Source organism: Heteronotia binoei, chromosome 18 (genome assembly GCF_032191835.1).
Source record: "Heteronotia binoei isolate CCM8104 ecotype False Entrance Well chromosome 18, APGP_CSIRO_Hbin_v1, whole genome shotgun sequence".
NCBI lineage: Eukaryota > Metazoa > Chordata > Lepidosauria > Squamata > Gekkonidae > Heteronotia > Heteronotia binoei.
Window position 1 is genome coordinate 15,686,304 of NC_083240.1, and position 70,865 is coordinate 15,757,168.

At 50.9% G+C, this 70,865-nt stretch overlaps 1 protein-coding gene across 1 annotated transcript; it reads right to left on the reverse strand.

Moving 5' to 3' along the window:
* Positions 1-2,181: 2,181 nt before the first annotated feature.
* Positions 2,182-50,127, reverse strand: WNT4 (Wnt family member 4). The gene is made up of 5 exons (XM_060259264.1): positions 50,007-50,127; positions 15,596-15,831; positions 6,491-6,622; positions 4,260-4,402; positions 2,182-2,824 (listed from the first exon to the last, which is right to left on the reverse strand). Exons 1-5 carry the CDS (start codon positions 50,081-50,083, stop codon positions 2,357-2,359), a joined length of 1,056 nt encoding a protein of 351 aa, XP_060115247.1. The 5' UTR covers positions 50,084-50,127; the 3' UTR covers positions 2,182-2,356.
* Between the last annotated feature and the right edge of the window lie 20,738 nt (positions 50,128-70,865).

Sequence of the window (70,865 nt, forward strand, 5' to 3'; positions counted from 1 at the left end):
AGTTAGGTCTTTCTAACTAGTCAGATCATTTCAACCATAGTTGGGATGCTAAGACTTGCCTGTCTTGTATAGATGCCCAGAGTACTCAAGTGCCTCCATCTCCCTTCCAGGTCTTGCAGTCTGCCTGCTTATGACATTTGGTTGCAGATCTCAGGATTGAGGCTCAGTCCTTAGGTACCGGTTGGGTCAGCACAACCTTCAAGGCACATGTGCTGTGTGCGGAACTCTCTCTGGTCTCCTGCTTGCTGCTGTTCAGCACTGAGAAGGCAGGGGGTGCTGGTGAGCCATCCAAGATCTAGCCTGTCTCACCCAAAGGGATGGGGAATCTCCAGGGCTGAGTTCCAGTTGCATTTTTACAGTATTGCCTCCCTCTTCCAGCACCTCATAGCAATGCAGGGGCTAGGCTGCAAAGAGAGTACTAAGGAGCACCGTTGCAAGCAGCTGAATGTTCCTTTTAGGAGGTTCCCAAAACAAAAACACTAAAGTGAAACAGATTTTTGCCCAGGCTTACACACAAGTATGTCGAGCAGCTTCCAAATTTGTCAGAATTCTCATCTCTGACTTGCAACAGGATGTAAACAGTGAAAAATTTTCCTGAGGGGGAGTCACTGGGGTTCCAAGTCATTGGGACTTCTCAGGAGGAGAACGACGACAAGACATTCTGCACTCGTTCAGAGATACTCTCCTTTATTTTACACCTTCTGCAGCTGATCCCTGGTGACAGCCTTATATGATTAGCAAAACAGGAGTGTCAGATTAAGGCAACATGCCAGGACAGCAGATGCTTTCATTGGCCAAGTATGTGAGAGCAACAGTGATTGTGCTGTGTCTCTGAGCAGGTGCAGAGTGCTTTTCTTCCCCCAAAGTCTCCCCTTTGTAACTATTCACAGCCCTGGTAATTAGTCCTAGGTTTTAAGCCCAGTTCTATTCTTGAATTAGCCCATAGATGTCACTGGAAATAGTTTCTGGTTAATGAGACTTATTGGAATGTGCTTGAGTTCTCCTACCCTCTGAGATCGAGGCAAGCTAGTACATAGCCAGCAGAGTTTGCAGAGGAAAGATGATGATGATATTGGATTTATATCCTGCCCTACACGCCGAATCTCAGAGTGTCAGAGCGGCTCACAATCCCCTTTTACCTTCCCCCCCACACACAAGAGACACCCTGTGAGGTAGGTGGGGCTGAGAGAGCTCTTACAGCAGCTGCCCTTTCAAGGACAACTCATGTGAAAGCTATGGCTGACCCAAGGCCATTCCAGCAGCTGCAAGTGGAGGAGTGGGGAATCAAACCCGGTTCTCCAAGATGAGAGTCTGCACACTAACCACTACACCAAACTGGCACTACACCAAAGGACTCTGGCCCACATGGCACAATCCATCAGAAAGTTCCCCTCTGCAAACCCACCCATGTAAGGAGCAAAAACTGGGCAAGAGCTTGTTCAGGGCTGGTTCTGGGGTTTCGAGCGCCCTGGGCAGAGAGTGTCCATGGGCCCTCTCGCCTCCCTTGACTACCGCCAGGACCTCTCACTTGTGCTTTCCCTCCAGTCGCCTGCCTGTGTCCTTCCCCATCTATTTCTGAGCCGTCCCACTGAGTGTATGTCCTCTCCCCAACAGTCCAGATAGCGACACCATCACTGTGCCCACCAAGAGTGCCACCATCGTGCCACGTCTGCTTGTCCTTCCCTGGAGCATTTGGTTGGAAGGCTCAGCGGCAGTGGGCCCTGCCAGAAACTCCGGGCCCTGGCAGCTGCCCCACCTCACCAGCCCCAAACTCATTCGTTGGAACGAGGCAGATTTCCTGGCAGATTGTAGTCTGTTTGCCTGCTGGAGGGAGAGATATTCCCCTTTGGACTCTCCCAGCTCCTCAACCATATCAGCAACAGAAAACGGTCATGACCAAGACAGCTCTTGAAAAAGCACAAGACACCATTGCAGAAATGCCCCCTTCCAGGTCCAGTGTGAGCATTTCAAATGTCTCTTGAGGGAAACCTCATTTTCTGCCCGGCCTGACATTCCCATTCATTTCAGGTCTGTAGGTGGAGCCACAGGGCTTCGCTTGCCTGGTCTCTCTAGCCAATAGCAGCAGCAGCACCGTCGAACAGAAACACACCAAAAGAAAAGGCTCTGGTTTTGACAATAAATAAAAGCAGATCAAGGAGCAATAAACAAAACCATATCATCGCTATTGGAACTTTTAAATATATTCCTTTGGGTGATAGAAAAAAGTGCCCCCCTCCCAATTTCTCAGTGCCCCCCCCACCTGCGTGTGTCAGCCAAAGGCCTCTCTCTGCACTTGGTCTCTGGGCGTCCTGCCTCCTCCAGCTCCGGGCCCGAAGGTGGCTCTTGTCTCCCCACGTCATCGACAGGTGTGCATTTCCACCAGGCGATGGCACTGTTTACACTTCACAAAGCAGCACCAGTGGAATTTGCAGCTACACCTCTCCACCACCTCCACCTCGTCCGTGTGGAAGCCCCGGCCGCAGCACATCAGCTCGCAGCCGTCGATGGCTTTGGAGGTCTTGTTGCAGTGCCTCCCGCTGGTGCCCAGGACACCGTTCTTTAAGTCATGGTCACAGAAGTCCGGGCTGGAGTCCAGATAGACCAGGTCCTCATCCGTGTGGGGCTTGAACTGAGAATTTTTGGGCACCAGCACTTTGGTGGAGCCGATTTTCCGCTGCTCGACTTCGGTGGCCCCGTCGAATTTCTCCTTCAGCACGTTGCCCACTTTGCGGAAGGGGGGCATGGCTTTCCAGCAGGTCTTCACCTCACATGACCCCGATACCCCGTGGCACTTGCATTCCACTCGCATGTTGTTGAGGATAGCCTGGGAGGGGGGGAAAAGCAGAAGGCACAGAGCTGTTGGGGGTCCTGATGAAAAGAACTAAGGATGAAATCCTTCTTGAAGGGGGAACACAGAGAACCATCAGACGCAATATGGTCAGGGCTGTCAGCCTCCAGATGAAAGTTAGCTGGAAATCTTCCACTATTGCAACGGATCTCCAGGCAACAGATGGATTCACCTGGAGGAAATGGCTGCTGTGGAAGGTGGGCGTATAGCTCATGCTGGTCCTTCCCCTCCCCAAATCCCACCCTTTTCAGGCTCCAACGCCCATGTGTTTCCCAACCTAGAGCTGGCAATCCTAGGTATGGTCACAGTGTTGGACAATGAGTGGGGGAGCCTTGACTCAGATCTTCACTCTACTATGACATTGATGAGCTGACAGTGGCCCAGACGTTCTCTCTCAACTCGGTCTACCTTATAGGGGTATAGTGAGGATTAAAGGGATGACTGGGAACATGTATTGCTCCTTGGAGAAAAGGGGGGGATCAAAATGTGATAAAATAATCAAAGTCTCCCCCCTCCTCAATTTTCTGCTGCATTATCTTACCACTCATGCTGTCCTTCCAAGGAGTTGAGGATTGTGCACGAGGCTCTCTTTCCTCGCCTCCCCCCTTCTTAATAATCTATTTCATAATATACAGTATATGAGGCTACATAGTCTGGTCTCATTTGTGTCCAGTTTAAGTTGCAGACTCTTTAAGAACAATGTGTTGCATTTCAGAGAACCTTCCAAGTTCTGAGGTCTATCGACGGGCACTAGCCATGTTGGCTAAAGGGAACCTTGGCATCCAGAGGCAGTCAACCTCTGAAGCCCAGAGGCAACATCAAGGGAAGGCCTCGACCCTCTAGAGCAGGGGTGGCCAAACTGTGGCTTGAGAGCCACATGTGGCTCTTATACACATATTGTGTGGCTCTTGAAATCCCTTCTACTCTGTTGGTCGGCTTAGAGAAGACATTTGTCCCTTTATATCACTTTTCCAAGCCAAACCAGCTGGGGATGTATTTAAAGTTAGTCTCTTTCCACATCTCCCTCCCCCACCAATCTGTTACTTTCTTTCCAGCTTTCCTTCCTTTCTTGTGGCTCTCAAAGGTCTGACATTCATGTCTTGCGACTCTCAAACATCTGATACTTATTCTATGTGGCTCTTAAGCAAGTTTGGCCACCCCTGCTCTAGAGTAACCAGTTGGCTACTGTGTGAGAGAGGATACTGGACTAGGTGGACCACTAGTCTGATCCAGCAGAGCTCTTCCTACATTTTTTCATCTAACTGTAATACTTGCAACAGCCCGGTAAAACGGGTTGTGTATTCCCATGTTACAGGTAAAAAGCTGAGCAAGAAACCCTGTGGGGTCTGCTGCCATGGATGGCACTTCACACACACACTGTGCGCAGGCCACATGCAACCCCCCCCAGTACCTTCCTTCCAGCTTCATTGTTATGAAGATTCATGAGCGCCCTGCTCGAGGAAGCACCTTTACTTCTTTCCCGAATGTCAACAAAAGACTGCGAGAAGGCCACTCCGTAGGCGATGTTGTCAGAACAGCCGGACCACTGGAAGCCTAAAGGAGGGCAAGAAGCAATTAGAGAGCAGACATCTGCATCCCTTTCAGAAGGAGGCTGGGGATGAGAAAGAGCACTGGCCCCTTGTTCTGTGTAGCAGCCCGAACAAAGAACCAGGTTTGCCACTCCCTATTCTCCTCCTTGGAGACCCTGGGAAACGGCTGCTTCCAAGTGAGATCTCCAGCCAAAGCCCCTAATTGTGCTCTCCTTACCCTCGCAGGCTGGCGGGACGTTAACCTGCCCCGAGCCCATTTGTGAGAAAGGTGGGATAGAAGTTTAAATAAGAAAGCTGCAGCAGTGCAGAGCAGCGGTGCAGCCCCAGGTCCTAATAGGCACATGCTGCCTGCCTCTCACCCATTCACTTCTTTGGTTTAAAGAAAGTGAACAACTTATGGAACTCACTGCCGCATCATGATATACTGACAGTAACTTGTTCAGTTTCGGGAGGGCAGCTGGGTTGGTCTGCAGTAGAGGAGCAAGATTGGAGACTGGTATGTATACCCGCAAAAGTTTTTGGGCTATAAGCTTTGAGTCTCAAAAACTTGCACCCTGAAAATCTTGCTGGGGTCTCTAAAGGTGCTACCGGGTTGAAATCTAACTGGAATAGATGGCTTTGTGGCAGATACATCTGACCACAGCTATTTATTGGCCACAGTACCTAATAGCTGAATGGAAGCTCCATGTGCAGAAATGTGCATGACTCTGGGTCCAGCCTCCTAGGGGTGGCAGAGAACAACGAGGGATGGTTGGTGCATTCCTCAGCATGCAGGGGAATCATCTGTTCTATTCTCTCTCACACACACACACCATTTTTCTTGAAACATCCAGCCTGATGAAGAGTATTTATGAACTCAAAAGCTGGCACAATGTTTTGTGTCATTTTGGTTAGTCATTTTTTTTAAAAAAAAAAAACATATTTTGTGGACTATGGTTTGTTCTTGGATTTAGGACCAGCCTGGTTGCAAAATGAGTGTCGGTGTGTAGCTGGCCGGTGCTGGAAACTGGATGCAAGGCTAGGAGGGACCTTTGGCTTGATGTAATGATGCTCTTTGTTAGCTCCCAGTTAGGTGGAACAATTTATCCAATTGCAGGAGAGCAAAGTTCCTCCGGTCTGACAGATTTCCCTTCCACAAAGCCCTTAACAGCTGGTGCCCGAGAATCAGGACACCTTTCAGGCAAAAAGAATCTATTTAGGGTTGCCTGGTCCTCCCTGGCCACTGGTGGGGGGTGGGGGGGGTAGGGTAGCCAGATCCAGGGGAGTACAGGGACCTCAGTGGGATCCAATGCCATAGAATCGACCCTCTCAAACGTCCATTTTTCTCCAAGGGAATGGAACTTTGTAATCTGGAGATGAGCTGTAATTCCAGGGGATCCTCAGGTTCCACCCGGAGGCTGGCATCCTTTGATTTGTCTCACCCTTACTCTCTTGTTGGACTATACCATTTCAGATGCAGGCAGACAGTCTGAAGGCCCTGTTTTGCTTTAAAAAAATCAAAACCAACTCCTTTTGTATTCAAAACTATGTATGAACTTAGGGAAAATAAACCACGATAGGGCAACTGAACATCCAGTCCCTTCCATATAGATTGATGTGGTATAGTCCAACCAAGGTGAGGGTGCTGGTTATTTGCCTTAGCCTTTTCTTTGCGCTCCCCATCGAATCCCTTTGCGGTAAGGCAGGTTGTACTCCTGAGACTCCCTCAACCAACCGTCCCCCTCTGCCTACAGCCACTTTATATCCTTATGGGGTAGAAGAAGAAGAAGAATTGCAGATTTATACCCCGCCCTTCTATCTGAATCACAGACTCAGAGCGGCTTACAATCTCCTATATCTTCTCCCCCCACAACAGACACCCTGTGAGGTGGGTGGGGCTGAGAGGGCTCTCACAGCAGCTGCTCTTTCAAGGACAACCTCTGCCAGGGCCATGGCTGACCCAAGGCCATTCCAGCAGCTGCAAGTGGAGGAGTGGGGAATCAAACCCGGTTCTTCCGGATAAGAGTCTGCACACTTAGCCACTACACCAAACTGGCTCTCCATTCCTAGCAGCATCTAGGCCTCACAGCATTGCTCCCTCCGGAGTACTTACCCTGAGGACTGACCCCATGCACTGTGCGATCGCACCCGCATTTCTCGAGCTCACCACTGCTGCACGCCCTTGTCACGGCAAAGGCGACACCAGCGGAAGAGATGGCATACACAAAGGCTGCCTCTCGTGTCCCTGTTGGAGGAAACAGATAAAGACATGAGGTGAGCGCATTAAGGACGCATGCGTCAGTGAAACTCAGGAGTACATTTGGGGTGAGGGAACTGCACGTAGATACGTCAAGGCCTAGCGACATAGTTCTCTGCAACTGGAGAAAAAAAAAGCTTCACCTGGAGAAATTCTACCTGGTAAGCAGCTTTCATAGAAGGTTATGATATGCTACTACAACTATATGGTACTGCCCAGTTTTCACAAGTGCCATACACGCGCTGTACAACCACATCACGCAGTGGCCCAGAAGACATTGCAGGCTATAAGCAACCATGTTGGAGAGCACAGATGAACATATATGAACTTATGAAGCTGCCTTATACTGAATCAGACCCTGGGTCCATCAAAGTCAGTATTGTCTTCTCAGACTGACAGCGGCTCTCCAGGGTCTCAAGCTGTGGTTTTTCACACCTATTTGCCTTAGTTGGAGATCCCAGGGATTGAACCTGGGACCCTTTGCTTATCCAAGCGGATGCTCTACCACCACTGAGCCACCATCCCTCCCCAATGAACCAGGCAGCCTATCCTGCAGCAGCAAAGACCACAGAAGCCACAAGCACGTTCAGTGACCTACTGAAGAACTAGGTGTCTTCAAGCAGAGTCCATGAAATGCCATCATTCATGGACAGATACAGAATTTTTCTGGTCACAGTCTTCCAAAACATCTCACCGTAAGCACGGAACTCCTTTGCCTATTTGGAGCAGGAACTCCTTTGCCTATTAGGCCACGCCCTCCTGATGTATCCAATCCTTCTGGAGCTTACAGTAGGCCCTGTATTAAGAGCCAAGAGCCCTGTGGCGCAGAGTGGTAAAGCTGCAGTACTGCAGTCAAATTCTCTGCTCACGACCTGAGTTCGATCCCAGTTCGATCCCAGTTGACTCAGCCTTCCATCCTTCCGAGGTCGGTATAATGAGTACCCAGCTTGCTGGGGAGAAAGTGTAATGACTGGGGAAGGCAATGGCAAACCACCCCGTAAAAAGTCTGCCGTGAAAACGTTGTGAAAGCAACGTCACCCCAGAGTCAGAAACAACTGGTGCTTTCACAGGGGACTACCTTTACCTTTTTAAGCTCTTGGAGGATTGGCTACATCAGGGGCGGGTGGCCTAATAGGCAAAGGAATTCCTGCTACAAAAAAAGCCCTGCTTACGATCATAAAAAGATGTGTACTCTGCAGTTGGAACAGAGAGCGGAAGCTGCACATCCGCACCTCCAACATCTCAGGTTCGGTGGCTGGTGTCTCCAATCAGAAATTACCTCAGGGAGAAGGAGCACTCATGACCTTCATAGCAAGGACGCCCAAAGAAGGGTAAGGGAAGCATGTTATTTATTTTACTTGTACCTTGTCTTTTCTCCTCACTGGGGACCCGAAGTGGCATGCATCGTTCTCTCCTCCATTTTATCCCCACAACATCCCTATGAGGTAGATTAGTCTGAGAGAGTGTGACCTGCCCAAGGTCACCCAGCAGGCTTCCACGGCACAAGTGAGGATTCGAACCTGAGTATCCCAGACACCAGTCCAGCACTCTTAGCCACTACACCACACCGGCTCCCTAAGTTGCATGCGGCCTGGGCACGGTAGCTCTTGCTGCTTTTGAGCATCTGCAGCCTTTGGAGCATCCACAGCATTTCAGGCCCTTTCTCTTTCTGAAATCTTTAAAGTAAGCCTTGGAAGGTGGTATGAATTACTAATATTATGTTGCAGATGGTAACTGCTAAGGCATGCCTCAGGTCATGTAGGGAGTTCATGGCAGAAGCAAGATCCAAATCAGGGAACTTTTAGACTCATCGCTCGGTTTCTCAGAAATGCTGCAATACCAGTTCTAGTCAGATCCCCAAATCCAGCTGAGTACAAAGCAGCTTCCTATGCAAATCCTCTGCAAGAGTTGAGCTCTCTATGTTCTGTCGTGCACGGTGTTTGTAAAAAAATTAGGATACTAGCAAAGCAAGACTTTAAAGAAATACCTCGATCCCCTCGCTGTTAAGATAGATGTGCGGTTAGAGATCATCGTGCAACCCAGCCCTCCGACTTTACCTGTCCCTGCAGCTATTACAAATACTGTTAAAACAACAGTTAAGAAAATCTTGTCAGACCTTGCAAGCTAAGAAATAAACAACTCTTGTAGCCCAGGCTTTCAGAAGCCAGCACCCATTTTCTCAAATGCCTGAAGTGCTATCCTTGTTTGTCAAAACATGAGCACAAACTAACGGGTGTGTATATGTGTGCATGAGTGGGGAGGGGAGCTCATTGGCATGCATTATGATGCATAAGATGAAAACAAGAGCCAGTCCAAAAAGCAAATGTTCCAGTCAAAGCAAGCGTGAACTACTCCCACCTCTTGATGAATTGGCAATGTTAAATAAGAACATCAAAATATGGAAAGAGCCCTGCTGGATCAGACCAGTGGTCCACCTAGTCCAGCAGCCTGTCTCACACAGTGGCCAACCAGTTCCACTGGAGGTCCAACAACAGGGCACAGAGGCCGAGGCCTTCATAAGAACCTCAGAAGAGTCCTGCTGGATCAGACCAGTGGCCCATCCAGTTCAGCATCCTATCTCACACAGTGGCCAGCCAGTTCCTCTGGAGGTCCAACAACAGGGCACAGAGGCCGAGGCCTTCATAAGAACCTCAGAAGAGTCCTGCTGGATCAGACCAGTGGCCCATCCAGTTCAGCATCCTATCTCACACAGTGGCCAGCCAGTTCCTCTGGAGGTCCAACAACAGGGCACAGAGGCCGAGGCCTTCATAAGAACCTCAGAAGAGTCCTGCTGGATCAGACCAGTGGCCCATCCAGTTCAGCATCCTATCTCACACAGTGGCCAGCCAGTTCCTCTGGAGGTCCAACAACAGGGCACAGAGGCCGAGGCCTTCATAAGAACCTCAGAAGAGTCCTGCTGGATCAGACCAGTGGCCCATCCAGTTCAGCATCCTATCTCACACAGTGGCCAGCCAGTTCCTCTGGAGGTCCAACAACAGGGCACAGAGGCCGAGGCCTTCATAAGAACCTCAGAAGAGTCCTGCTGGATCAGACCAGTGGCCCATCCAGTTCAGCATCCTATCTCACACAGTGGCCAGCCAGTTCCTCTGGAGGTCCAACAACAGGGCACAGAGGCCGAGGCCTTCATAAGAACCTCAGAAGAGTCCTGCTGGATCAGACCAGTGGCCCATCCAGTTCAGCATCCTATCTCACACAGTGGCCAGCCAGTTCCTCTGGAGGTCCAACAACAGGGCACGGAGGCCGAGGCCTTCATAAGAACCTCAGAAGAGTCCTGCTGGATCAGACCAGTGGCCCATCCAGTTCAGCATCCTATCTCACACAGTGGCCAACGAGTTCCTCTGGAGGGCCAACAGTAGGGCACAGAGGCCGAGGCCTTCCCCTGATGGTTGCTTCCTGGCAGTGGGATCCAGAGGCTTAGTGCCTCTGAATGTGGAGGTTCCCCTCAGTCACCATGGCTAGTAGCTATTGAGAGACTTATCCTCCATGGATCTATGCAATCCCCTTTTAAAGCTGTTTATTCCTGTGGCCATCACTCTGACCTCTGGCAGCGAATTCCACGTTTGAATCACTCACTGTGTAAAGTAGTATTTGTTTTTGTCTGTCCTGAATCTACTGCCCATCAGTTTTATGGGACGCCCTCAAATTCTAGTATTTGGGGAGGAGAAATATTTGTCAGCTCTGTTCACCTCATGCATAATTTTATAAACCTCTGTCATGCTCAATGTTCCCTCTAAGCTGCGGAGTCTTGTGAGCAAAAATTCTACTTTGTGAGCTCCTGCATCAATTATTGTGCTCTGGGGCCATCCTTCCTGAGCTAAGACAAAAATGTCTGAGCCAGAGGCTAAAAAACTGAGTTAGCTCACACTAACTCAGCTTAAGAGGGAACACTGGTTATGTCCCCCCCCCCCCTTAGTCATCCTTTTTCTAAGCTGAAAAGTCCCAGATTCTTCAGCCATTCCCCATAGGGAAGGTGCTCCAAAATGAATGCATCCTGTTCTACGAGCTGCTCAGGGTCCCTAATGATCTCTAACCTATCAAACGGCTTTGATGCTTAACTACTGTTGTAGATGCCCTGCCCTGGATGGCGCAGGCTGGCCTGCTCTTGTCAAATCTCAGAAGCTAAAGAGGGGTAGCCGTGTTCAGCACTTGGGTAGAAGACCTCCAAGGAAATCCAGGGTTGCGACAGAAAGGCAAGCAACGATAAGTCACTTCTGGACGTCTCTTGCCTTCAAAACCCTACGGGGTTGCTGTAAGTCAGTCGGCTTCAACCTGACTGCACTTTCCAGCCCACCCCCACTGCTGAAGACATGGGCTTGGCTCAACTGTGAAGACCAAGGCATGGCCATTTTCAACTGATAGCAAGAAACAGAGAAAACAAAGTAAAAAGAAAGCCATCTGTTATGACCCAAGTGTTAAGAATGACAAGCTCTTTGGGGAGGAGAGAAATTCACTCAAAATGCAATTACTTTCTTATCATGCCTGTGGAGTTTCTTCTCCCCCCCCCCCACCTTCTCTGATTTCTTACCAGTTTTCAGGAACACCTTGAGGAACGCAGACCCTAATTAAGGACTGCCCTTCTTTCCTCCCCCCTCTCCATTTGTCTGAGGCCTTCTAGGTGTGCCCATCAAATGCAAACGACTTCACCCCTAATCTCCACTCCCCATATGTTTGTTTGAAGTGTTAACCAAGAGATAGCAAGGAGAGCCGTGCTGGATGAGGCCAAAAGGCTCACCTAGTCCAGCACCCTTTTCTTCACAAATGAATGTGGACAGTCTACCAGCGGTGCAAGAAAACAGTTGCCCTTCTCTGGTGTTTCTCCCCAGCATTCAAAGGTAGACCATCATAGAACATGGAAGAAGAAGTAGACTGTAGATTTGTACCCCACCCTTCTCTCTGAATCAGAGTGACTTCTTCCCCCACTACAGACACCCCGTGAGGTAAATGCAGCTGAGAGAGCTCTCCCAGAAGCTGCCCTTTCAAGGATAGCTCAATGAGAGCTATGGCTGACCCAAGGCCATTCCAGCAGCTGCGAGTGGAGGAGGGGGGAATCAAACCTGGTTCTCCCAGATAAAAGTCCGCAGAGTTAACCACTATGCCAAACTGGCTCTCTGGAGGTTCCATTTAGCCATATCAGTTAATAGCTATTTGCAAAACTGCCCTCCAGAAGTCTGCTGGATCAGATCAAAGGCCCATGTAGACTGTGTGAGACCACTGTGAGGCTCATTCCAGAATGAAGTGGAATCTCCACACACTGGCAGCCTACCCCAAAATCCTAAATATCAAGTTCAAAGTGTCAGTCTCCTTTCTGCTCTTCATTGTGAGCTTTTCAGAAGCACCTGGGCTGCCGCTGTTGGGAAAATGGAAATTAAACAAGGTCTGATTTTGCAGAGCCATTCTTATGTTCTTATAACGGACACAGTCTCAAATCACAGACTGCGAAGCACCGGAAGGGAAGAATGAGAACGGAAGCTCGGCAAGGGACTGGGTACTTGGATTTCAGTGTGCAGGAGCTGCTGTTGTGGACCACAGGCTCTAGCTTTCTTCCCAGTTACAGCTCAGTCCTTTCCTTGTCTTTTGCTTCTACACTCCATGTAACCGAGTTAGGATTCAAACCTGGGCTCCCACAGCAAAACTCAACTCTAAGTGGCTTTTTTTTTAAATAATAAAAAAACCCCCAACTCCGTGGGCCATAAGCCTTCTTCAAAACCCCTCTGTGCAGAGCTCCAAATATATCTCCACTCCACACCCTTTTCTGCTCAACAGCTCTGTTCCCAAGCCAGGCTGCTCCAGCTGAGTCAGCAGAAGAGCGGTGATTCAGGGGGAAGCTCCGAATACCTGCTGCCGCCGTGAGGCTTTTCTTTCTTGCACGCCAGCCAAGGACAAGCAGATCGCTCTGCCTTCCCTCCTCACGAGAAGGAGGTGCCAACAGAGGTGGCCCTCCCCCATTCAGTTTGGCGCATGGGGAGAGAGAGAGAGAGCATGTGTGGGGGCGAGAGAACCAAGAGAGGAATATTGGTTTAGTGGTTATCAATTAAGTCTTGCAACACTGCTTCGCTGCCAAGGGTGGTTAGAGTGTAACAGACCCTTCTGTCTCTGAGGATACTGGCCGAGGCCAGGCGGAGCCCTTCGCCGCGTTCCCACAGCGCCCAGCAGCCAGCATAGAGGAACACAGATGCCTTTGACCTCTGCAGCCTCTGTCCCACTTTGGCAGTCCACTGGTCCCCTGAACACAGGGCGGCCAACCTCCTAGAAATACAACCGATCGCTAGATGACAAGAGATCAGTTCCCGTGGTGAAAATGGCTACTTTAGAGGCAGATTCTGTGGCTTTCAACCCCACCGGGGTCCTTCTCCTCCCCAGACTCTGCCTTCCTAAGGATCCATCTTCAAATCTCTTAAGAATTTCCCATCCCAGAGCTGGCAGTCCAAAGGTGGGTGGGTGGGGAATGCACCCCAGCGGTCAGATCAGCATGGGACACCAGGGACTCATCGTATGAGGATGACCCAGCTGGGGAGGCAACTGAATGACCGACCTCTGAGTTAATTTGAGATTAACAGCAGCCTAACGTTGGTTGGTTTTGCTTTGTGGCCTCCGAAAAGAGAGGCGATTTCAATTTCTGGTATTTCCAGCCCTAAACCATCATAAGCACGAATCTTCACCCCCCCCCCCCCCGAAGACAAGCAGAGGAAAGTCAAATAAGAAGCAGGATGAGCAGCGACAAGTGGTGAAGCAGGGGAGAGGAAAGGCGGAGGGCCTGTGAGTCTCTGTATGTGACAGGAACAAGATGGTGGCCATCCCACAGAGACCTAGGCATGCCTCCGGCTATGGAGAGTGGGGGAGGAAAGGAGCCTCTTGAAGGAGGCTGCAAAAACAAACCAAGTTCTCATGCTGCGCTTGTCGGTTCTCATGATGTTTGATGTTCATTCCACCCCTGGCCTTTTTAACTCAGTGGAACCTCCATATTCAGAGACAGCAAACCTCCAGATGCCAGTTGCTGCAATGCATCAACCTATGGGGTAGTTTTTGGCCTCTTCCCTCCTCGAGAGCTTTCTGAGAGTCCTCTTACTGCCATTTCAGTAGGGGCTGCTTCTTGCGTCTAGCTGAGGATTTGGCCCAAAGTTGCTGCATTTTGGTGCCTCATTTACTTACTTTATGCTCCCGGCGGTCAGTCCGGATCGTTGGGTTTGTGGGATTTTAATCACCTTTTTAAAGCACCAGTCCTTGCTGGTCAACCTAATCGTGGGTGCTCTTTTATAGCAGAGAAATTGCACGCGTGTAAAGCGCTCTCACGTCGCAGGTGACTGACTTCTGGCAACCCCAGCAAGGGGCTTTCAAGGCACGTGAGAAGCAGAGGTGGCTGGCCATTGCCTTCCTCTCCATAGCCTCCTTTGGCGGTTCCCCTTCCAAATACCAATCCTGCTTAGCAACCTGATTAGATCAGGCTACACCACACTGCCTTCCCTCCCTGAGAACTAGCACAGAACTGCCTGAAGTACGTCTACGTAGCTTGTTTTGCCACCGTGGGATGGACAGACCTATGGTATGATCCGCCAGGGTTCTTACAATGGGCGGATCTATCAGTGGTTGCTAACCAAAATAACAGCTAACGGAACCTCCACATTTAAAGGCAGTCTGCCCTGGAATTCCCAGTGTCTGGAGGCAAACGGCAGGGGAAGGGCTATCGCCTGAATCATCTGCTTGTAGGATTTCTGGAAGCGTCTGGTCAGCCACTGTGGGAAACAGGATACTGAGCCACGTGGACCCTGTCTGATCCTGCAGGGTTGTTCTCGTATTTTCAGGGATTTGTACGGCAAGGCATTACCTGGCGTCGGTAAAAGCACCAGGAAGTCCCACCCTCATCGCTGCTGCCAACCAAATGCTCAGGCTCAGCAAACATTTAGATTGCTTCATGGCTTTGTTTCTGTTGCAATGGGCTTTGGCAGACGTGGATCTGTGCCCACATCTAGCTCCTTCCTAGCCTCACCTGTGTTCTGCTTGGGACTCCTCACCGGGAGGGAGCCAAGCTACGGTCTGCCGAGATGTGCTGCAGCGAGGGGGAGGGGCAGGCTCCCCAGTTCCCCCGGTTGCTGCTGCTGATTGATAAGCCCCGCAAGCTTCACAATGGGGATAGAACAAGGCTGGTTGGAATGGCTGAACCTCACGGCCACAGTGGAGGGGCGGTTAGAAGGGAACGTGGCAAAATGACCGGCAGATCCGGACTCCAGTCGACATGATTGGAGAGGAGACAGAGAACAAGACACGTTGGAATTGGTGAAGCTCACGATTGCAACGGAGGGGAGGCTGTAAGGGAAGGTGGCAAGCAAAACAGTTAGCAGCCCTCCAACTCCAATCGCCATGGCTGGTTTTATCACCAGGGTCAGCGGAGGATTCCAAATACCTCATGGACCAGCTTTGTCCGGCGTGCCCAACTGGGTGTACAGTTAGAGGAAGGAGGGCTCTCCTTCCTTGGAGGTTTTTAAACAGAGGCTACATGGCCATCTGGCAGCAATGAAGATCCTGTGAATTTAACAGGAGGTATTTGTGAGTTTCCTGCATGGTGCAGGGGGTTGGACTAGATGGCCCTGGAGGTCCCTTCCGACACTATGATTCTATGAATACTCTGCAGCTGGTGAGGGGTGGGTTCTAGTTCAGCCTCTTCTGTTTTGCTGCTGATTGGCTGGTGGCTGGCTGAGCATTTCCAGCTCCCCCTCCCTGCACACTCCTGTTTCACACAAGAGTGCTTTCCCCCAGTGAGCTAGTGGTAAAATGATGGGATGCCAGAGGCTTGAAGAGTTCACAAATGCAACACAACTCACCCAGATTCCATAAGGACCCTGCCATGGCTAGAGCCAGGTCAAGAGGTCTCAAACACCTGTCTGCCCTGATGTGCCAATAAAAAGGTACCCCACCTCTTCTGCAAAAAAAAAAGCAGAGCCTCACCTTGCGTGACCACCTTGCCAAACACAGGCAGGCTGTCTAACGTCGAGCAATTCCAGCGGCGGTTGCGAAACTGAAACTGGCACTCCTCTATGGCCAGCTGGGCTCCCCGCCGCACCGAATCCATGACCTCTAAGTTCCTCTTGCACATCTGCACTTGGCGCTGGATCAGTCCTTTCAGCTTTTCGCACGTCTCCTCCTCCGAGATGCTCCCCACCGAAGAAAGCTTTGCTAAATACCTGTTAGGGCGATACAAAATTAAAAAACAACAACATTGAAGGGTGGGTAGAAAGGGGACAATATTAAGAACATAAGAGAAGCCATGTTGGATCAGGCCAGTGACCCATGCAGTCCAACACTCTGTGTCACACAGTGGTCAAAAAAACCAAGTGCCATCAGGAGGTCCACCAGTGGGGCCAGAAGCCCTCCACTGTGACCCCCCCCCCACCCGAGCACCAAGAATACAAAGCATCACTGCCCCAAATTCTGACCATCGGTACCCAAATTCCCATGACTTTGCCCTGTACCTCTTGCCAGGATGCAAGCGTCTTCACTTGTCTTCATTTGCAATCTTTGTTCGGGACAGAGAGTCCCCAACTGTAGACAATCGCTCTAAAACCACGTTAAAATACTAGGGGGAGACAGCACGAGAGAACTTGGCCTCCACATGCAGAGACATTTATTGATTTACGTCATGTATACCCCACCTTCCTCTCCTGTGGGGACCCAAAAGAGCTTACATTGGTCTCCTCTCTTCTGTTTTGATCTTCACAGCAACCCTGTGAGGTAGGTTAGACTGAGGGCATGCGATTGGCCCAAAGTCACTCAGCAAGCTTCCATGGCAGAGCATGGATTGGAACCTGGGGCTCCCAGATCCTAGTTCCAGTTCACCACACTGGGTCTCTTGACAGCCTGCTCTCCTCCTCTTTCTGGGATGTCTCTTTTGCTAGTGTCAGTAATAGAACACTGGACTTGATGAATCTTTAAGTGGGTCTCTTGCATTCTGACCATCACCCCTATCCACAACAAGTTCTTCAGGCTTTGACCTACTGCTGTTTAAGAGGCTCCTCTGTGTGGCTTGCTGGTTCCCCAGTATTTCCGTTTGGGGTGAGGGATCGATCTAGGAGGCACCAGAACCTTTGCTCGACATGCCTGTTGCTGCCTCAACACAAAAGTATTCTCAGGGATTCAGCCCAGAAAGCCTCAGTCCTCTACAGAGCCCCTCCCGTCAGAGTACATCATGCAAACCAAGCACACGGGCCCAACGTATTCACACCAGAGATTCTCACTCCACAGCATTGTCTAACGCCCCCCCCCCTCGCCTGAGTGGCACTGCATAACAGTGCTGTCGCATGCCGGTTGGGGTACACCCCTCCCTGAGCTCTGCCTGGGGTCCGTTCGTTCTCAACAGCCGCTCTTTGTCTCCCTAGAACGGAGAGGCATAGACCTGACGCGGCCCAGTGTATCCAAGGGCTATTAGGAGAAGCCAGAGTGGTCTGAAAGCAGCCAAAGTCAGCAGAGCGAAGACACCGGCTGCCAACTCCGGCTGCCACAAGGCTCCCAGAGCATGGGTATGTTCTGATCAGCCCGAGGCTCCCTCCAAACCACTTCCCTCCTTCAAGACCACGGGTTTAGCGCGCCTGGCTTCTTTCACCGAATGGAGCCAGGCCTTTCGACCACTTGGAACGGCTGTGGGGCTTTGAGACAGAAGTCTCTTGCAGACAAACCCGCCAGAGGTCAGCACATCCTCTGGGGGTCCTGGAGGCCTCGGAACGCTCCAAGCGGCTGCCTTGACCCCGTCTCCCAAGCCCACGCAAGCCGAGCAGCCAAGCAAAGACCTCCTCAGCTAGCAGAGGCCAGAAGCCATTGCAATTATCTGCTTAGGGTGTTCTTCGGCCAAGTCTTTGCCACTGAGAACAGCAAGAGCACGGATTTGCTGCAGAAGAATCTTTTCTTTGATTCATTTTAACCCCACCTTTCTCCCCAGTGGAGATCCAACACAGCATATGCTGTTCTCCTTTCTTCCATTTTATCCTCACAACAACCCTGTGCAGTAGGTTAGGCTGAGAGAGTCATTCAAGGTCACCCAGTGAGCTTCCATGGCACGAGTAGAAATCTGAACCCAGGTCTCCGGGATACTAGTCTGACATTCTTAACTGCTACACCGCACTGGCTCTCTAGCGAGCTCCTCTCTGCCTTCCTCCACTAACTGCCTCGGTTTTCATAAGCAGGCTTTTATTTACTTCATTCATCCCTTGCCTTTCTCCTGGTCTGGGACCTCAAGCAACTCACAGCATTTTCCTATCCTCCATTTAATTCTCACAACAACCCTGGTAGGTGAGGCTGAGAGTGTGTGACTTGTCCAAGGCCACGCAGCAAGCTTCCATGGCAGAGTGAGGATTTGAGCTGGGGCTTAACAGCAATACCACATGGAAGAAGAACAACAACACAGATTTATACCCTGCCCTTCTCTCTGAATCAGAGTCTCAGAGTGGCTCATGATCAACTTTATCTTCTTCCCCAACAACAGACGCCCTGTGAGGTGGGTGGGGCTGAGAGAGCTCTCCCAGAAACTACCCTTTCAAGGACAACTCTGCGAGAGCTATGGCTGACTCAAGGCCATTCCAGCAGCTGCAGGTGGAGGAGTTGGGAATCAAACCCGGTTCTCCCAGATAAGAGTCCGCGCACTTAACCATTACACCAAACTGGCTGTCTACCAGCAGCCTCTACCAGCAGTTGCCCTCTACCAGCAGCCTCCTCAGGTTCCAGAATCTGAGACATGCCCTCCTCCCTCCCGTTCCAATGCAGGTATTCACCTCTAAAGGCCACCTTACTCAGAACTCAAATGCACAGCCCCAGTCAGAAGGATGTTGGCATCCTCCGACTGGCAGCTGAAGGTGTCTCCTGGTGCATCTCATCTCTCAGACATTTGCAAGGTTTGTTTTTGAAACCATGGCTCTGATTGCCTGTTTCAGTGTTCTATAGATGCTTACCTATTTCCTGTGAATACATGAAGCTGCCTTTCCTGAATCAGACCATGGTTAGTATTGTCTACTGAGACTGGCAGCCGCTCTCCAGTGTCTCACGCTACCTCTTAACTGTGTCTTTAAAAACAACAACTGGAGATGCCAGGGATTGAACCTGGGACCTTCTGCACGCCAAGCAGATGCCCTGCCACGGAGCCACAGCCCCTCCCCACAATAATCACAGTCAGTATTGTCTGCGCAGACTGGCAACGTCTCGCCTGGTTATCAGGCGTAGGCCTTCTTCCACATTACCTACTGCTCAGTCCCTTTAACCGGAGATGCTGGAGACTGAACCTGGGACCTTCTGCATCCTAAGCAGATGCTCTATCAATGAGCCACAGCCGCTCCCCAAAAGATTTCTGTAGGAACAAATTTTTCTGGCACCCACAGAGGAATGTACAAATTTATCTAATATCAAGTCAGACTAGCTCGGCATAGTCTGTTCTGAGCACCTCTATCTGGAGGTGGGAAAGGTCCTTTAGCTTTCTGGATCCTTTTCACTGCCAGCTGCCATTGATCGATCTTAAAATTGTACACAGGCGAAGCATGTGCTCCACCACTGAGTTGTGGTCCCCATGAGTAGGGCCACTTAAGTCTGTGCGTGGATGAGGAGCCACTGTATCCTACGAACGTGTGGATCATGAGACGCAGGTGCACACAAGGAACATGCTGTCAAGACTCTACTCAGGCTTTTCTGCATGCAAAATATGCGCTGTACCGTTGAGTTACAGACCCTCTTCCCAAGCTGCCTTATGCCAAGGCATAGAATTGATCAGGGGTAGAATTCTAGCAGGAGCTCCTTGGTATATTAGGCCACACACCCCTGATGTAGCCAATCCCCCAAGAACTTACAAGGCTCTTTTTTGTAAGCTCTCTGAGGATTGGCTACATCAGGGGTGTGTGGCCTGATATGCCAAGGAGCTCCTGCTAGAATTCCACCCCTGGAATTGATCCATACCATCTTTGAGGCAGCAGCTCTCAAAGGTCTCAGGTACAGATCCTCTCCAAGCCAGTTAACAGCTCTTCTTTTTAAATAGAGATTATTTTTGTTGTTGTTATTATTATTATTCTACATTTGCATAATTTATTCAATTTATATAGCACCCTCCTGCTAAGAGCTCAGGGTGGTTAACAACAACTCATAAGCACAATTCTAATAAATAAGATACACGTGTATACAGAATAAAATTTAAAAACAGTAAAACAATAATTAACTAATTAGATGGCATTGGATATTTCATACCCCTCTCTAGAGCACGAGACAAGAAGGCAGGTTTGTTGGGAAGCCGTTGCTGTCCTCAGTCATAGGCTGGGTGGAACATCTTTGACTTACCGCCCTGCAGACTTGCATCAGGCCCCAGAGGGCCTGGATGTCATTAGGCAGAGAGTTCCACCAGGCTGGCTCCAGGGCCAAAAAGGCCCTGGTTCTGGTTGAGGTCAGCCAGATATCATTTGGGCCAGGGATTGTCAGGATTATATTTGCAGGCAATATGCACTGCCCTGTGCTACAGTCTCTCCGGATGGAGAATTTTGGCAATGTCAAACACGTTTTTTCTATCAGGAGCCCCTCCCCTTCATGGATGGGCAGCACTGCTAAGCAATTTCAAATTTGGCCAGCCAAAACATGGCCCTTGCTCAGCCTGCTGCCAGCTCTGGACAGTGATTTGGCACCCGTTCTCCAAAGAGCTCGAGATGGTGTACATGCCCTCCTACCCTGTGCTCACAACAACCCTGCAAGGTGGGCTTAGGCTGTGCAAGACAGTGAGTGGCCAAAGATCACCCTGTGAGCTTCATGGCTGAGTGGTGATTTGAACTTGTGGCCTGGCACTCTAAGCACCACACCACCCTGGCTTTCTTGCTGCCTCCATTGTATCCTTCTGAAGGCCATACTGACAAACGAGCCAGTGGTCACGGGAAGATGGGTGCCAGGGGGCAGCCCTCCTCTCTTCGGAGGAGAACATTCCATTTGGCGAGGGAAGAGGCCGGTTGTTCAGAGCCTCCAGATATTTCCCAGATTTTTCCAGGCGATGGAAAGTCCGAAATTCAAAAGCGGAGGATGAACCGGAGAGCAACAGGCCCCTTTCAAACATCTCCAAACAGATGCTTCAGATAACGGCTTCCCCAAACAAATGCTTATTGCTGTTGGAGATGATAAAAATGAAGATTAATGTGTTATTTCAACGACAGAGCAGCGGTGTAATGGGTTCAGAGCTGCTGGCTGTACAAATAAGGTTGCCAGATGTCCCTTCTTGCAGCTCATGACAGTTGGGGGGAGAACAGCAGCCTTCCCCCCCAAACCCCCCCCCCCCCCAACTCCACAAAAACACTCTAAACAGTTCCAAGCACATCCATCTTGACGGTCCTCTTTGCAGAGCTGTGGATTCTCTCAACTGCAATAAAACACTTCATATTTCTTCCATCCAGTTATGCACCCAAATCCCATTATCCTGGTTAAATAAGGCAAAAGGAGCAGGCGTTTTGCTCCTTGTCATAATTTCCTCTTGTTTTGTGAGCTGGCAGGAGAGGTGGGGAGAGCCATGGAGGACACAGAAATCCCTTACCGCTGTAAGCCAAGGCCAGGCCTGGAACGGCACCTTGGGTGAATGGACTCAGGTAGCCCTAAGAATGAGAAGAACCTGCTTTTGTTTGAATGAGAAACTGAAGTTCTCGGATGGCTGAATTCCACAGCAGAGTGTCACACTCAGGAGTCTGCAGAACACACCTTGCTCCAGCTTGTTAAGGCCACCCCTTCCTCACTAGAATGATTAAAGGGGTGGAACACTTTCCCTATGAAAGAAAGGTTAAAATGCTTGGAGCTCTTTAGCTTGGATAAATGTCGACCGAGGGGGGACATGATCGAGGTTCACAAGATTGTGCATGGGATAGAGAAGGTAGAGAAAGAAGTACTTTTATCCCTTTCTCACAATATGAGAACTCGTGGACATTCAATGAAATTGCTGAGTAGTCAGCTTAGAACTGATAAAAGGAAGTTCTTCTTCACCCAAAGGGTGATTAACATGTGGAATTCACTGCCACAGGAGGTGGTGGCGGCTACAAGCATAGACAGCTTCAAGAGGGGATTGGATAAGCATATGGAGCAGAGGTCCATCAGTGACTATTAGCCTAAGCTTATCATTGGAACTCTGTCTGGGGCAAGTGATGCTCTGTGTTCTTGGTGCTTGGGGGGGGGACACAGTCGGAAGGCTTCTAGTGTCCTGGCCCAATGGTGGACCTCCTGATGGCACCTGGTTTTTTTGGCCACTGTGTGACACAGAGTGTTGGACTGGATGGGCCATTGGCCTGGTCCAACACGGCTTCTCTTATGTTCTCATCAGCCCCAGTTCACAAAGCTTCTCCTGGCATGACGAGAACTCGGCACTACGGAGGGAAGATCTGCCCTGCTGCATCCCACCAAGACCCATTCGTCTGCATATATCCTACAGCTCTGCGCTACAAAGCTCAAGGCCCTCCCCTCTTTCAGCCTATGGGAGGATTGCCAACCTCTGGGTGGCATCAGGAGATCTCCCACCAGGGCTTTTTTTTTTTTTTTTTTGTAGCAGGAACACCTTTGCTTATTAGGCCACACCCTCTGGTGTAGCCAATCTCCCAAGAGCTTACAGAGCTCTTAGTACAGGGTCTGTTGTAAGCTCTTGGAAGATTGGCTACATCGGGGTGTGTGGCCTAATATGCAAAGGAGTCCCTGCTACAAAAAAAGCCCCGTCTCCCACTATTACCACTGGTCTCCAGATTATAAATATCAGTTTCCCCAAAGGAAATGGCTGCTTTGGAGGGCATTATCCACCCGCTGAGGTCACGCTCTCCCCTGCCTAAATCCTGCCCTTCCCAGGCTCCACCCCCCCAAATCTCTAGGCATTTTCCAACACAGAGTTGGCAACCCTTGCCTATGGACGCTCCACTGGAGGAGTCACACTGGAGGAAAGCTTCACACTTTGTGAGCAGAGCAGTGGCTTCCTGGCCATCCTCTGGCATCCCAAGTCCAGCTGCAGTCAACCAAATGCTCGTAAAAGCAGGGCAAGAAAGCAATGGCTTTCGGTCCATACCTCCTGGTTTTCAGAGATATAATAATAAACTTTTATTTATATCCCGCCCTCCCTGCCGAGGCAGGCTCAGGGCGGCTCACAAGACATGGAGTGTACCATGATTATAATAAATACAATTATACAATAAAATACAATTAAAACACATTTAGATTAATTAATTAATTAAAACCACTACAAATTGAAGGTGCTATAGTACAGTGTGTATGTGTGTATATATATATATATATATATCAAGATGGATTCCATCTTATAGGCCAGTTGAAAAAGGACAGTTTTACAAGCCCCGCGGAACTGATTGTAGTCCCGCAGGGCTCGCACCTCCTCTGGTCGTTGATTCCACCAATGGGGAGCCATTATTGAGAAGGCTTGCGCCCTCGTTGTTTTCAGTTTGGCCTCCCTTGGTCCAGGGATTTTTAGAAGATTTTGAGAACTAGATCTCAGTGCTCTCTGGGGGATATATGGAGAGAGGCGGTCCCTAAGGTAGGCAAGTCCTCGGCCATATAGGGTTTTAAAGGTAATAACCAGCACCTTGTAATGAACTTGGAACACAATTGGCAGCCAGTGCAGCTCCCGCAGCCTAGGCTGTACACATTCCCACCGAGGTAGTCCCACTAACAGCCTGGCTGCTGGATTCTGCACTAGCTGCAGTGTCTGAGTTCAGTACAGGGGCAGCCCCATGTAGAGGGCATTACAGTAGTCCAACCTCAAGGTGACTGTTGCATGGATCACTATTGCCAGGTTGCTACGTTCCAGGAAGGCGGCCAACTGCCTCTCCCTCCTAAGGTGGAAAAAGGCGGATTTAGCAGTGGCTGCTATCTGTGCCTCCATTGTCAAGGAAGGCTCCAGTAGCACTCCCAAGCTCCTGACCCTGCGCACTGGTATCAGTGACGCACCGTCAAAGGCTGGTAGGGAGATCTCCTCTCCTAGCCCGCCGCAACCCACGCAAAGGAACTCTGTCTTCGCTGGATTCAGCTTCAGCCCACTCAGCTTGATCCACCCTGCCACGGCTTGCAGCGCCCGGTCCAGATTTACAGGGACGTCGCCAGTCCGGCCGCCCATCAATAGATAGAGCTGGGTGTCATCAGCGTACTGGTGGCAACCCAGCCCATACCTTCGGGCAATCTGGGCAAGGGGGCGCATGTAGATGTTAAACAACATCGGGGAGAGAACTGCCCCCTGAGGCACCCCACAATTAAGTAAGCGCCTCTGGGACAGCTCTCCAATTGCCACCCTTTGTCCCCGACCCTCAAGGAAGGAGGAAAGCCACTGTAAGGCTAGCCCCCGAATTCCTGCGTCGGCAAGGTGGCGGGTCAGCAGCCGATGGTCGACCATATCGAACGCAGCCGATAGGTCTAACAACAGCAATACTGACGAGCCGCCTCGATCCAGATGTCGCCGGTCATCCATATATACTGTTTCTGTACACGGAAGCTCCATTTAGCTATTTCACTGACCTATTGGCTTTGTTTCTTCTGCTGCTTTTCTCCCCAGTGGAGACCCAAAGCAACTTACGTTGCATCGTTCATTTCATTCTCTCAACACCCCTCTGAGGAAAGTTAGGCTGCGAGTATGACTAGCCCAAGGTCACCCAGCAAGCTAATAAGTTTATCCTTCCATGCCCTAGACGCATCTCACAACAGCTCTCCACAGAGCCAAGGCACCCAAGATTGGGGTTTCAACCAAGAGCAGCGATTGGAGGGCAGAACTTCAAAGCATTCGTTGGGAACAGTCCTGGCTTCAAATGTGGATGGAAGGAGGACAGCAGGCAATCTCTAGCTTCAGTCGCTTCACATTTGTGTGTGCCTGAGAGAAAGAGCAGAGTCAAATGGTCTTACTGCAAATTGATGACGCCCAGCGATTTTAAGTCTCCCCAGAGGTGTGGCCTGCAGGAAAGCAGCTGGCTAGACAAGGGGGTGATGCCCTGCCCTGGATAGCCCAGTCTCATCAGATCTCCGAAGCTAAATGGGGTCATCCTCGGTTGGTACTTGGGTGGCAGACCACCAAGGAAGTCCGGAGTTTCTACATAGAGGTAGGCAGTGGCAAGCTACCTCTGAACTTCTCTTGCCTTGAAAGCCCTACGGACTGCCTTAAGTCAGCTGTGACTTGATGGCAGGTTTTGGGTTTGTTTTTTTTAAAAGACAAGGGAATAAAACTTCGGGTTACAAATAAACGTATACAGGGCTTTTTTTTTGTAGCAGGAGCTCCTTTGCATATTAGGCCAAACGGCCCTGATGTAGCCAATCCTCCAAGGGTTTACAGGGCTCTTCATACAGGGCCTAGTGTAAGCTCCAGGAGGATTGGCTACATCAGGGGGTGTGGTCTAATATGCAAAGGAGTTCCTGCTACAAAAAAACCCCTGAATTGTATGTAATGGATCCCCAATAAGTTGGTATCTTCAAATGCAAAGCAATTTCTGGATGGGTCAGTATGGAAGACAGAAGTGGCTGGACGAAAGGGGTGCTGACCCTTTCCCCAGTTTCTGCTCCTCTGTTCCTACTGAGCTCCCAAGTGATTCCCTCTCCTTTACCAGGTTCTAAATGAGTCTTCCTTTGCAAACTTGCCATGGAGGCATTTGAAGCAGCAAGTGTGTGTGTGTGTGTTGGGAGCGGGGATGTCCACACATCCTCCCTCTTTCCCCCTGTCATTTCTCTGCTCCCAAAATGGCTTTTCTTTAAAAGGAAGCAGTTCTGTCGTATGCATTTACAGGTAACATATAGCACAAGTTCTGAAAAGAACCAGAAGGGCATAAATACCAGTTCTTCAGGATGGTTATGAACTGGTGCTTGTGTGTGTGTGTGTGGGGGGGGGGGAGCGGGTGGCATGGCACAAAAATAAAAATACTCCCTCCTCTCCCCCCCTGAAAAAAAATTATGGATTTCAAGGGAACAGTGTTTTGAGAGCAACCTTTATTAGTTCCCTCTAGGCTGAATTCATTTTGAGGCAATTGAGAGAAGCATGCTAGTAGGAACATGCAGCCTAAGCCTTCCCTTTCTAACAGCTTGACAGATCTCTCCTCCCTTCCTTTACAAATGAAAAAATGCTTTGGCTTCTCAGACTCAGAGGCCGAGGGAGAAGGTATCCTGTCCCCTTTCAGCCAGCAGCTTGCATGCCTGCCTCAGTGCACCCATGCTCTTCTCCAAGGGAAACGTGTCCCCGTTGGCAAGGGGCTGCTCTCCTCTTCCAAGCAAAAAAAACAAATCTCCAGAGCTTCCCATCCCTATCTTTCTTGGCCGTTCCCTCTTCCTTGAGCCTGATTATTTGGCTGCTGCGCTGCACAACACTGCACATGACCACACAGGGCCTCCAGGCAGCATGCGAGCACAGTGCATGTATCCTTTTATATCTTCGCAATGCCAAGCTTCATGCTTGGCTCAGTGGGGGTCCTGCTCATACACCTCAGAAGGTCGACTCTCAGTAAATCCTTCCCAAGAACGTGCTCAGTCATTGCAACCGTCAGGGGTGTCCTCTGCCCTGCTTGGGTTATTCATTGCCAGGCCAGACACGCCAAGCATCTCCTTAGTAAGCTTGAGAGTCATGGAGTAAAAGGACAGGTCCTCTTGTGGATCAAAAACTGGCTAATGAGTAGGAAGCAGAGAGTGAGTATAAATGGGCAGTCTTCACAGTGGAGGACGGTAAGCAGTGGGGTGCCGCAGGGCTCAGTACTGGGTCCCATGCTCTTTAACTTGTTCATAAATGATTTGGAGTTGGGAGTAAGCAGTGAAGTGGCCAAGTTTGCAGATGACACTAAATTGTTCAGGGTGGTGAGAACCAGAGAGGATTGTGAGGCACTCCAAAGGGATCTGTTGAGGCTGGGTGAGTGGGCGTCAACGTGGCAGATGAGGTTCAATGTGGCCAAGTGCAAAGTAATGCACATTGGGGCCAAAAATCCCAGCTACAAATACAAGTTGATGGGGTGTGAACTGGCAGAGACTGACCATGAGAGAGATCTTGGGGTCATGGTAGATAACTCACTGAAAATGTCAAGACAGTGTGCGGTTACAATAAAAAAGGCCAACGCCGTGCTGGGAATTATTAGGAAGGGAACTGAAAACAAATCAGCCAGTATCATAATGCCCCTGTAAAAATCAATGGTGCAGTCTCATTTGGAATACTGGGTACAATTTTGGTCACCACACCTCAAAAAAGATATTATAGCACTGGAAAAAGTCTATAAAAGGGCAACTAGAATAATTAAAGGGTTGGAACACTTTCCCTATGAAGAAAGGTTAAAACGCTTGAGGCTCTTTAGCTTGGAGAAACGTCGACTGCAGGGTGACATGGTAGAAGTTTACAAGATTATGCATGGGATGGAGAAAGTAGAGAAAGAAGTACTTTTCTTCCTTTCTCACAATACAAGAACTCATGGGCATTCAATGAAATTGCTGAGCAGTCGGGTTAGAACGGATAAAAGGAAGTACTTCTTCACCCAATGGGTGATTAACATGTGGAATTCATTGCCACAGGAGGTGGTGGTGGCTACAAGCATAGACAGCTTCAAGAGGGAATTGGATAAAAATATGGAGCAGAGGTCCATCAGTGGCTATTAGCCATAGCATGGCTATTAGCCATAGCATGGCTATTAGCCATAGCATATTATTGGAACTGTCTGGGGCAGTGATGCTCTCTATTTTTGGTGCTTGGGGGGGAGGGCAAAGTGGAAGGGCTTCTAGACCCACTTGTGAACCTTTTGATGGCACTTTTTTTTTTTTTGCCACTGTGTGACACAGTGTGTTGGACTGGATGGGCCATTGGCCTGATACAACATGGCTTCTCTTATGTTCTTATGGGGATAGCTTCTAATCAGCCCGCACCAAAAAAGAAGAGGAAGCATCCTCCAGGATCTTGGTGTGCATATGGAGGAAACTGGTTGTTCTGCATGTGTTTTCCTCTCTCTAGCCATGTTGCACACAGGTATCCTAAGCCCTCTAGCCCAGGGGTTCTCAACCTTTTTGAGCCTGTGGGCACCTTGGGAATTCTGACTTACAGTGGCAGGCACAAGATGGCTGCCCCTGAAGGCAGAGCCAACCTCAGAATGCCGGGGATTGAGGTTATGCAGAAACCTAACAGTGACTCAGAACCTCTGATTAACAGAATGCCTTTTAAAACAAACTTGTCGTTAAAAATATTCCCTTGCCTACGCACCGATGACCTTCCGTCACCCACAGAAGATCTGTGTGCTGTGGCGGCAGCTGCGGCTGAAGCAGTTTTTAAAAGTTCACAGATCTCCAGTGGCCAGTCAGACATCCTGCTGGGCAAAAGCCTCATTGGCCCTGCTCCCTTTCTAAAAGCATTTGGCGAATACAGGGCCTTTTTGGTAGCAGGAACTCCTTTGCAAATTAGGCCACACTCCCCTGATGTAGCCAATCCACCTGGAGCTTCCAGTCAGCCCTCTACTAAGAGCCCTGTAAGCTCTTGGAGGATTGGCTACATCAGGGGTGTGTGGCCTAATATGCAAAGGAGTTTGCATACTAGGCCACACACCCCTGATGTAGCCAATCCTCCAAGAGCTTACAGGGCTCTTGCTACAAAAAAAGCCCTGGGCAAATACCAGACAAGGTGTCAAATAGGGACCTGCTACAGGCTGACTGTCTGCAGCTTTTCCAGACCCAATACCCCAGATGTGCCACAGAAATCATGCAAACTCATGGTCCTGTGACAGGAGGGGGTGTGTGTCAGAAGGCCTCTCTATTGTCAAGGCCAGGACCTTAGGCAGCAGACCAAAAGAGCTGGGATCAGGAAACACAAGGCAGACACGAGGAATGAGCCACAGACTTCACCACACCTTGCTTGTCTGGCTGTGTTTTTCAGCAAAGAGGGGCAGGAAGCAAGGCACCCTTGGTCTGCACAGGGCAGGTCCTTGCAAAAGGCTGGGGGGGAAATGGCTCATGGCCCAACTGAGGGCCCCCAGCTAAAGCTGTGAGCTCAGGCTTGGGAGATTCCTGGAGGTTTGGGGGCAATGCTTGGGGAAGTCAGAGTTTGGGGCGGTGATGTCACTCTAGGACTTCCATGTCTCCTAGACTCTATGGTATGCCACTAAGTCCGCCCTCTGAAGTTGCCATTTTCTTCAGGGGAACTGACTGATCTCTGTAGCTTTGAGATCAATTGTAATTCCAAGAGAATGCTAGGTTTTACCTGGAGACTGGTAATCCTAATCCTCACCCAAGGGTCAAAGACCTCTGCCTGCCATTACCAAAGAGGGTGGGAGGAGAGAGACAGTGACCCACAGCATGTCACACTTCTCTTCAGGGCTTTTTTTGAGCAGGAACACACAGGAATGCAGTTACGGTTGCCTTAGCATCAGGGAGTGTGGCCTAATATGCAAATAAGTTCCTGCCAGTTTTTTTCTACCAAAAAGGCCTGTTCAAAACAACAGTGATGTTGCGGGGTGTGGCCTAATATGCCAATGAGTTTCTGCTAAGCTCTTTCTACAAAAAAAAAAAAAAGCGCCCCGCTTCTCTTCGTCACACATATTTAGCCCTGCCTTTCGCCAAAGAGCTTGGGGGCCCCACTCCTGCCCCCCCTTCTCCTCCATTTCATTCTTGAAAGCACTTTGTGTGCTAAGTTGCATTGAGACAGCGACTCGCTCATGATCCCACGCCCCCAAGTGAGCTTCGCGACTAAAAGAGCACCAGAACCCCCATATCTCCACTGGCAGCCTTTACACCCTTAACCGCCGCATGGTGCCAGCTTGTTCTTCGAATGCTAAACAGGACGCTGGCAGCTGACTGCGATTATTCACATTCCAATCGTGCCATCCAGGTACACGCCATCTTCCTTGGTGCTCAAAGCAAGAGCCTAGTGTCTACTCTGGTCTAAATTAGGAAAGGGTGCGCCGGCAAGAACGCAACAAGCAGGAGGGACAAACCAAGATAGCGGAGGATCAAAGGAAGCAGAAGCCGATTTAGGGACCGTATCTTTTTATTGTCCTCCGAGCTGGTGCTGTACAATAGCCAAGTTCAAGAATCCCCTCGTTCAAGTCTGGCTTCTGGGGTGGAGTCAGTGACCTTGGACAGGCTGTGATCTCTCTCAAGATTTGGCTAAATAGCCCCGGACCTGGATAGCCCAGGCAAGCCCAATCTTATCAGATCTTGGAAGCTAAGTAGAGCTAACCCTGGCTACCACTTAGATAGGAGACCTCCAAGGACTATCAGGACACAGAGGCAGGCAATAGCAAGCCACCACTCTGAACAGTCAGGTCCCATTAGGAGTTTCCAGAAGTCAACCATGACTTCCAGCCATGCATGCATGCATGTACACCCACGCCCACTAAACACACACACACACAAAGACCCATCTAAATGAGCAGCTAGGAGATCAGTGAACAGATCTTGCTTGAGCACATTTCAGTGGAAAATGGCAGCTAAAAGGAGCCCCCCTGTGGTTTGGTGCTGGAAGAGGGGGAAGGAAAACAGCCTTTTCCTACCCACCTAGTTTCAGAGACTGCAAGAGCCATGACATATTCCCTTCCAGTGGGGCAGATAAAATACCCTCTGGAGCTCCTGAGGCTCAGTAGAGGAGGAGGATTAATGTCCCCCCCCACTATAGCTGCAGACCGTATCCCAGGAGTGGCTAAACTGCAGCTCAGGAGCCACATGTGGCTCTTGAAGTCCCCACCGCCCCATTGGCCAGCGTGGAGAGTGCATTTAAAGTTGCTTTCTTTCTGCCTCTCTCCCTCCTCTCTCCCGATTTTCTTCCTTCCTCCCTCTCTCCCTCCCAGCTGGAGCCTCCGGCCCAAGGGAACTCTCTCCTGAGTGAGTTCAGGGCCCAGTAATGTTCCACTGGGCCTTCAGCTGAGGTGGTGGATGTCGGATTACGTCTGCTTCTGCCTAGCACTGCTTTGCGCTTATGCCAACACTGTGTCCATTTGCCGGGATTGGTTTGATACGCTTTCATCCCAAAGTCCTTCGAGAACTTCTAAAAGGTGCTGATCGCCATCTGGTGCGGTCTACATTTTGTGCCTGTAATTATGTTTTAACTGCTGAATTATTAACTGCATTGTATTTTTGTGACATAACACATCCTGAGCCCTGCTAAGCGGGGGAGGGGGGGCAGGATGGAAATTCAATATTAAAACACAAAAATGGGGCAAAACGCAAAAAGAAAACAGGACGACATCTTCCCCAACAACCACACCTGCCAGATTCAGTCCTCCTGTGAGGCATGTACCACCCCTGAAGTGCAGGCTGTGGATCTGGGCCCCTTTGCAGGAGCTGCCGCTGACTGGGGACGCTGTCCGCAGGATAACCTCCGATCACCTGTAAAGACCCTTCCGCTGGAGGTGCTGTCCGCCAGGCCGGCACAAATCCTGCCGACTCCAAAAAGCAGCCCTGCCTGTTCCAGCTAAGCCCCAAAGCTTCTGCTGGCAGAGTCGTGGATCTCTTAAAGCCACCCTTGTTTTTTCTTGCAAAATTAAAATTAGCCAGGCTCGTCAAAAGCTTGGTTCAAGAATCTGTTGGTGGGGGGGGGGGGGGGAGAGGGCAGGGAGGGTGATTCCTGGAGAGCGAGCTGCGGCTTTTAGGAGGGTTCTCTTCTCCCTAGTGAGTATCTCCTGCCCTCAGCCCTACACCCCGGTCTGGATGGGTCAGGTTAGCCTGATCTCCAGACCCATAGCTACGGGAGGGGAGGCAGGCCACTCCATTCAACCCCTCCCCCTCCATTTGTGTGGCCCCTCCATTTGAGAGCCTACCAGCGGCTCCCACCGAGCACCGTGCTCTGCTCTGCGCACGAGAAGCTGTTCCAGTCCCCAAACTCTCTTTCCAGTGTGCGGATGGGGCAGAAGGCAATTCCTAGAGATTGCAAAAATGCTATGGTAACCAGCGACAGGTGCTTTTTAAAAGTCCGTGAAGTCATTTTGTGCCCCGCAGCCTCCCCACCTAAAATGTTATCCTCCGGGCCCCCCTATCTAAAATTTTCTGGCTACGGGCCTGCTGATCTCAGAAGCTAAGCAGGGTTAGCTCTGGTTATGATTTGGAAGCGAGAACGCCAAGAAAGGCCACGGTCACAGCACAGCGGCAAGCAACGGCAGACTTGCCTGCTCATTAATGTATTTTCGACATTTATGTCCCACAGGGGCCCAAAGCAAGGCACAAACTCATTCTCTCTTCTTCCATTTCCTCCTCACCGCAAGCCTGTGGGGTAGGTTAAGCTTAGGGATGCCAGCCTCCAGGTGGAACCTGGAGGATCCCCTAAAATTACACCTCATCTCCAGCAGGGGACTTGTTGTAGGAAAAAAGGTGCAGGGGCTCAGTAGCATATGCCCTGGGACCTGTGCACAGCGAGGAGAGAACTCCCCACTACATGCAGAGCCTGGCTGGAGGTTCAGGAGCTGCACTCCTGTGAGCTCCTGCTGAATTCAAGCCCTGATCTCCAGACTACAGAGATGGGTTTTCCCAGAGGAAATGGATGCTTTGGAGTTTGGACTCTGTGGCATTGTGCCCCACCGAAATCCGTGCCCTCCTCAGGCTCCATCCCGAAAATCTCCAGGAGTCTGCCAACCTGGATCTGGGAACCCTACCTCCCCATCTCCTGCTAGTGGTCAGGGGGACCTGGAAACCCTCATTCGGCTGTGTGCGTGTAACTGGCTCAAGGTCACCCGGAAAGCTTCCATGGCAGAGGGGGATCTGAATCAGAGCCTCCCAGATCCTAGGTCAACACGCTAACCACTGTGCCGTGCTGGTACATCAGTTTGAAGCAACGATAAGCCATCTCAGCTACTCCTTTCTCCCTTTCTCCTATCAACCCTTGAACTGCAGACTGAAAAGGCTTGTGCTAACCATCCACTCCCTCTTTCTCATCCCTTGAGTACAGACAAGGTATCCGACTCCCCAGGCTATTTTAGAAAGAAAGACATTCACCTGCACACCCAATCCACATAGCGTGCACACGCTTGCTCTCGCACACACGCAAAAAAGACAATGCTTGGCTCTTTGAGCCGCACTCCCCCACCCCAGACAGAATTCCCACATGGTCTCATTCTTGTAAATAAGCGGAGGCAGAACAGAGAGGGTGGAGACGCGCCCTGATCCAAGCAGAAGCGGCGGCTTTAACCCCACAGTGCAAGAACGGTGTCCTGCCGTGCCCTCACTTATTTATTCATTTGATTTATAACCTGCCCATCCCTCGAAGGGCTCAGGGCAGGTAACACGGAGCAGAAAGAGCCTGAACGGGAATGGAGCAAGTCCGTTGGCATCTCAGAGAGGCCACCCAGAAAGCAGCGGTGGAGCTCCCAGGCTGACCTGGGGCCAGGCACTCGCTCGCAGCTTAGCCTACCTCACAGGATTGTTGGAAAGATCACAGCGGAGGAACAGCCTCATTTTGCCGCATCTCCTGAGCTGCATGGAGGGACAGCAGGCTGAAAATGTGGGCCAGCCATACAGGTGGCATTTGGCTTTGGCTCCTCTTCAACTGAGTAGAAGTGCGCTCAAGAATCTGAGCTACAAATCGGGGAGGTCGTGGTTCAGATCTTGTGGCTGCCGGATGCTCATTTGGTGGCCTCAGCCCCTTCCATCTGAAATACGCAGATATTTAAAACACTACCCTACCTTATAGAGTCACCATAAGAACATATGCGGAGTATCTTGGCCATTCTACAATTTGTGCTTCTTCACTGAGAAAGACAGCAGCGCAAGGGAAGGGGACAGCAAGCCAAGAAGGTAGATCTGATAGGTTGGGGTGTGTGTGTGTGAAAACATGAGTGTTGATTTAATTAAAATGAAGAAAGTGGACCTTTTTAGCAGTGTGGCTTAGGCTGTATAATGATAATACATAATGGTAATTATAAAACGAGCCAGCATGGTATGGTGGTTAAGGGTATCAGACTAGTATCTGACCCTGACCTGGATAGCCCAGGCAAGCCCAATCTTGTCAGATCTTGGAAGCTAAGCAGGGTCAGCCCCGGCAAGTATTTGGATGGAAGACCTTCTTTGAATACCAGAGCCTGGAGGCAGGGGCAGGCTTTACTCAGTCACTTCCTTGAATATCCTCCAGGCTCCCCATAGTGGCCACTCACCAGAAGTTGCCATGACTTCCAAATGCACACACACACACACACACATGCACATAAAAATATAACACCCCATGTCCAGACTAGTATCTGGGAGACCCAACTTCGAATCCCCACTCTGCCACGGACGCTTGCTTGGGTGACCATGGGCCAACTGCACTCTCTCAGCCTCTCTCAACTCACAGGGTTGTTGTAAGGACAAAACAGAGGAGAGGAGTTACCAAAGAATTCAGGTTTTCACGGCTGGTAACATCATTAGGGTTTGTAGAATCTTTCGGGATCAAGTGCCGTGTTCTACTGGAGAAAGTTTTCCTTCCAGACATTTTGTTCTCCGCAGCTGAGAACGAAACGTCTGGAAGGAAAACTTTCTCTAGTAGAACACGGCACTTGATCCCGAAAGATTCTACAAGCCCTAATAGAGGAGAGGAGTGTTAGGTAAGGTCCTTTGGGTTCCCACAGGGGAGAAAGGCAAGTTATAAATGAAGCCAATAGATAAATAAGCAATCTGGGTTTATATCAAGCCTTTTCCTAAATGTGCTTCACAGATATCATCTCAGTAGCTTTTTTAAAACCCTTGCAAGGTAGACCTGGAGTTTAATTATTGTACAGCTAGATCACGCGGCTGGGGTGGGGTGGGGACTGAAGGTGGCAGGCAGCCTGCAGTGAACGAGTTCATGACAAGGATCCAAACCAGCCGTTTTGTGACTCACACCAATATTGTAACCTGCCGGGTCAAAGCTGTTTTTTTCTCTTGTTCTCCTACTCCTCTGCGGTTTCACGGCATTGTTCTTTTCTGCCTTTCACACCTGCACTGTTAAAGGCGAGAGCCGGTGTGTCATAGTGGTTAGAGCGTGGGACTTAAAGAGGCTCAGATTCTTGCTGTGTCATGAACTTTCTCGAGGCATCCCAAGCCAGTTGCTGTCATGCAGCCTAACCAACCTCACAGGGTCGTTGAGGGCAGGGCCTTCGCCGCCGCCCACAAGACTCTTCTTTGGGCATCCAGTTGCAGCTGATTCTTGGTGACCTTGGGAGATTTTCAAGGGCACGAGCCGTTCAGAGGCGGTTTGCCATTGCCGGCCTCTGCATAGTGACCCTGGCCTAATTCTGTGGGCTGTGACCAACCCTGACTGTGGCCAACCCGGCTCAGCTTCTGAGATCTAACAAGACCAGGCTAGCCTGGGCGATCCAGATCAGGGTGGAGGCTAACTCGGTGGTGGGGAGTGCTGTCAAGTTGCAACCGACTTCCAGCGATCTTGTAGGGCTTTTATTTATTTACTTATGTGGATTTATATCCCGCCCGTTTCCAAATCGGGCTCAGAGGTGCTTAAAGGCAAGAGATGTTCAGAGGTGGTTTGCCATTGCCTGCCTCTGCGTGGGGACCCCGGACTTCCATGGTGGCCTCCTTTCCAAACGCTCACCAGGGCTGACCCTGCTTAGTTCCCGAGATCGGACGAGATCTGAATAGCTTGGGCCATCCAAGTCAGGGCAAAGGAATGCCTGCTAAAGACCAAATAAAGTGGAAGAGCTGCCACCAGTGTTCCCTCTAAGCTGAGTTAGCCTGAGCTAGCTCACAGGTTCTTTGCTCAGGAAAAAATGGCCCCAGAGCACAAATAATTTATGCAGTCACTCACAACTTTAATCCTAGTAGCTCACAAAGTAGAATTTTTGCTCACAAGGCTCTGCGGCTTGGAGGGAACAATGGCTGCTACTCTTATCTGGGAGAAGCAGGTTTGATCCCCTACTCCTCCGCTTGCAGCTGCTGGAATGGCCTTGGGTCAGCAATAGCTCTGGCAGAGCTGTCCTTGAAAGGGCAGCTTCTTGGAGAGCTCACTCAGCCCCACGTACCTCACAGGGTGTCTGTTGTGGGGGAGGAAGGTAAAGAAGTTTGGAGGCTACTCTGAGACTATTTAGAGTGAAGGGCAGAGTATAAATCCAATATTACTTCTACTTCTAGTAGAGCTCCTTCGGCATCCTTCTATTTTGCTCTCCTGGGGATTCTGTAGAAGTGTGTGTGTGTTTTAAGCACACAGATGGAAGAACAACTAAGCAGAGAGACAGAAGAGAACATTCACATTTAATTAGGGTCAGAACTTAGTTTGGGAACCAATTCCAGTTCCTGGGTTTCATCTTCCAAGCATGTGTAGCGGTTACAAAACAAGGGCCCTTCTGAGCATGTACAGAGCATCTTTCTCCCTTCAACAAGGAACTGGGCAACTTGCTCCTGAGTTGGCCATCAAGTACACATGTTTGCATTAGCAGCCCAAACCAGATCCTAGTTTGGAAAGCCTCCCTGGGGTCCCACAGCCGGCTCACCACAAACCCACTTCGTACCCAGACTGTGAGCCAAGCAGTCTCCAGCAAGGTTGCGCAACCTCGAGGGTCTGGAGGAAAGCCGAGACAAGGGGAGGCCCCCTTCCCTGCCCCGCTCAGCCGGGTTAGCCTGGCTTCCAGACTGCCTGATCTCCAATCCACCTTTCCTTTCTGTTGAGCTGAAGCCAAGGGGCGAAGGTTCCCCACCCCGTTTGGACACACAACACGTGCACACATGGTGGGGGGCGGGAAGTGTTGTCGAGTTGCAACCAGCTTGCAGACACCCCCATGGGGTTCTCAAGGCAAGAGACAAGTAGAGGTGGTTTCCATGGCCTTCCTTTGCACAACAGCCCTGTGTTCCTTGGTGGCCTCTCATTCAAGCGCCACAGCTGACTTTGCTTCGCTTCCAAGCTCTGCTGAAACTGGGCTAGACCAGTGTAGGCTGTTGGGCTGCTAATTAAAGAGCAGGAGGACGCAAACTAACATTCAGCTGCAAGTCCCCCTCCAGAGAAGTCCCAGAATTGGCTTCCTGGTCAGAGGCCAAACTGCAAAAAAAAAGGGACACCGACAGTTCCTCCCTCCCCTTCAGATTCTTCTGGGCCAGGTCATCTCTCCACCTGCAAATGATGGTCGCTATCCACTGCTCCTTGCCCTCTTGCCACTGGGTTGCAGGGTGAGCCTACAGCAACGGCACCACCAAGCATCCATGTCTGCTGCCCCCCCCAACCCATTTGTTCTATCTGAACAGGGATGGGGGGATAAGGAGGAGATGACTGTGTGCTTAGTGGGTGGTACCAGAGCCATTTGGCATACAGGGCAGTCCAAAAACAGGGGGGGTATACTTAGAAACACAGAAAGATAACACTGAAATGTACCCCAAAGGTCATCTAGTCCAACCTCTTGTACAATACAGGACATTTACAGCTAGCTCCCCCCTCCCCGCTGACCCCTGCTCCATGCACACATTTGCTGCAGGAAAGATACATCTGAGCGGGCGGGATTTCCAAAACCGGAACACCAGTCAGCACACCTCAGAGTAGCAGGTTGGGAGGGGAGGTGGCATGGTGGAGTTCGATCTCATCAGAGCTTGGAAGCTCAGCAGGGTCAGCACTTGGAATGAAGATAATCAGGGAAGGCTCTGCAGAAGAAGGCAGCGGCCAACCACCTCCTCCTCTCACTTGCCATGAAAGCCCCTTGCCGGGCTCGTCGTAAGTCAGCTGTTCCTTGATGGCACCCAGGGCTTTTAAAAAGCAGGAACGCAGTTCCGGCTGGCTTGGCACCAGGGGTGTGGCCTAGTATGCAAATGAGTCCCTGCTGTGCTTTTTCTTAAAAAAAAAAAGCAGCAAAAGCCCTGATGACAGCTACGTACAAAAAGCAGCAGGTAGTTCAGATGACTGGCTCTAAGGGTGTCTACTTGCTCCTTAAGCCCTTGTTGGATGGTTAGAAACCAGCAACTTCTGCCTTAGAGTCCATGGGTGTTGGCATGAGCCCCTGGATCTTTGCCCTCTTGCAGGTTGAAAAGCAGCCACAGGGAAGGATAAAGCAGCAAAAATAAGTGGCTGCCGAGAGGAAGGGCTAGCGGCTCCCCTCCACCCCCTAAAATGCACAACCTCCAGGAGGCAGCTTTGAATAATATATATATATATATATTAGAAGACAGAAAAAATAGCACACCCGGCTGCGTGCAAGATGGAGTCAGGCTGGCAGCTACGACAGAACATTCCCTTCCATGCAACGTTTCTCTGAAGTGCCAGAGAATGCGAGTCCCGACAGGCTAAAAAAGGCTTTCAAGGGAAAGAAAGAGGCGCGTGTGCATGCGGGCGAGGGGGGGGGGGGGCGGCGAAGCACCCTCTTGTCTTGTGAAATGCTCCCTGAGCTTAATTACTAATCCAGCAGGTTTCTGGGAAAGCCAAGCTCCACCAAGTCTCCCTGCGGAGGAACACCGACCCACCAGCCTAAAGCAACAGGCCCGGGGAACGCCACGCACACCTGGGCACACAACGAGCGGGAGCACGGCCAACCTGAGCTCGCGGGCCCTGCCGGAGACGGGCACGTGACCCGCTCAGGCCTATCACGCCGCAGCACATAGAGGCCGGTGAGGAGGAAAAAAATGCTACAAGACCAGGTGCATTCCAGCGCAGAAGCCTCGCATGCTGTTATCTCTTGGAAAAGTCCTCCGACGACACTTTCTGCCCTCTGGCAATATCGTCTCTCTTCAACATTGCGGGGGTGGTGGTGGGGGATCTCAGTCCAAAATACAGGCAGGCTGCAGTCTTTTTGGCACGTCAGAGCCCGGCTGGGCACATGCTTTTTGATGAATAAGGTCCCAGGTCCAGTCTTGGCCTCTCCAGTTCTCAAATAGCGGTGGGACAAGGGAAAGGCCTGGCCTGAGAACTTGGGGAACCAATGCTGGTTAGAGGGCCATCTCAGTACTATACAGAATCACAGAGTAGGAAGGGGCCACGCAGGCCATCTGGTCCAACCACCCTGCTCAACGCATGGATCAGCCTAGAACATCCACAAGAAGACAGAATCATAGGATTACATAAAAGCCGGTTCATCTGTTCAAATCCTGTGGATAGTGGGATGCGGCAGAGCTCAGTATCTAAGCACACATGTTGCTTTACAGAAAGCCTAAGACTGAATCCATGCCATTATTTTAAGGTTTATATTTGGAGGTCAATACCATGCCTTTCGCCTGAGTTCGATCCCGGCAGAAGCTGGGTTCAGGTAGCTGGCCCGAGGTTGACTCAGCCCTCCATCCTTCAAAGGTCGGTAAAATGAGTATCCAGCTTGCTGGGGGGGGGGGGGGGGAAGTGTAGATGACTGGAGACGGCAATGGCAAACCGCTCCTTAAAAAGTCTGCCATGAAAACGTCGTGATGTGACATCAACCCAGAGTCGGAAACGACTGATGCTTGCACAGGGGATTACCTTTACCTTTTTACCATGCCTTTCTCTGAAAGCATTGTTCAATCTTGTCTCCTCATTTGTATTCTCATGGCAACTACTCTATGAGGTAGGCTTGAACTGAAAGACATTGAGTGGTCCAGCATCTCCCAACAAGCTTCCTTGATAGAGCGAGAATTCAAACCTGGGTCTCCCAGATCTTGCTCTTGTACTAGAACAATTACACCACCCTAGTTGCCCTGCAGAGACGTCTTAAATTATTCCTCGTTCCCCCTACCACCACCCAGTTTTAAGAAGTATGTGCAAGGTAGTTCACAGAGTTGCTACTCATCAGAGTTGACAGTATTGAGCTGAACAGGGTCACTGGTCTATCTGCTTAAAGCCGATTCATCCACTCACATGCTGAAGCCAAGAAGTCCACAGATGAACAACTGTGGTCTCTTTATGCTGACCTCCTTGGAAGTTCTGAAGTATCAGGGAGGGAGGGAAGGAAGAAGGGAGGGAAGAAGAAGAAATAATAATTGGATTATATCCCATCCTCCACTCCGAATCTCAGAGCGGCTCACAATCTCCTTTATCTTCCTCTCCCACAACAGACACCCTGTGAGGTGGGTGGGGCTGAAAGGACTCTCACAGCAGCTGCCCTTTCAAGGACAACCTCTGCCAGAGCTATGGCTGACCCAAAGCCATTCCAGCAGCTGCAAGTGGAGGAGTGGGGAATCAAACTCGGTTTTCCTAGATGAGAGTCCGCACACTTAACCACTACACCAAACAGGGAAAACCACATCTACATTTTGTGCAATGCCCCCAGAAAGACTGGAAAAGCCCAAGAATAATCAGTTACTGCTCTGATATTTCCAAGATCTCCACAAAGATGAAGGACCTTCCCCTATAGCTTTTGCTCCCCAGGTAAAGGCATTTCCCAAGGGCCTTCAAAACCCATGAACCATGCCCTGGAAGATTTGGACTGCAGCCATTTTGCTCTCAAAACAAGACGACAGAGCAGTGCATTAGACATGGTTATCTGAAGCATCAGGAACCAGAGGAGAGGGGTCATGGCTCAGCAGCAGAGCACCAGCTTGGCATGCAGAAGGTCCCCGTTTCAATCCCCAGAACCTCCAGTTAAAAACCACCAGGCAGTAGGAGATGTAAAAGACCCTGAGACCCTGGAAAGCCACTGCCAGGATAGGCAATACTGACATTGATGGGCCAACGGTCTGTGTCAGGAGGCTTCATGTGAAGTCCTTGCCCAGTAACCGCAAAGATCATCTCACCCTCTCAGTCTAACCTGAATCATAGAGCTGGAAGGGACATCCAGGGTCATCTAGTCCAACCCCCTACACAATGCAGGAAATTCACAAATACCTCCCCCCCCCTTCAGACACCCCCAGTGACCCCTGCTCCATGTCCAGAAGATGGCAAAAAAAACCCTCCAGGATCTCTGGGCAGATTGGCTTGGAGAAAAATTGCTGACTGACCTCCAAACTGGTGAGCAGCATTTCCCTGAGCGTGTAAGAAAGGGCCGTGAGAACTAAGCACTGATGCAGCCCTCCCTCTCGTGTTCTCACAGAATCTGCATTGCTGTCAGATGGCCATCTAGCCTCCGTTTAAAATAAGGCAGTGCTTGGCATGTCACTCTGAGCCTCTCAGAGGAAAGGTGGTGGACACAACAGAACAGGCAATTTACGACTCTTTATCTGTGGAAGGCAGCATTTCAAAGAGGGACACCCTTGTTTTTTTCTGTATTCCAATTTCCTCTCTAGTCTCCAGCCTGAAAATTGGATGCATATTGGACTGTACAAGCCCATGAGCTGAACTGCCCATTGAGGGCAATTATTTAGCCTATTTCTATGCCACTTCTCCAAAGAGACTGCTCGGCTAAACTACATTTGTATGTATGTAAGAACATAAGAGAAGCCATGTTGGATCAGGCCAATGGCCCATCTAGTCAACACTGTGTCACACAGTGGCCAAAAAAACCCAACCCAGGTGCCATCAGGAGGTCCATCAGTGGGGCCAGGACACTAGAAGTCCTCCCACTGTTGCCCACCCCAAGCACTAAGAATACAGAGCATCACTGCCCCAGACAGAGAGTGGCTAATAGCCATTGATAAACCTCTGCTCCATACATTTATCCAATCCCCTCTGTCTTTGCTTGTAGCCGCCGCCACCTCCAGCATGTAGCTGTATAATTCTTTTTCGTGATGGCTTCTGCTTTTTTTTTTTAAGTCACCCACAAGAATCTTGAGGGAAAAACCTGCCAAGAGCATGTGTGTATTCGTAAGAAAAGGACCACTGTATCCTTTTAGCCCCCCTTTGCAAACTGCCTGTTTCCAAATCTAGGTGGGCGCTGGATAGCCCAAGCTAGCCCGATTTCATTAGATCTCGGAAGCTAAGCAGGGTCAGCCCTGATCAGTATTTGCATGGGAGACCACTAAGGAAGTATTTGGATGGGAGACCACTAAGATAAATAAGGAAGTCCAGGGTCTCTGTGCAGAGGCAGGCAACGGCCAACCACCTCTGAACGTCTCTTGCTTTGAAATCCCCATGGGGTTGCCATGAGTGGGCTGTGACGACAGCAAAAAAATAAAATAAAGTAGGAAGAAGAAGATGATGATGATATTGGATTTATATCCCGCCCTCCACTCCGAAGAGTCTCAGAGCGGCTCACAATCTCCTTTCCCTTCCTCCCCCACAACAGACACCCTGTGAGGTGGGTGGGGCTGGAGAGGGCTCTCACAACAACTGCCCTTTCAAGGACAACCTCTGCCAGAGCTCTGGCTGACCCAAGGCCATGCCAGCAGGTGCAAGTGGAGGAGTGGGGAATCAAACCCGGTTCTCCCAGATAAGAGTCCGCACACTTAACCACTACACCACTTAACCACTACACCAACTGGAGGAACAACGTACCCCCTCCCCTAGTCCTCGAGATTCTGCCTCTCAAAGCCATTCATCCTTTCAAAACAAACCAGGAGGAATGAAGTATATGTTGAGAGGAGTTGGTCTTAACCTCTTCAGGGACAACAGGAGCCTGGAGGCAGCTGTGACCTGGGAGCCAAAGAACTGGCTAGGCAGCACTTTGTAGCAGAAGAGGTTGACCCAATGTGCGAAAGAAGGACTCTTCTTCCTTTCTCACAATACAAGAACTCGTGGGCACTCAATGAAATGAGCAGTAAGCTTGGATAAAGGGAAGGTCTTCTTCACTCAAAGAGTAAATAACATGTGGAAGTCACTGCCGCAGGAAGTGATGGTGGCTACAAGCATAAGCTTCAAGAGGGGATTGGATCAACATATGGAGCAGAGGCCCATCAGTGGCTATTAGCTGTAAGTTACAGGTGGAATACGCTGTCCAGGGCAATGATGCTCTGTATTCTTAGTGCTTGGAGGGCTTCTGGAGTTCTGGCCTCACTGGTGGACCTCCTGATGGCACCTGGTTTTTTTGGCCACTGTGTGACACAGAGTGTTGGACCAGATGGGCCATTGGCCTGATCCAACATGGCTTCTCTTATGTTCTTCTGCCTGTGGATAGCAGGGTTTGGGAAGAGGAGGAGCCTCAACAGGGTATAATGCCATGGATCACACCCTTGAAAGCAGCCATTTCCTTCAAGGGAACTGATCTCTGTCACCTGCAGATCTAATTCTGGGATGTCTGCTAGCCCCACCTGGAAGCTGGCAAGACCTACTTCTTGCAAGTATTCCAACAAGATAATTAATGATCCAAAGTGCTTTGAACTTGGAATTCTAAGCATTACCCATCATTACTGGACTGCAGTTGCCACCTTCTGGTAGTAAAGGTTTCACCAGCACACGTGCTCAGGAAGCAACTGAGTACCTTTGAACATACACAGAGAGCGCTCGCCGATCTGCAGCAAACGACCAGAGGCCATGCCAATGCACAGAGGGCAAGGCCACCAGTTTCAAGGAGCTGTGGACAGATGGATGCCTCGGTGCCTCTCTCTTTATGCATTAACCGCTTGCTTGCTTGTCACAGGGCACAACTCAGAGGCAGGCAGAGAGAGATTGCCAGGGACTGTGTGGCAATGTAAAGTGCTGTCAAGCCTCACCTGTCTTATAGCGGCCCCGTAGGGTTTTTAAGGCAAGAGACAAACCAAGGTGGTTTGCCATTTCCTGCCTCTGGGTAGCAACACCAGACTTCCCATTCAAAAGACAAGCCGGGGCCATCAAGCTCAGGCTTCCCAGGGACTGGAAGCCCGCAACTGCATTGCACTGAAAATGGCTTTTCTCTTTATTTGCTGCTCTGTCTCCAGGGTGGCCCCGGGACCTTGTCTTCCTCTTCGCCCTGCAAAAGCGCCAACCCCGGACCCTGCATCTTCCACACACACACCAGGCTCCCCACTCTGCACCCACCTCGAGTAGCCTCACTTTCCCCCCCACGCGAGAGACCTGTCAGAATCAGGAATGAGCCGCCAAAGGACGCCCGGGGCACATTCCCCTCAAGCATGCGCCCCAAACAAGTTGCAACACTGACACACTCCCAGCTCCAGTAATGCAGTTGGTATGTCGTGCCCCCCTCCCCCCCACGCTTGGAGCCGGTCCAAGTCAGGCATTGTAAATCTAATTGCAATGTAAATGCAGCTCGTTTAATAGGATCCCACCCAGTTGGCAGAGGGGGAAAGCAAACGGGGGGGGGGGGCTCTCCCTCCCTAGTCCTCCCCTTATCTTGTTTTCCAAAACAGATACACATCACGGCTGGCTGCACTTAAGGGCCATTTGCATTCATTACAGCAGAGCCCCCCCCCTTTCCCCCAACTTTCCAGCAGATAATATCCTCCCTCCTTGCACAGCTGCAGTATCCCCCCCCCCCTATTTCCAGCTGGATAAAAAGAATCCGCCAAGAGCTCTCGCAGGAGAAGCACCATGCTGCTAAATAAGCTTTGCATCCCGCCCCCCCCCCCCTCATTCCTGTCCTAAGATCAAACTCCAAGCAGTCTGGATGATGAGCTCCTTGCTCTCATTGGAGGATGATCCTGCAAGTGTGTGTGTGGGGGGGGGGGGGAGGACATTGGTGTACAGCTATCAACGTAGAGTTGTGTTAACAGCAGTACCAGCAGGGGTTGCCGGCTCCAGGTTGGGAAATTCCTATACATTTGGAGGGGGTGGAGCCTCAGAGAGGGTGGAGTTTGGGAGGGGAGGGGCCTCAGCAAGTCACAGAGTCCGCCCTCCGAAGCAGCCATTTTCTCCAGGGAAACCGATCTCTGTCGTTTGGAGATTAGTTGCAAATCCTGAGAGTTCAAAATTTGCAGCCAAGCATGACAGTGACGATGGCTAAACGGAGCCTCCCTGTTCAGAGGCAGCGGGCCTCTGAATTGTAGATGATGGGAAGGGGGAGCTGTTGGGGCTCGTGACCACTTACGAGCATACCGAGGCCACTGCGGGAAACACAGCCCTAAGCCAGATGAACTGATGTGATTCAGCAGAGCTTTGTCATAGACAGCTAGCCTCCCGTGGTTGATTGGCCCTTTAACTCAGGGGTCCTCAACCCCCAGGCCATAGACCAGTACCAGGCCATGGCCTGTTAGCAACCGGGCCATGAGTTGTATAATTATTTCATTATATATTACAATGTAATAATAATAATAATAATAATAATAATAATAAAAGACGACATTGGATTTATACCGTGCCCTTCACTCTGAATGCCAGAGTCTCAGAGTGGCTCACAATCTCCTTTCCCTTCCTCCCCCACAACAGACACCCTGTGAGGTGGGTGCGGCTGAGAGGGCTCTCACAGCAGCTGCCCTTTCAAGGACAGCCTCTGCCAGAGCTATGGCTGACCCAAGGCCATTCCAGAAGCTGCAAGTGGAGGAGGGGAGAATCAAACCCGGTTCTCCTAGGCAAGAGTCCACACACTTAACCACTACACCAAACTAATAGAAATAAAGTACACAGTTGTATCACCCCGAAACCATCCCCCCCTCCCCGGTCCGTGGAAAAATTGTCTTCCACAAAACCGGTCTCTGGTGCCAAAAAGGTTGGGGATCACTGCTTTAACTGACTGGGAACATTCCTGGTGGGCTGCTGGCGGCCCAGAGGTAAGCAGAGCCCAGTAGAACTGGCAGTGCCGTTTGGGTTGCTTAGCTCAGAGCTGTCCAGTGGCAACTGCAGTGGCTTGCCGTGACCTGCTGCATCACCACCGGCCAGTCCTCAGCCCAGCGGGGCCTGCAGCACTGCCCTGAGGCTGCCACTTACCACAGACTCAGCCAGCAGCTGCAACAGGAATACACCCCGCCCCCCCCCCCCCCAGCTCCTTCCCTGCACTCCCCCTAATAGGGAGCAAAGCGAGCTGGGCCACTTCAGCACAACTCGCTCCAGACTTCCCAGTCTGGCCCTGGGCTGTATCTTTTTCAAATGCAAGTGGAGTCACACGTGACTAAATGTTCCTTTACAGCTGCCTTCTACTGAATCAGACCCTCGGTCCATCAAAGTCAGTATTGTCTACTCAGACTGGCAGCGGCTCTCCAGGGTCTCAAGTTGAGGTCTTTCACACCTATTTGCCTGGACCCTTTTTAGCTGCAGATGCCGGGGATTGAACCTGGGACCTTCTACTTACCAAGCAGATGCTCTACCACTGAGCCACCATCCCTCCCCATAGAGGGATCCCTGCATGTAGAAGACTTGCAGATCTGGAAGGCTAGGCTAGAACTTGTCCTCCTGACATTCAGTTTTCTACATGCAGGGATATTTTGTACAGGAGAGCATTCGGTCAAAGGAGCCCCCAGTAGAGGTGGTACAGCCCAGGCATAAGTTAACCTTTTCAGTAACAAGGGGGGTTCCGTCTAGCTTACAGCATCCAAGCAGCATTTGGAACTTTATCAGATTCTTTAAGAGAAGTTTAAGTCTTCAAGAACAGTATGAAGTATTCAAGAAGGATTCTGAGAGCCAGAGCAGCGTAGTAGATAGAGTGACAAACTGGGACACTGGGTGACCTAGCGTCGAATCTGACTTCTACCGCAGATGCTTGTTGGGGGACTGCACTGAGAATCTATATCTCTTGCATGCTCACAAGCTGCAGATTTACCCCTTTGTGTGCTTCAAATACACATTTGGGAAGCAAATGTACTTGGAACTCTGGTGCAGGAAAAGATGATGAAGAAGAAGATATTGGATTTATATCCTGCCCTCCACTCCGAAGAGTCTCAGAGCGGCTCACAATCTCCTTTACCTTCCTCCCCCACAACAGACACCCTGTGAGGTGGGTGGGGCTGGAGAGGGCTCTCACAGCAGCTGCCCTTTCAAGGACAACCTCTGCCAGAGCTATGGCTGACCCAAGGCCATGCCAGCAGGTGCAAGTGGAGGAGTGGGGAATCAAACCCGGTTCTGCCAGATAAGAGTCCACACACTTAACCATTACACCAAACTGGCTCTTACAAGAGCTTACAAGGCTCTTTTTTGTAAACTTTGGAGGATTGGCTACATCAGGGGTGTGTGGCCTAATATGCAAAGGAGCTCCTGATAGAATTCCACCCCTGCGCAAGGCTAAGTCACAGTGGCAAAACTAAGCACTGAGGTTTATGCAACAATGAATGCTAATGCTAACAACAACAACTATAATCCCATTGCTACTGGGGAGGAGCTAGTTTCTGAGACGTGGCCAGGCATCGCCCATATGCTTCTCAATGTATTGCTAACATGAGGACTAGAAACATGTTTTAAAATTAAAGACAGTTTTCTGAAAACTGAATTCTGCCTTCTGGGATACATCCACTGCGGGAGGGAGGGGAAGGATGGGTCACACTTGTGCCAAATTGTGCGCACACACACACACACACACACACACACACAGGGCCCTTCCTCCAAAATAGCTCCCAAACACCTAGCCAAGGAAAAGCTGTGCGTGCCTTTAACTTGACCATTGCAAAAGCCCTTCCAAGTCAAGTGGGTGACTGAGAGTTGACTAGATAGAGAAATGTCTGCAGAGAGACCCTTTGGATAGCACCTAACGACGGGCAGCGTCATTGCTGCCTGTGTAGAGATCTCCTAATCTCACGAATGAGTATCTTCTAGCAGTAACAGGGAAAAGATAAGTGAAGGGGATCAGGAGGCAGGAGCGTTTAACAGCCCCCCCCCATAGTTTGTCACCCCCCCCAAGTCAGCTAAGTTCAAATTTAGTAGTAGATGCAAACACTATCTACAACCAAAGCCCTCTTGATAATGCAGCAGCCCAGACGTCAACATCCCCAGGTACAGAATTTACCCCTCTAACCGAAGAATATCAATTGAATGCAGCTAACCCAGCTGGATATGAAAGAGGTAAGAAAAACAAGGTCACCAGTGGCATTACAGGCCTGAGCCCTTGACACGTGCCCTCCCAAAAGTACTGTTTCCAGCTCATTCTCACAAATCAATGGACTTCTGGACAAAAACATAAAGAAATTTAAGGGAACTCTGGCGCTATGGAGACAGGCACTGTTCAAGTTCTCCACAATTTCTGACCTGTCAACACCTGATTTCAGTGGGATTGACTTCTAACACAAGGCCCAGTTGCAAGGGCCAGAGGTGTGGGATTCTGGCAGGAGCTCCTTTGCATATTAGGCCACACACCCCTGATGTAGCCAATCCTCCAAGAGCTTACAAGGCTCTTTTTTGTAAGCTTTGGAGGATTGGCTACATCAGGGGTGTGTGGCCTAATATGCAAAGGAGCTCCTGATAGAATTCCACCACAGTGGCAAAACTAAGCACCATAGGTGTTTCACAGTGGTGCAGATCGTAAGAACCGATAACCAGTTGGATCCAAGCAGCTAACTGTGCAAAATGGTGCATCACAGGCGTTTCCTAAATAATTCTGGGCACAGAGCTCAATGACAGAGTCTCCAGGCGAACCCTGGGCACTGTCCCTAGGCTCGATTTCCACAAATGTGAATCACACACAGATCCTTCCGGAGAAGGAGATCACGCACACAAATGTAAAGCACGCCAAAGGGAGCCCTCTCTGAAGACGTGCGGTGATACCAAGAGAGCCAAGCAAAAAGCAAAACTCACAACCCTAGTAACACACATGATCCATGACATCCAGTTATGAGGCCTATAGTTCATTTAGGGCAGCAGTGCCCAGCAAGGGAACTCCCTGTCCAGGGGGAAGAGGTTTTGCTCGGAGGTTAGCACCCCTCTTGAGTCCTTTAGTGGAACTGACATGAAACGCTTTCTGGAGTCATATGGCGGAGGTCACTGTTTTTACTTAGCTGGGAGGGCGGGGGTAGGGGAAGCGTGATGCAGTTTGCGGAACCGAAGTTTATACAACAGAATAAATCCTTACTCTGCTGCAAAGGTCCCTGGGGGAAGAGGGGGAGAACGCCCAGTTACTTTAGCATAACCTACGTCACTGGGTTCTTGCGAAAATGAAATGGGGAAAATATCCTGACCCTTAAACGGTACCCTGAACATTTTGGAGAAAAGGCAAGATAAAAATAAAATCTGATAAAATACCAGAACACGGCACTTGAGTCCGAAAAATTCTACAAACCCTAATGATGTTACCAGCCGTGAAAACCTGAAATCTTTGATAAAATACCATCGATAATAAAGATGCTTTCGAAAGTCATCATGCTGCTAGCCTAAGTAGGCCTTAGTTTCTTTTCTCTACCCTCTCTCCCCCCACCCCCACCCCCAAACAGTTGTTGCTGAAAACTTGGCCCACTGTCCCCAAAATCTCTTTTAGGCAGACATATATGGGGCCAGTCAAGGACAGCCCTTTAGATCAGGGGTGGCCAAGGATAGCTCTCCAGATGTTTTTTTGCCTACAACTCCCATCAGTCCCGGCCAGCATGGCCAATGGGCGGGGGCTGATGGGAGTTGTAGGCAAAGAACATCTGGAGAGCTACCGTTGACCACCCCTGCTTTCGAGAAAGGGTTTTTAGTAGGTTTGCCGTGTATCTCCAGCTGTTCTTCCAAGGAACTCACGGTGGCATCCTCAGGGCAATTTCGGGCGCACACAACAATCTTGCGAGGCAGACCAAGCGGAAAGAAAACACTAGCCATTCCTCTGCGTTCAGGATGGCGTCGCCAGAACTACTGCACGTGCGCACAACAACCTTGCAAGGCAGGCCAAAAAATCCCGCCCCCCCCTCTCCCAAGACACTAGTCACTCCTCTAGGCGCAGCAAGCTGTCTGCTACCTCCATTCCAGGCCCTTCAAACAGAATTGCCCGAACACAAGCGGTGGAGAGAATCTTCCAGAGGTCCCAGTCAGATTCAGGGACTTCATCCACCCTCATTGCCACGTTAGAAGCGTCACCGAAAGACCAGAACCCACCAGCGGGAGCCACCCGGCCCCTTCCAAGGCCCGCCGCTTTATTCTGCTAAAAGCCCTCTGCCTTGAAGAGTCCAGCAAGGCCCCAGGATCCAATCCTAAACCCGCCTCACCAGGAGGAAGTCCCGCTCCCTGACTTGCAGGGCAGCCCTAGCAGCGCTTGCTCGGGAGCCAGCCTCTCCCCAGCCGACCAGCAGCTCTCCAGAGCCAAAGGCGCCGCGGAAGAGGACCCCGCCAGAGTCCCCCTGCAGGGCGGCCCTGGGAGACTGTGCCCAGTTTCCTCTTCGCAGACAACAGCTGGGGCGGGAGGAGGCCGATCGGCAGGGATACCAGGCAGCCTCCGGGGGGCTACACTGAAGTAGGCCCCCCCTCCCCGAGAGCTGGGAGCGCCGGTGTTCCTCGTGGGTAGGCGGACGCGCCGGGGGGGAGGGGAGAGAGGGGGGCTAGCCCCTGACTTGGGGAGCCCCCCCCCCAACTTCCTCGCAATCTTGCGAGGCAGACCGAGCGGAAAGAAACCACTAGCCATTCCTCTGAGTTCAGGACGGCGTCGCCAGGACTATTGCACATGCGCACAACAACCTTGCAAGGCAGGCCAAGCAAAACCCTCCCCCCCCCCTCCCCGCCCGGGCCAGGTGAAGGCAGGGCGCTGGAAAGCGCGACCTCGACAGCTCCGTGCGCCTCCGCCGGCTGCCTGGCTGGTTCTCGGCGGCTGCTGCAGGCGACACCTGCTGCTGGAGCGAGGGCGGCGGAAGAGGCGACCAGCAGCAGCCCGCCTTCCCGCCCGCCTTCCCGGCTCGCCCGTGCCCGCCGCTTGGCCTCCCCCTCCCCGCCCGCACTCACAGCCAGTTGCTGGCGTTGGCCGAGAAGGCGGCCAGGATGAGGAGCAGCAGCGAGCGCAGGAAGTAGCGCGGGCTCATCCTGGACGGCGCGCACCGCCAGAGAGCCCAGCCGAGCCGAGGGGCCGGCGGCCCGCCCCGGCCCGGCCGCCCAGGCTCAGGTGCCGCCGCCTCCTCCTCCTCCTCCGCCGCCGCCGCCTGGGACGGGCCGAGCAGCTGGGGCGCAGGCGGGGGCTGATGCGCCGGCGGCAGCTGCTCGGCCGGACTGTCAGCTCGGCCGGGCGCTCCCGGGATGGAGCGGCGGGCGGGCGGGGCGCGGCCCCAGGAGGCGGCTCTCGGGGCGGGCCGGGGACACCCCCGAGGCGGAGCGCCAGGCGCCCGGGAGCCGCCTCGCCTTCGCCTCCCTCCGGCCAGCCTCGTTGGGGGGGCCCGGCTGCCTCGGGAGCGGGGAGAGAGGCTGGCGCTGCGCTCTTACTCCCGAGGAGAGCCTCGCTCGCGGGACTCCGCCTGCAGAGGGGGCCGCCGGGGATCGCGGCAAGCCGGGCCTGAGACGTTTCCCGAGGCCGCCGCTCCCTCCCTCCCGGCGGCGGCAGGCGTGTGCGCACTTACTCGAGAGTAAGGCTGGGAGGGACGCCTCCGTGGGGCTTCTGGCGGAGTGCGCCTGCCCGGAGTGAGGGGTGCTGGCAGCTCCCCATGCCAGACTGTCCGGATGTCCCTCCCCCATCAGAGAATCTTGAGGGTAGGGATGGATGTCCCCCCACCCCTCCCATCCATACAATAGTGGAGGGCAATGGTAGGATTTGTGAACTGCTTTGTGCTCCTCCCCAAATATAGGGACAGTCTGGTCCCTTCCAGAATAGAATTCAGTTCTCAGGCATCCAGGTATTTTGGAGCCAAAGCCCTACCAAGGTCTAGAGCAGTGGTGTCAGACATGCAACTCAGGGGCCAAATCAGGCCCCAGGAGGGTTCCTATCAGGCCCCCAAACAACTGACCGCAATCTGCTTCCTTCTCCCTCTCTTGCTTCCTTCTGCATCTCAGCTTGCTTTGCCAGGCTTGCTCAATCGCACAGGAGCTACAGAGCAAAACCTTGATTTTCTCCATTGGCTGAGGCTTGTCGCCTGAGAGGAAGGGGGGATGGAGAGCTTGCTTTGCCAGGTTTTCTCAATCACACAGCAGAGCTACCGAGCCAAACCTCTCTTCCTTCAATTGGCTTAGACTCCTCCCCATCCTGGTCACCTGGGGAAAGAAGGAAAGAGCCAGAGCTTCCTTTGCACAGTTCCTTGGATCCCATGGGAGAGATACAAAGAAAGTATCTTTAAGACCAATGAGTGCTAATGTTTTAAGGATGTTTTAAGGTTTTTTTTTTTAACCTAATCTTAAATTGCTACACATATGGCCCAACCCAAAATGGCTTGGCCCGACAAGGTCTCATTTATGTCAGTTTTGGCCCTCATAACAAATGAGTTCGACACCCCTGGTCTAGAGTTTTAGTTGGAAATCGTCTTCACATGCTCAGAGTTGCTCTCTTCCTGGCACAGTATCCCAGGACAGGAGTGTCAGGCAGCTGACTGGGTGATGTTCCATCTCTCATCCCTGGAAACCGTGCTCGCTTCCACAGCACATGTACTAAAATTGGAACTGAAACATCTCTGGAAACCCAAGATTCCTCTGTGTGCGGGAATCCTTATTCAAGAGGCAAAGCAGCATTTAGAGCTACTTGCTTTCTTCGGAGGCTTTAAGTCAGACAGAAACTGGAACAGGGACATCAGCTTTAAGCACAGTGCCGATATAGCCCATGAAATTATATGCATGTTTACTCAGATTCTTTGTACCTGCCAGACATGTGCAGTTTCCCCCCACCCCCACGAGTAATCTGAGTTCAGTGGGATTTACTCCCTAATAAGTTTATTCAAGGTCTCGTCCCTGGATGATTAATCAGTTAAAAAACCCACCTTCATGATTGAATAAAAATATGCTCCAGACCAGGGGTGGCCAAACTGTGGCTCGGGAGCCACATGCGGCTCTTTCACACGTATTATGTGGCTCTCAAAGCCCCAACTGCCTTGTCGGCCAGCTTGGAGAAGTCATCTAAAGTTAAAGTTGCTTTCTTTCCACCTCTTTCTCTCCCCCCTCCCCAATCTATCTATCTTCCTTCCTTCCTTCCTTCCTTCCTTCCTTCCTTCCTTCCTTCCTTCCTTCCTTCCTTCCTTCCTTCCTTCCTTCCTTCCTTCCTTCCTTCCTTCCTTCCTCCCTTCCTCCCTTTCTTCCTCCCTTCCTACCTCCCTTCCTACCTCTGATGTTTGTTCTATGTGGTACTTACGGTACATTAAACAAGTTTGGCCACTCCTGTTCCCAGACTAACTGGAAGCAAATTTACTAAACTGTATCAGTCCTGACATGGATGGCCCAGGCTAGCCTAATCTCATAAGGTCTCCAAAGCTAAGCACGGTTGGCCCTGCTCAGTAATTGGATGGGAGACCAACAAGGAAAGCCGGGATTGCTATGCAGAGGAAGGCAATAGCATCCACCATCGTTAGTCTCCTGCCTTGAAAACCTTACAGGGCTGCTGGAGAGGGACGGTGGCTCAGTGGTAGAGCACCTGCTTGGTAAGCAGAAGATCCAGGTTCAATCTCCAACTAAAAAGGCTCCAGGCAAATAGTTGTGAAAAACCTCAGCTTGAGACCCTGGAGAGCCGCTGCCAGTCTGAGTAGGCAATACTGACTTTGATGGACCCAGGGCCTGATTCAGTAGAAGGCAGCTTCATATGTTCACAAGTCCAGTGTTGTATTAAATCCTGTGGAGGCCCCTAGGCAGTTGAAATCTTGCCCCCCTCCAAATTATCTCCTAATATGGAGGCTCAGCATCAGAGTGCCCACTCCGCTGACAGTGGCCCTGCTGCAGCCTCCAGGCACCTTCTCAAAAACCCCTTTGGCAAAGCTGGGGGCGGGGGGAGAGAGAGGCAAACTTGGCAACAACACCACCAGCAGCCACACCAGGCAAGTTAGGTGAAGAGCGGCTCAGTTGCTGGCTGTGCGTGCAGGCTGGGAGGGCTGCAGGCGGGAGAATAGCCACCCAGGGCCCCTAAAGGTATGGGGGCCCAAAGGCCGGTGCGTACTTGGCTTCATTGTTAATCCAGCCCTGCACAAGTCAGCCGCCGCTTGCTGGCACTTTGCACACCGAAGCAATAGGATTTATAGTCCGCCTTTCTCACTGACACACAAAGCAGATCTCGCAGCGCTAGTTGACGGTCGTGCATACAACTAGGCCGTCCATATGAGGAGATGTCAAGCGAGCACTGTCCTAGGACGCTGTGGGAAGATTGTTTCAATGCAAATATTTGTAAAGATGTCAGCAGATCGGGACCATCTTAGAAAAGGGAACGCCTTTTCTAAGAACCTCTTGCAGCGTCCTCAACTGCATTTTAATTAACTTGGATGTGAACACTTATTGACATTCCTTGATCAGTCAAGGAAAAATAAAACCCTGGGTGGTTAATCTGCCAAGACTGGATGATAGTTTGAAGGCTGAGTCAGAACAAGCCCTTGATATGGGGAAAAATGCCCGGTGTTTGAGCTGAACTATAAAGGGATCGGGGAATATAAAGCTATAGTCTCATAGCAAGGGACAACATTGACCAGGTGTGAGCAGGTGTAGCTGTATCATTTTGTTACTGCAAGGTGAAACAAGCCTAGGGGCATCTGGAAGGCTAATTAATTTCAACATAAGCTCTTATGAATTTGAACTTGCTCTGAGTCTTGAAAACGTACGCTGTAATAAATGTTGTTCGTCTTTAAGGGTCCCGATCTGGGTAGCCTGAGGCTAGTCAGAGCTGGGAAGCTGAGTAGGGTCGGTCCCGGGACTTTGCTTTGTAGCAGGGACTCCTTTGCATATTAGGCCACACCCTCCTGGTGTCGCCAATCCTCCTGGAGTTTACAGTAGGCCCTGTAAGAAGAGCCCTGTAAACTCTTAGAGGATAGGCTACATGACGGGGGTGTGGCCTAATATAGAAAGGAGTTCCTGTTACAAAAAAAGCCCTTGTCAGACCTGGCTAGTATTTGGAAGGGAGGCCACCAAGGAAGTCCAGGGTCGTGACACGGAGATGAACATAAGAACATAAGAGAAGCCATGTTGGATCAGGCCAACGGCCCATCCAGTCCAACACTCTGTGTCACACAGTGGCAAAAAAAAAAAAAATTATATATACACACACACTGTGGCTAATAGCCCCTGATGGACCTCTGCTCCATATTTTTATCTAAACCCCTCTTGAAGGTGGCCATGCTTGTGGCTGCCACCACCTCCTGTGGCAGTGAATTCCACATGTTAATCATCCTTTGGGTGAAGAAGTACTTCCTTTTATTCGTTTTAACCTGACTGCTCAGCAATTTCATCGAATGCCCACGAGTTCTTGTATTGTGAGAAAGGGAGAAAAGGACTTCTTTCTCTACTTTCTCCATCCCATGCATTATCTTGTAAACCTCTATCATGTCACCCCGCAGTTGACGTTTCTCCAAGTGTTTCAATGGAGGCAGGCAAAGGCAAACCCTCTTCACATGAATGTCATTTGCCTTGAAAACCCCATGGAGTTGCCGTGCAGGGCTGGATTAACAAATAGGCCATGTAGGCACCAGCCTGTGGGCCTTGACACCTTTAGGGCCCCCGGGCCGGTTTGCCTCTCTCCGCCTCTCCCCTGCAGCTTTGTCAACGGGGCTTTTGAGAAGGTGAATGCAGGAGATATTAGGAGATAATTTCCGAGGGGCCCCCCAAGGTTTGGATTGCCTAGGGGCCTCCACAGGGTTTGATTCGACACTGTTGCCATAAGTCAGTTGTGACTTGACAGCAAGGGAGGAAAAAGTCTTTGCCGCTGGATTCCCCTTTAATTTTGTCCCGTGCAGAATTCAGCAGCCCTTGCTTTTGTGCATAGAAAAGCAAGTTCCTAGTCCTTATGATGGTAAAGGGAGACTGGAAGGTATGTGAGAAATACTTGGAATTTTAGCTGCAGGGGGAAAGAAGCCAAACAGGATTTTTAAAGGTCTGGGGGAGCGAGACTTGAATGCCACCCTGGACCTCTCCAGGAGGAACAGAATCGGAAAATTATGCAAAACAAACCACATCCATCTCACCCGGGCACAGCAGAAGGCAGGGCAAGCAGCTGGAAAGGGCTGGAACAGGCAGGTCTTAACCTGTCCTCCAGTTCTCCGCTTCGAGTGGATTGGTTCCCCGTGCGGCTTTTGTGGATGAGTTAAATCCGTGCGGGAAATACTTGTGCTCCTGCCCAGGTACACAAAATTGGCCGGCCGGCCTTGCCCAGAAAGAATAAAGGGTAGCTCAGCAACGTCGACAACAACAACAACTGATAATTTCGACGAGCTCCCCGACTTCGGAGCCAAGCCCTTTCCCTTCTTCCTAATTTAGGTGTTGCTTGGCAGGCAGTTTTTCTCCCAAAGCGGTCGCCGTCGACTGAAGAGGCTGGTCCCGGCTTGCTGGCAAAGAGACTTTGGAAAGGCAAAACATTACAAGGGCAAGGAGAAGAGAGAGCGGGTCAGGCATGCCGCTGTTTCGCTCCGGTTGCAGCCAGGCTGAGCCTCCCCCCTTCACTTGGATGGAGGTGGTGCAGCCCTGCAGCTCTCCCCAACCAGTAGCTTTCCTTTCATTTCTGCTGGAGGGGAAGATCCTAGGAGCAGCTGAAGCGGCCTCATGCTGAACCAGAACATTGGTCCACGTCACAAAGGGTAATGGGGGGGACCAGCGCTAGACCGTGTGCCAGAAGGCTCCATGTTTCGAGGAGCAACACCTCCAATCAAAGATATTTCAGGCCTCTCTGGCTCTTGCAAGCGGCTGCCGGCCAGAGTGGGCAATACCAATCTGGAAAGACCCATGCCAGGAGCAGATGGGGCTGTTCAAACAGGCAGAGGATCCCCCAGAAGTCGCGGGCCAGCTTCCCCCCTCTGGTTTCCCCCCTGCTTGCAGCCTTCCCAGCCTGCACGCGCAGCCAGCAACGGAGCTGCTCTTTGCCCGACTTGCCTGGTGCGGCTGCTGCTGATGTTGTCACCAAGTTTGCCTCTCTGCCTCTCCCCCGCGGCTTGGTAAAAGGGGCTTTGACGAAGGGGCTTGCAAGCTGCAGCGGGGGCCGTGGGCAGTGGAGCGGGTGCTCAGACTCTGAGATACTTTGCAAGGGGCCTCCCAAGCTTTCAGCTGCCCAGGGGCTTCCACAGGGTTTCCTCTGACACTGGCCCCAGGGCCCCAGGAGCCACTTGGTTCAGCTTGTGGGTGACCCCTCCCCAGGCCTTTCGGGGCAGCACCCCATTGATGATGATGATGATGATGATGATGATATTGGATTTCTATCCTGCCCTCCCCTCCGAATCTCGAGAGTCTCAGAGCGGCTCACAATCTCCTTTATCTCCTTCCCCCCACAACAGGCAACCTGTGAGGTGGGTGGGACTGAGAGAGCTCTCCCAGAAGCTGCCCTTTCAAGGACAACCTCTGCGAGAGCTATGGCTGACCCAAGGCCACTCCAGCAGCTGCAAGTGGAGGAGTGGGGAATCAAACCCGCTTCTCCCAGAGAAGAGTCCATGCACTTAACCACGACACCACACTGGCTTCCCCCAGTGACTTTAAGGGCTAGTCCATCCCTGGAAGCTCTCCATGCCTCCCGTTAAGATTGATGGAATTGTGGCTCGTTCCGCCAGAGGTCTCTGCTACAGCGGTGCTTCTGCCGCAACGTTTTGCGTAGGGTTGCTTCTGTTTCTTTGGTTGGGAGGAGGCTGCCAAGAGGGCTGCAGCCCCCCCTTCCTTAGGGGACCCATCCTGGATCTCAAGCTGCTGCCGTTGCAGGGATTTTAGGCATCTCTTCCCTTTCCCCAAGAGGTCCGAAGTGGATGGCGGCCAAGTGCCTCTCTAAGAGGAAATTCCCGCAGGTGGCCCCGTATCATTGCCTTCATTTTTTTTAAGAAACAAACAAAAAAAACCCAAGTTCCCAGTCCTTATGATGGTAGAGGTAGATATGAAGGTATCTGAGAATTACTTAGTGAAAGTTCAACATCATGGGGAAAGAGGCCAAACAGGATTGGGGGTGGGAGTGAGACTCAACGCTTCGGGTCTGAGGTAATTTCCCAGTGAGGGGGGTGGGTGAGGATTGCATGGCTCCATAGGGTGAGGTCAGGCATCTGTTCTCCCTGGTGTGTGTATGTGTGTGTGTGGGGGGGGGCTTTGCTGGTCCACGAGATTTGGCAGCCGCCCAACCGTGCCAGCTCTTGAAGCCATTCCTGATTTCGCTGCTGTTGAAGCAAAGGCCGTGTGGTGTAGTATCTAGAGTGCCTGCCCAGGGCTGGGGAGACCTGAATTCCAATCCTTCCTCAGCTGTGAAGCTTTCTGGGCAGCCTCGGGCCAGTCGATCTCAGCCTAATCTCCCTTACGATGAGGACCCAATCGGAGAGAACTGTGCACCTTGCCCTCGGCTGTTCCCTTCCTGCAAGGCTGTCCTTAGACTGTCCGGCACCCTAGGCAAGGCTAATTTCTGGTGCCCCTCCTGTGCACTGTTAATGTCACCAAGTCACACAAGGGTGCCTGATTTGCTCCTCCAGAAGGCCAGCGCCCTAGGCAGGCTCCTAGTTTGCCTAGCGGCAGGGCTGGCCCTTCTCACGAATCTCCTTGCAATATCTGAGTCAACAGGCATTTCAATGAACAGCGGAAGTAAACCGAGGAAGAAGATTCAAAAGAAGATGCTCGTCCCCATAATTAACACGTGGAACTGACTGCTACAGGATATGGCGATGATAAGCTTTAAAGGGGCATTAAAGGACTTTGACAGAGCATTAGACAAATGGAAGAAAGCTTTGTTGAATGCCAGTTTTTGGGTTGGGGATGCAACGTTTGGAGGCTTTGCCCTCTTTTGCAACGTCCTGACCTTCCTGGACATCTGATTGGCCTTGGCGTGAATCAGGAAAATGGATTAGACCAGGGGTGGCCAAACTTGCTTAATGTAAGAGCCACATAGAATAAATGTCAGACATCTGAGAGCCACAAGACATGATTGTCAGATGTTTGAGAGCTGCAAGGAAGGGAGGGAGGAAGGAAAATAGATGGAGGGAGGGGGAGGAGGAAAGAAAGCAGCTTTAACTTTAAATGCATTCTCCAAGCCTTCACTGGCTTGACTTGGAGAACTGATTTAAAGAGACAAATGCCTTTTCCAAGCAGGCCAACGGTGTGTGTGTGGGGGGGGCTCAAGAGCCACACAATATGTGTGAAAGAGGCTCATGTGGCTCCCGAGCCACAGTTTGGCCTCCCCTGGATTAGACAGAAGTTTTGTCTGATCCAACAAGGCGTTTTCCTGTTACTGTGCCTGGCAAGACTGCAATATCCTTGCAGGATGTAACCAGGCTGGTATAAACTGCTTTTATCTATCATATAAGTATCCCATCCTTCCTTCCTTCCACACAACCACCCTATGAGGTAGGCAAGCCTGAGAAAGAAATTCTCAAGCAAGAATTTGTACTTGGGTGCAAATCCAGCACTCTGCTCCCCTGTATCTCACTGGCTCCTAGTGAATTCAGCTCGGTACTTATGGGGAGAGGCTGTGATTTGGCAGTCAGGCACCTGCTGTGTGTGCAGAAGGTCACTGGTTCAGTCCCCGGCATCTCCAGATATAGGATCTCAAGCAGCAGGTGGTGTGAAAGAGCCCCCCCCTCCAGGGGCCTGGAGAGCGGCTGCCAGTCAGAGTAGGCAATACTGGGATGGACCAACAGACTGATTCAATATCAGGTAGCTTCATGTGCCCAGATCTCTTGCAAGCGATAAGGCAGGAGAGAATACAGCTGAAGCATCTTGACAAATATGTCCTTCCCTTCAGGTAAACTACGCCAGGTGCTTTGGAGGCCTCAGGCTGGCAGCAGTAGCCAGACCGACCACTAGAGGGAGACAGGATTACATCTAATTTAAGAACTTGGAGGCCGGCACCCAAGGGGGTTGAACCTGAGTTTTCTCCCTGGACCACAGACAGCTGGATTCTCACAACCGTAGTTCCTGAAACAAGCTTGACATTTTCAGCCAATACCTGCTTCTCAGCCCGTATTCGCCAGTCATTCGGACTAAGCCAGTGTGGTGTGGTGGATAGACTTACGATGGGGAAGATCTGGGTTCGAATCCTCCACTCAGTTGCAGAGTGGCTCAGAGTCAGTTGTAGTCTCTTGGCCTACCCTGCCTCACAGGATGGTATGTGAAGCTAAAACAGGACGAGGCAGCCTTTGTGCTGCTCTCAACTCCGTAGAGGAGGAAGAAGAAGACTGCAGATTTATGCCCCGCTTTTCTCTCTGACTCAGAGACTCAGAGCAGCTTAGAATCTCCTATATCTTCTCCCCCCACAACAGACACCCTGTGAGGTGGGTGGAACTGAGAGGGCTCTCATGGAAGCTGCCCTTTCAAGGACAACTCCTACGAGAGCTATGGCTGACCCAAGGCCATTCCAGCAGCTGCAAGTGGAGAAGTGAGGAATCAAACCCGGTTCTCCCGGATAAGAGTCTGCACACTTAACCACTCCACCAAACCGGCTAGGAAAGGTAGGATTGGAAAACAAAGCAAAATACTGGACTGCAGGCGAATGGCACTCTTGAGGTGTCAGACCCTTCCAGATTGGAATGGGGTTCCTAGAGTTTTGTCCTGGTGTTACAGCAGGCTGTATGCCCCCAATGGCACAGTAGGATCTCTGCACATTCCCCTAGAGAAGTGATGAGAGAAACCATGGTTCAGTGGTAGAGCCTGGTAGAACCAGGTTTATTTATTTAATTAATTTATTTATTCCATTTATATCCCGCCCTCCCCACGAGCAGGCTCAGGGCAGCTAACAAGCCAACCTGGCATCTTAAAAACACAATAATCAAACATTAAGACAATATAACATTAAAACAATAACATTGGTGCTATATCACAATTAGAACATAGTGTAAAAAAGGCTATGCAGCATTCCCATAATTCTCTTCAGTTTCCAAAGGCACTTAGGGACTGTTTTGTAGAAAAATAGGTGGTGGAGCTCATCCAGGGATTGTTATGCAGTTGCACCTACTATCCAATGGACTAGGTAGGTGGGGAGGAGGAGGAGGGGGAATCCTCAGAAAGGTTCAGGAGTTGCGCTCCTGGGAGCTCCTGCTGAATTCAAGGCCTGGATGGCACCAATCCATGGCCCAAAGGAGCGCGATATCGATGGTATAAAACAATCAGCTTCTAGGCGGTTTGGCAGCTCTCTGCCGTCTTAGTTTCCATATGCAAGTGGGAAAGATCCTGCAGGGCCCTGATGTCATCCAGGAGTGCATTCCACAACACAGGTGCTGCCACAGAGAAGGCCCTGGCCCTGGTTGTACTCCATGTGGCCTCCTTCGGCCCGGGGACTAACAAAAGATTCAGGGCCCCTGAACGCTGTACTCTCTGGGGTACATGTGGGGAGAGGTTCAATCCCTGACAGGTCCAGTTAAAAGGACCAGGCAATAGGTGACATGAAAGACCTCCACATGAGACCCTGGAGAGTCACTGCCCATCTGAGTGGACAACACTGGCCTTAAGGGACTGAGGGTCTCATTCAGTATAAGATTCATGTGCTTTGGGAGGCTCCTGGGAAAGGGATTGCTTTGAAAGGGCTGCACAATTCCAGTTCTTATTTGGCAACGAATGCAGCCACCCTTGTGGAAAGCCCCATTGAAGAACTATTAAATATCTAACCAATTTAAGGGTGGAGTTGGGTGGCCAGAAGTGGTAGAGATGGAGGTGGGATGATACTAAGCAGGGATACACTATGGGGGTTAACAGATGGGGGGGGTCCAATGGGGGGCTTAGGCCATTGTGCTGAGTGGAAATAATTGCCTGTAAAAACAGTTCTGATCCTTCTGCAGTTTCTTGCAGATTGAGAACCTGTCCTGCAACACACTTATCATCCAGCAAAGATCGAACTGTGGCATCCTAAGCGGACTTACACTCTTATAAGTCCGTTCTGTTCAATGATCTTAGATGGGTATAACTGTGCTTCGGAGAGTCTGGCAGCACTTTTAAGACCAACAAAGTTTAATTCTGGGTATAAGCTTTCGCCAGTTGATACCTAGAATTAAACTCTGTTGGTCTTAAGATGCCACTGGACTCAAACTTTATTCTGTTGCTTTAGATTAACGTGGCTACTTTAGGGGAGGGATGGTGGCTCAGTGGAAGAGCATCTTCTTGGTAAGCAGAAAGTCCCAGTTTCAGTCCCCGGCATCTCCAACTCAAAAGGGTCCAGGCAAATAGGCATGAAAAACCTTAGCATGAGACCCTGGAGAGCCGCTGCCAGTCTGAGTAGACAATACAGACTTTGATGGACCGTGGGTCTGATTCAGAAGAAGGCAGCTTCATATATATGTTCATACTCACCTGAATCTATCTGCTGGGGGTGGCTGGTGGCACTGAAAATATCCTGGAGGAATGCTCATATTTTGTGTGCCAAGCCGTTATCCTTTATGTGTCAGGTGAGTTCCAGAACCTCCCGACAATAGTTGGAACGACAGATGTTGAAAATAGCTTTGTTGATTCTTGGCATGGAGGTTTCCTCCATTGCCACCAACTTAAAAAAACAACAACAAACCAGAATAATTCGAAGTTAACATTCTAGTGTTTGTTTCATGACATCATCTGCTTTCAGAGCGGGTCCTTGGCTTTGTGTAAAGGCTTCATACAAAAACGAGGCTGGCATTTTATCCCGGTTGAATTAAATAAGATTTATGGGATGTCAACTGTATTGTGTTGAAAGCGAAAGCATTCAAATGTAGATTAAACCAGGGGCTGGGGGGGGGGGACCCTTTGGGTTGAATGGCACTGTGGTAAATCAGTACCAGTTCTGTATGGGCTACGTAGCTGGCATTCAATCTGTTGGTGATTCTTGAGGGTTATTTAAATCTCAAGCGTGTTGTCTGGATATTTGATTCAGTATTATTGGAAACGGTGTCCAACAATTTGAGAAAAGATGTACTGTGATGCCAGCAAGAAAACCAAAAAACTTGAAGATAATGTGGCTCTTGAACCTGTAGGCTCACCCCTCTTCCTTCTTTTAACCTCACCCGTTTAGCCCTGGTCTCTCTCAACTATGCCTACATCCCTGTTTTTGAGAACTAGGTATGACTCTCATATGAAAAAACCTCCCTTCCAGGATATTTAATAGTGTCTTCTTTCTGACCAATGACCCATTTATTCAGGGCTTTTTTTGTAGCAGGAACTCCTTTGCATATTAGGCCACACACCCCTGATGTAGCCAGTCCTCCTGAAGCTGACAGTAGGCCCTGTAAGAAGAGCCCTGTAAGCTCTTGGAGGATTGGCCACATCAGGGGGTGTGGCCTAATGTGCAAAGGAGCTCTTGCTACAAAAAAAAAAGCCCTGCATTTATTTACTTACTTTATATACTTTGGCTATAGATCCCATGGTGGCCAATCCCCACAAATTTGGGGTGGATCTGTATTTGAATTGAATTTCATTCCAGCTGATCACGTATTGTTACATCGTCCCTTACTGTAATGATGGACTCTCTCAATATACAACATCGATTTTAATACATTTCCCCCGGCAACAGCAGAGCAATTCTACACTTCCCCAAAATGTTTGAATTTTGGAGTACTTGCCTGTGTGCAAAAAGCGCAACCAAAGCAACAGGGAAGATCTTTTTTCCCTGCCCTGTTTGGTTTTCTCCACTCTCTGAGGTCACGGGAAATGTCATACGCAGGGAGCAAAAATGGAACCCACCACCACCTGCTGTTAGAAACGGTCCAGTCCATCCTGCCACCTCATCCTGCCCGTGTCAAGCAGCGCTCAGATCTGCATGGCCGTGTGTCTTCCAACAATTTTGATCTTTGTCGGAGCCTGCAGAACTTTTTTTTTTTGTAACAGGAACTCCTTTGCATATTAGGCTACACCCCTGCCTGACGTAGCCAATCCTCCCGAAGCTTACAGAGCTCTCCTTACACTACAGGGCTTACTGTAAGCTCCACGAGGATTGGCTACATCAGGGGTGTGTGGCCTAATATGCAAAGGAGGTCCTGCTAGAATTCCTTACAGGGCTCTTCGTACAAAGCCTGCTGTGAGTTCCAGGAGGACTGGCTACATCAGGGGTGTGTGGCCTAATAGGCAAAGGAGGTCCTGCTAGAATTCCTTACAGGGCATACTGTAAGCTACAAGAGGATTGGCTACATCAGGGGTGTGTGGCCTAATATGCAAAGGAGTTCCTGCTACAAAAAAAGCCCTGGTTGGAGGTCTTGTTCCATGTAGGATGGCAGCCTCCAGGTGGAGCCTGGGTCAGCTCGCCAGGTCTCCCTTGCCACCAGCGGGTGATGGTGAGGTTGATTTACCAGACTGGGAAACTCCCGGAGATTTGGGGATGGAACCTGGCAGGACAGGGACTTCAGTGGGTACAATGTCATCGATTCCACTCTCCAAAGCATCCATTTTCTTCAGGGGAACTAATCTCTGTAGTGCGGAGATGAGACATAATTCTGGGGGAGAGGCTGGAGACTGGTATCTCTAAGCCTGGAAATTTCCCAGGATTTCAGTTGATCTCTGGACAAAAAGAGATCAGTTTGTCTGGAAAAAATGGCTGCTCTGGAAGGTATGCTGTATGGGATTATACACTGAGGTCCCTCTGCTCCCCAAAACCCTGTCATCTCCAGGCTCCCCTCCCAATCCTCAGTAATTTCTCAAGCCAGAATTGGAAACTCTAGTTCCATATGTGCTTCAGAGTATCAGTGTGTGACTTCTAGAGACAGGACCTTTCCTCTGATGGCCCCTCAGCTGTGGAAGCTTTCCCCACAGCTCTTTGCCTGATGTCTGCTTTGGCGCCATCTTAAGAACTTTCCATTTACCTCATCTTGTTTATTTACACTGCTTGATTGATATGCCCTCGGTAGGGGCTCTCTGCTGTGAATTAACCTATAAAAGGGGCCCCCACCCATCAGATGCTGCTAATGAAGACATTCAAGAAGGGCTTTTGAAGGCTTGTGTCTGCCGCTGGCCTCCCTTCTCTGTCCTTTACAGGCTGAATGGAAGGGAGCCCGACAGGACTTCCAGGACAGAAACAGGCCCACTGAGATTCAAGGAAAGATACAAGTCTAGAGAAAGGCCATGTGTGTGTTTGTGGATGGGGGAGTGCATTTAGAGGCAAAACCAGTGCCTGAGGGAAGAGTTTGGCAATGTGTCCACCTACTTCTCCTCTGCTTTAACAGCGCTATCCCAGGTTGCCAGCCTCCAAGTGGGGCCTGGAGATCTAGAATGACAACTGATTTCCAGACCATAGTAGGGTTGCCAAGTCCAATCAAAGAAAAATCTGGGGACTTTGGGGGTGGAGCCAGGAGACTTTGGGGGTGGAGCCAGGAGACATTGGGGGTGGAGCCAGGAACAAGGGTGTGACGAGCATAATTGAACTCCAAGGGAGTGCTGGCCATCACATTTAAAGGGACGGCACACCTTTTTAAATGCCTTTCTTCCACAAACACAATTAAAGTTTTTTTTTTTTTTAAAGAAACTTAAAACATTAGCACTCACCCTGCTTTAAATTCTATAAGGTGCACTGCTGGCTGTGATCCCTGGTGTTCATTTTATGCATGGAATCTTTCATTGTTTATTTGAATCCTGTGTAGTTGCTATCAATACAAATCCCTGTGATTCCCAGAACAGGCCGCCGCCGCTGCGCTCTGCTGCCCACTCGCGCTTGCTGCCTCCTCCTCACCTCAGAGGACTGGAGGACAGCAGAACAGGCCGCCGCCGCTGCGCACTGCTGCCCGCTCTTGCTGAGTCCTGGCCTGCCCCCTCCCCTTCTCTGATTGACCTCAGACGGGAGGGGAGCGGAGCAGGCCGACGACGACGCTGTGCGCCGCTGCCGCCTCTTCAACTTGCTGCTCCGAAGGACCCGGAGTCGACTCGCGCCGTGGCCTTTGCGCCGTTCCCCTCTTCCCTCCCCCCGCTTCCATTTTTTGGGACAGCGGGGGAGGAGGGTGCAAACTTGGGGGTCCCCCGCCAGGGCGGGAGGGTTGGGAAGCCTAGACCATGGCTGCTTTGATGAGTGTCATTATATCTTGCTGACCTCTCCCCCCCCCCTTAGGGTTGTCAGCCTCCAGGTGAGGCCTGGAAATCTCCCAATCTGACCTGTGATCTTCAGACTACAGAGTTCTTTTCCTTTGGAGAAAATGGCTGTTTTGGAAGGCGGACTCCGTGGCATTGCGTTGGTGTTGCCAACCTGCAGGTGGGGCCTGGAGGTCTCCAGTTATTACCTTTGGATCTGCAGCCAACAAAGATCAGTTCCCCCAGAGAAAATGGCTGCTTTGGAGGGTGGGCTGTATGGCACAATACCCTGCTGAGGCCCCTCCCCAAACCCCACCATCCCTAGGCTCCACCTAGGGTTGCCAAGTCCCCTGCAGCTGCCAGCGGGGAGCGATGACGTTACCCGGAAGTGACGTATCGCGCTGGCCTGGTCATGTATGACACCCTAGGAATTTGATTGGAGCTCTATGGCTTTGCGTTGGGACACTCTAGTTTCCCCCCAAATTGCTAAAGCGTCCCCGCGCGAAACCATAGAGTTCCAATCAAATCTCGAGAGCGTCATTTCCAGGTGATGTCATCGCGCTGCACAGCAATGGGCTCTTTGTGGGGGGCAGAGATCCCCCCAGCGGCCTCTTCCCTGCCAACCGGGTGGGGCCCGCCAAACCAAGGGGTCCCCCGCCACTGGCGGGAACTGAGGAGCCCTGGCTCCACCCCTGAAATCTTTAGGTGTTTCCCAACCCCCAAGCTGGCAGTCCTAAGGGTATAACCTTTTCAGAACCAAGGCTCTGTATCTGATGAAGAGAGCTTTGGCCCTCAAAACCATATACCTTGGGAACCTTGTTGGTCTTTAAGGTGCAGGCAGAGGTGGAAGCTGTCGTCCAGTCGCAGCTGTTGCCTGGCGACCCGGTAGGGTTTTCAAGGCAAGAGGCATTCAGAGGTGTTTTGTCATTGTCAGCTTCTGCATAGCAGCCCTGGACTTCCTTGGTGGTCTCTCATCCAAGTGGTAACCAGGGCCAGGGGTGGAATTCTAGCAGGAGCGCCTTTGCATGATAGGCCACACACCCCCTGATGTAGCCAATCCTCCAAGAGCTTACAAAAAAGAGCCTTGTAAGCTCTTGGAGGATTGGCTGCATCAGGGGTGTGTGGCCTAATATGCAAAGGTGCTCCTGCTAGAATTCCAGCCCTGACCAGGACCGACTCTGCTTAGCTTCTGAGATCTGATGAGATTGGGCTAGCTTGTTTCTGTACGGGTGTTCTGGTAGCTTTTACAGTGCTACCGGACGTGCTCTTGTGCATAGATTGTGTGTGCACTCGATGGGAACTTCCGAACAGGGCTGCAATCTGTCAGCATTCCGTTCAGATAGATCCCAGCAGGCAGCCGTGTTGGTCTGAAGCAACAGAACAAAGCAATAGACAAGTGCGCCTTTAAGCCCAACTACGTTTTATTCAGAACGTAAGCTTTCGTACGCTCTTTAAGCAGACATTTGTCTGATGAAGTCTGCTTAAGAGCATACGAAAGCTTACATTCTGAATAAAACTTAGTTGGTCTTAAAGGTGCACTCGTCTACAGCCTTGTTCTATAGCATTCCATTCAGTTAGACCAGGGGTCCTCAAACTACGGCCCGCGGGCCAGATGCGGCCCGCCGGGTTATGGCAAAATCAGACCGGAAGTGACGTTCGACCTAAACCCGCGTTAGCAACGCACACTTCTGGCACTGGGCTGAGGCGGCGGAGACAGAGTGTGAGGTGATACCGAGGTGAGGCGAGTTCCCAGGCCGGGGTGTTTGCTGTGGGGAAGGGAGAGAGATGCAGAAGACGGAGAACTGTTGGCCCGCGGCCTTGTACAGTAACTGCAGTCCGGCCCTCCAACAGTCTGAGGGACAGTGAACTGGCCCCCTATTTAAAAAGTTTGAGGACCCCTGCGTTAGACCTTCTGTTGCAACCGAGAACTGCAGGGGGGGAAAAAAATCTAAGTTCTCCCCGCCGGGGATTGCTTGCATCTTTAACATTTAGTCTTCTCCTCTGCCTCCCCTCCCTGCTTTGCAGAGCGTAGTGCTTTACAGGCAGCTGCCCCATCCATCAACTCAGGCTGGCTTGGTTAGGTGTTTTCAAATGTTCTCCCAGTGTTTCCACAGCAGAGGCAATGATACCCTCCCCCCTCTCCGCTATAATTTATATGACGGTGGGATTTCTTTGGCCACACTGTCGGCTGAGGAACTGGCCCTGATTCATGGTTCTGGGATTTGAAAGGTCTCTTGTGGAGCCATAAATGAGCATCTGTGTAAAAGCCGTGGCGGTGGGGAGACAGCTGGAATTGCCAGCAAAACCAAGAGCTTCCTGTGGCTGTTAGCTGTGATTCCTAGGTGGAACCTTCCTGTACAGAAGAAGTATATCTTGATGTGCCAGAGCAGGGAAGGACTGGCCTAGGGGCGTAGTCAGGATTTTAAAACGGGGTGGGGTGGGGGAGTTTAAGTCAGGGGAAATCCTTTCCCATTCACTGCAGGATTTGCCGCTTCTCAGAAGCTTTCTGGGGTAGGGGCAAAAGTTGGAAGCTCTGAAAGTGGCCAAGTCGAAGGAGCCAACCTTAAAACATTGGGGGTAAAGTTGGGACTGCACCAGTGTTCCCTCTAAGCTGAGTGAGTGTGAGCTAGCTCACAATTTTTTAGCCTCCAGCTCACACATTTTTGTCTCAGCTCAGGAGAAATGGCCCTACAGGGGTAGGGAACATTGGCTCTCCAGATGTTTTTTGCCTACAACTCCCATCAGCCCCAGTCAGCATGGCCAATGGCTGGGGCTGATAGGAGTTGTAGGCAAAAAAAAACATCTGGGGAGCCAACGTTCCGTACCCCTGCCCTAGAACAAACTAATTGATGCAGTAGCTCACAACTTCAATGCCAGTAGCTCACGAAGTAGAATTTTGCTCACAGGACTCGTGCAAGTGGAGGGAGGGGGGTCCTTCCACTTCCCTCTTCCCTGCCCCAGCACTTTGCAGCCAGCAGCTCCATCCACGCCACCCCCCATCCCCGACCCATTCCATCCATCCCCTTCCTCCACCTCCTTCCTCTCCGCCTGCAGCTTTTGCTGCTGCAGTGTCCTGCGCCCTGCTGAGCTTTCCCAACTCCAGCTGCCGCTGGTGAGACTTTACCAGCTCAGCCATGGCAGAGAGAGGAGGGGCTGTGCCCTGGAGGCCCCCCTGGAAGTTGGGGGCCCTGCTGGAAAGTCAGGGGGCAGTGCCCTCGCAGGCCCCCACCCTGGCTATGGGCCTGGGCTGGACACTCTTGGCCAGGTCAGATCCAGCAGAGCTCTTCTTATTTTCCTTTCACATTCTCCTCACCTGCTTGCTTGTGGTGAAAGAAATGCTGCATTTGGGGCCGTGTTCCTGGTGTCATCATGTCCATAGACTGAGCTCAGGGGAAGAGAAGATGCATTGTATTATTTTATTTATTTTACTTCGTTTATACCCTGCCTGTCTCCCCACCGGAGACCCAAAGTGGCTTATGTCATTCTCCTCTTCACAACAACCCTACAAGGTAGGTTAAACGGAAAGTGTGAAATTGGATGAGGCCAACAGACCATTGATCATCACAAGAACAGAGGAAGACTAGGGTGGCCAGCTCTGGGTTGGGGAGTACCTGGAGATTTTGGGCGGTGAAACCTGGTGAGGGTAGGGTTTTAGGTGGGGAGGGACAGCAGGGTGTAATACCATACAGTCCACCCTCCAAAGCTGCCATTTTCTCCAGGGGGAACTGATGTCTGGAGACCGGCTGTAATTCCTGGAGATCTCCACCTACCACCTGGAGGTTGGCAACTCTAGTCAGGAAGACCCTGTTGGATAAGGCCAACAGAGCAACACTGTCTGTCCTCAACACTCTGGAAGAAGGCTGGGTGTCAGGGCTTTTTTTGAAGCAGAAACTCCTTTGCATATTAGGCCACACATCCCTGACGTAGCCAATCCTCCAAGAGCTCACAAGGCTCTTAGTACGGGGCCTACTGTAAGCTCTTGGAGGACTGGCTACATCAGGGTGGGGGGCCTAATATGCAAAGGAGTTCCTGCTACAAAAAAAGCCCTGCCAGTTATAAAAATGGGACCCTTTCCTTTCTTTCCCCAAAGACCCCCGAAGAGGTTAAAAATCTGGAAACTTCCCAGTCCTACCTTGAGAACTTCCTCCCCTCAGTTTGCCACATGAATCAACCTCCGCTGCTGAGTCTGAAAATCGGGTTGGTTAATCTTGGGTTCCCCCCCCCCCCCCCCGCTTCCCTTTTTGGCTCCTTGGAGTTTTTGCTCCACTCGGGCTATTTAAGGAGACTTTTATAGCCACAATTTGTTTATGAACCCCGTAAACAGCCGAATGCGCCTGGGGCCTTACCCAAGCAGGCAGGTCCATAGCTGGGGGCCAAAAAGTGAGTTGGGCGTGGGCCATTCGAAACAGACAGCACAGCTGGCGGGCAGCGTGAGGATGTCCTTTCCAGAGGTTACAGATGTGAGCAGGACATTCTGGAGAGAAGGTTCTTAAAAAAAAAAACAAAGCAAAAACAAGAGTAATTGGTTTATTCCTGAGGTAAGCTGTATAAATAGGAGGCGGAAAAATAACGTCCTGTTCCAATGCAAATAGCAAATTGGCAGGCCGTTGGCCTCGGCCCAGTAAGCAGCAAACGGCCAGCGTTGGCTCACGCTCCATCTGCTTCCTTGTGTTTGCTGCCTGGCAAAGAAGCTGTTCCTCCAGATTGACTGCTCATGCCAACTCTTTTTGGGTTATGTATACAGAAGAAGAAGAAGAAGAAGACGACAACATTGGATTTATATCCCGCCCTATACGCTGAATCTCAGAGCGGTCACAATCTCCTTTACCTTCCCTCCCACAACAGACACCTTGTGAAGTGGGTGGGGCCAAGAGATCTCTGGCAGCTCCTGCCCTTTCAAGGACAACTCCTACGAGAGTTATGGCTGACCACGGCCATTCCAGCAGCTGCAAGTGGAGGAGTGGGGAATCAAACCCGGTTCTCCCAGATAAGAGCCCGCGCACTGAACCACTACACCAAACTGGCTCTCCCAAAGCTCCAACTGTCCGTATTTATGAGGGACTGCCCCTGTTTTCTGCCCCCTTTCTAGAGTTGCCAATTCTCACTTGGGAAATACCTGGAGGGTTGGGGGGGGTGGAGCCTGCAGAGGGCGGGATTTGGGGAGGGCACAATGCCATAGAAACCACCCTCCCAAGCAAGCCATTTTCTCTAGGGGAACTCATCATTGTCATCTGGAGATCAGCTGTAACCCCAGGAGATCTCCCCCCGCCCACAGAATGTTGGCGACCCCATCCCTTTCCATAGCAAATCACTATTAATATTTTATTTGTTTATTTATTATCTTTTTGGGACACCCACCCCCTTAATGTTTATTATTTATATATTTATTTGCTTCTGTTGCGCTTCATCTTTCTCCCCAGTGGGGTTCCGAAGCAACTGACCTTGGTCCCCCCTCCTCTGTTTTATACAAGAACAATACTGTGATGCCACCTCAGTCAGAGACTATGTGACATCCTGTGGTGGGGAGTTCCCCTGGTTAACCAGATTAAAAGGCCAAGGAGTGGTGGCTAAAGGCCAAGGAGTGGTAGCTAACTGGGAAAGCTGTAGCACAGGGGTTCACAATATTGTGCCTTTGAATGCCATGGAGCCCACCAACACCTTTTCTGGTGTCTACCAAGTGTTTTAAGAAAGTGGGTGGAGCTTTTGCCCACCAACGTTTCTGATTGGCTGTTCAGATTTTTTTTAAAAATATTGCCTGGGCAGTAGCTACCAACACAGCACAAGGATCTCCACAGCGTGGCTGGAGGT

Coding starts and splice junctions, on each gene's coding strand:
- WNT4 (XM_060259264.1), bottom strand. CDS start 50,083: ATGAGCCCGCGCTACTTCCTGCGCTCGCTGCTGCTCCTCATCCTGGCC. Junction 15,832..50,006: donor GCCAACGCCAGCAACTGGCT/GTGAGTGCGGGC, acceptor TCGCCCTAACAG/GTATTTAGCAAAGCTTTCTT. Junction 4,403..6,490: donor GCATGGGGTCAGTCCTCAGG/GTAAGTACTCCG, acceptor GCCCTCCTTTAG/GCTTCCAGTGGTCCGGCTGT.